Source organism: Ceratotherium simum, chromosome 17 (assembly GCF_057802395.1).
Source record: "Ceratotherium simum simum isolate JZ-2026a chromosome 17, ASM5780239v1, whole genome shotgun sequence".
NCBI classification, from domain to species: domain Eukaryota; kingdom Metazoa; phylum Chordata; class Mammalia; order Perissodactyla; family Rhinocerotidae; genus Ceratotherium; species Ceratotherium simum.
Window position 1 is genome coordinate 21,062,551 of NC_141916.1, and position 68,316 is coordinate 21,130,866.

A 68,316-nucleotide genomic window follows, 5' to 3' on the forward strand; every position below is an offset into this window, starting at 1 on the left:
GAACTCTTTTGGAGGACGTCAGCCTGGGTTTGGAAAGGATGGAAGGGGCTTCCTCACTTCCAAAATAGTGCAGGTGAGAGAGAGCTGGGCTGGGGAACTGGTCCACGTTTTGGCATGTGTTCCTGTATCTCTTGTTATCTCACTGCAGTATCAATATTTTGATACTGTCGTCAACAGCAATCCCTTATTTAGGGAAAGATTTTGCAGTTCCTTGAATTTTCAAATATTGCTTCCCCAGCTGGGCATTAACCATGTAAGGGTAGTATTTTTCTAGAAGTTCAGCTCCCTGCCTGCTGGAGCTCTCCACTTATTTGGAGAAACAGGACCTTGCACTCAAGTTCTATAGGGAAGAAGGAGGTGGACATAGTCGGAAGACCCAAGTTCTTCTTTTGCCTCTGATCAAAACTAGTGTCCCATTGGGCGAATCTCTACCCTTCCAGCCAGGGCCAGGCCTAGGGTAAGGCAAGTGAGGCGTTCACCTCAGGTGCAAACTTTAAGGGAACTAAAAAACTCAGTAATCAAGGTAAAGAGTATTTTAAGGCAATATTTTTAAAATAAAAATTAATGTGAAAAGTCCATGATGAACAAAATATCAAAATTTTAAATAAAGATGTGCTCAGTATTACTGATTTCTCTTTAGCTTTAGGCTCCCATGTGGCTCGCAGCACTACTCCCTGGGCCTCATTTCCCCATCTCTAAGTCAAGACGGTTGGATCATTTACCTGTAAGTATCCTGCTGGACCCTGGTGCTTTATGTTGTGGTAATGAAGTGCCACTGAGGAATTAGGGAGCATTTAGCAAAGTGCTAACTGTACAGCCCAGACAACATTGCATGTGGGTGACAGGGAGTCTTCATAGAGACTATGGGAAAGCAATAGAGTTGAGAAAGCTGGAGGAGGTAACATTTGGCCGGCTTTCTCTTTCTGTTTCCACTGTGCACAACCACACCCATGCAGCCAGCGGTGGGAGAAGATCCTCCCCCTGCCTCTTTTCTGATTCTCCCCTGGAAATGGGCTCATATCTATAGTCAGAGCACAGAGAGAGCCTCATTTAGATGTGGCTTGTGGGCCAGGGGTCTGCTGGCTAACAAAGCTTTCTAAGGATATCTGGATATCTGCAAAACCTTGGTAACGTGCAGGGGGAGGGGGAGGGGGAGGGAGGAACAGCCCTGGCTATCCTGGGACACTCCCAGTGCTGGCCTTCGCTCCTCCCTTGCCCCGAGATGGGCAAAGCATCATGGCTTGCTCTCTTGTAACCTTCCTGAGAGCATCCTTGTCTTGACTGAGTTTTCTAATGTCGGTGTGGAATGCGGATACAGAGCTGAAGAGACTCTATGGACATGTCAGGACAAATAAGCTAAGAATCTTATAGCTGGAGATCCCATTTCCAAAGTGAATCACTTGCATTTCCATATCACCCAAGTCAAGGATGACACTCCTCAGTGACACTCTGGAAATCGACCCTCCACACGGGGTCTGCAGCTCCATCCCTTGGGATAGCCTTGATGCTTGCGGGACCCAGTTTCTTCAGGGCTTGATTTCAGACATGCTTTTCCTGAACCTTCGCCAGCTGGGGGATGAAGACTCATCTCCGCAAATATTCATCACTAGAAAGTGGCTGGGGCCTCTGAGGTCCTGTTCGGATCAACAGGATGAGAGAGTCCAGCTCTTCAGGAAAACCCACCTTTTCTCATTGGCCCCAATGACCCTCAGACGCTTGCTGAGGCGCAGGGAGGGGTAGTTGAAGACAAGTGGCATTGGAAAAACCAGCCACCTCCACCCTGGATGGGAAGAATAGCTCCCTTCATGGGGCTGCGCTGGGACGCCAGGGTTATCCAGGTCCCCAGCGAGGAAGTGAATCAGCCCTTCCCGGCCGTCAGTCATCCTGCAGGTTCAATACCCTTGGGTGGTGTGGCATTTGGATGTGTTTTGTCAAAAACTAATGAACATCTCACTAGGCGTTGGAAACAAACATAAGCCCCGGCCAGTTCTTACACTTGCTGAGGATGAATAATTCCCTTTGGCTTCCCAGCCAGCCGAGACCAACAAGTGAATTTAGAGACTGAGAAGTGAGTCTCTGGCCCTCACATGGACTCATGTATCAGGGTGTGACCCAGCCTGCTACATGGCCCAAGAGAAGCTGTTCTCAACATTGGGTACACATTGAAACCACCTGGGGGCTTAAACAACACTGATGCCCGGGTCCTACCCCCTAGAAGTTCTGGTTTAATTTGTTTGGGGGGCAGTCACAGAATTGGGAGTTTTAAAAGCTCCCCAATATGTAAGTGATTCAATATGCAGTCAAGTTGAGAACACTACCCTAGACTATTGCTTCTCAAACTTCATGTGCAAACAGATGACCTCAGGATCTTGTTAAAAATGAAAGTTCTAATTCAGTAGGTCTGGGGTGGAGTCTGAAATTCTGTATTTCTAACCAGCTCCCACGCAATGTGATGCTGCTGGTGTGCAGAACACACTTTGAGTAGCAAGGCCGTGCTGCGTGGTCCGGTATGGTAGCTACTAGCCACATATGGCTATTTAATTAAAATTCAAACCAATTAAAATTAAATAAACTTAAAAATTCAGTTCTTCAATTGCATTAGCCACATTTCAAGTGCTCAATCACCACATATGGCTAGTGGCTACCATATTGGACAGCACAGATATAGAATATTTCCATCATCACAGAACATTCCATTAGGCAGCTCTGTCTTAGAGCATCTCTTTGTCTCTGAAGCCCTATTTGAGTGGCCATCTCTTGAAGTGTGATCAAAGCTTTCTTAAAACATTTCTTTTGCACTTCTCACAGAGTGCTTATGCACTGGTCCTGTAGCAGGTGCTCAGTTAACGCTGGCTCAGTTAGAGCACTCATGCTTTTGTCCATGGATTACCGCCATATCAACACTGGCTGATTAACTGATGTCTACTTGGGGCACCAATTCTCATAGAGTTGTATCTGGGACAGCTCAATGGGCATGTCAGCTTGTCAGAGGTTCATACCAGGTTGCACTGGGCATTTCTCCCCTACCCCTGGCTGGCCCATGATTCAGGCAAGAAAATGCAGCATTCTGGGTGATCTCTGTCAGATCACTTGTTGTCATTAGTCATTATTGCCCAGAAGATGAGCAGAGGTGCCTAGGTGTAGCAGATGGGACTCTTCATCTTCCAAGCCCAATTCAGAGGAGATAAATCTGGACACGTTCTCTCTCTCAAGGCATTTTTCCTGGGCCTTGGGGAAAGGGAAGTGCCTGGAGATGGCCTGCTTTCTATTCCTGGGTAACTGCTTTCCTCTGCTTGGGCAACTGGCATGGACCCAGGAGACAGATGGAGCTGGGAGAGGGGTGCTGCGTCTCAGAGGTAGAGGAGGTGCTATCTGACTTATTGGGTGGAAAAGTTAAACCTTCAGCCAGTGGATCTCTCGTTTTAGCTTCATAGTGGTTGATCCTCAGATTCAATAGATGAGTCATTGACAGTAACACTAAATTCTGCTAGGATTAGGGTACAGTGGTGGAGGAAGAGAAACTGGAGCTGGTGCCTCTCATCACAAAAACCCATCAGCTCCCCACTTTACAGATGAAGCATCTGAGGCCCACAGAGTAAAGCAATTTCATCAAGAGCACATGGCAAGTTAGATATATAGGTAGGTATAAAATTTAAGTTTCCTGATTCCATGGCCAGTGTTCTTTCTACTGCTTCATGCCCAAGAGACTTGCAAGAATGTATCAGGCATTCAAGACAAGAAATAGAATATTACATACATTTGTATCTCTAGTGCAATACACAATATGGGTGTTCTTTAAATATTTGTTGGAAAATATGATAAGAAATTGCTTTTCCCCGGTCTTCTCACTCCCACCCACCACATCCTACTGCTGGACTCACCTTGCACACACTCCTTCTGGGATAACTAAACCTCCTCCCCACCACACACATATCTCAGCAATAAAGAAACATCTTTAATGAGTAACTCACCATGAGTAAAGAAAGGTGAAGCTAGGAGCGCCATAACAGGGACTGTGTCCAACCTGGTAAAGAAGAGAAGGTAGCTCCTTCTGTGAGTCTACAGACACCCCGTTCTGCACATTTGCAAGCCATGCAGCCCAAGCCTCCAAAGTGGTAATTTGTGTGCTCTTAACAAACGCAGGAACTTACATCAGCCAGCATTTCCTAAAACCTCCTTACCTCTTCCCTGCCCCAGCGCTGATCATGTTACTTGCCAGTTCTCAAGCTAGGAAACTATCCCAGAGTTATCATCATTCAGTGTTGTCTCCATTGAGAATCAGTGCTAGACAAAAGTAACTGCTGCCCTTTAGTTTAATGTCAAGGACAAACACACCCAAGTGGATAGACACTCACAAGGCATTAATATGAGGGGAATCTAGCATTTCCTAAGCGCTCTCATTTGATCAACATCAGTAGGTGTGGTCTCACCAAGAGTAAATATATGAACTAAATTCACAAGTAGAATGTTAGGTATTTACAACCTTATAGAAGAGGAGAGTGATGTGATGTTTGCTGTCAAGTTACATTTGCCAAGTCAGCACCCAGGTCATTTGCTTCTGGAGGCTTTGCCTACAATTGTGATCCTCTGCCACCAGCTGGATGCCCTGTTTTATCTGTGGACCGTCTGAATAACCTGGCACATGCAGTTTTTTATTTAAATATATCTTCTCTGACAAAGTAGAATTCTTTGTTAATACAGTTAGGTATAAAGATCACAGAGAATCAGGATGAGTAATTTATAAATAAAGTTACACAATTCCAAGCAAGATTTAAAGAGATGGAAATACGTGGACACAGTCAAGCATCCTTTCCACTCGCTGTGAACTGTTCTCCCTGACTGGGAAATACAGCACTGCTATTTTCCTGACCTGAGAAGGACCAGCGTCTTCCTCTCATGTCTTTGAGTTGGGTCCTCTGGAGATTTTCATCAAACCAGATCAAAAAGCCTGGCCTGTGGTCTCCCCCAAATCTTGATCTTTCCACAGTGATATCAAACTTGTCTTTTCCTTTAGCTCGTAGCTGCTGAGAAGGTCAATAGCCATTCGAGTCTTCCTAGCCTTCACGATAACTTTAGAAGTTCCTCCTCTGCTTCTTCGGGAAAGCTTGTGCCCAAGTCTTGGGTCTATTTATCCCCAGGGCCAAGTTTCCTTTCTAGGTAATATTGAAAGTTTGTAAATTCAGGGTTCGTGTTACTAACTGATTTTAAAGCAATTAAAAGATCTTCAGTTCTACACCTCAAATTCCAGGATATTCATCAATCAACTGAGATCCTATCAGTTGTAATCCAAACTCGTGGAAACACAACTGGTAAGACGAAAATGTTAACGAGACTCAACCAAATTAAAACCAGAGAAATTTGATTGTTTGTTTATGGTGTGGCAGGCAGGTGGGTCAAGGGTAAACAAATAGGCGGAGACCAAGGAAGGCAGTGCTGAGGGTAATAAGTGTGACTCTGCCTCCTCTGCAAAGCACTCTGCTGAGGCTCCCCATCTGTTCCTTTGTTTATCCTCACAAGGAGCCGGTGAGCAAATTGCTATTATCCCTGTTTATGGATGAGCTTCAGAGAAGCTGAGTGACTTGCCAAGAGGACAGAGCTGAGAGGTGCAGCTGCCATGTCTAGCCTGGGCAGGTTGAAGGGCAAGCCTCATTTCTTTTTATGTTTACCCAGGAAAACATTAAGCATATCATGTGTTCCTAGGCACTTTTAGGATAAAACTAGACAGGCCTCTGGACCGGCTGGCATAGGAGAGAGCTGGGTGCAAGTGGGATGCTCCCAAGAGAATGGAGCCCTTGTACAACCCATTGAGGATTCCAGGGCAGGGGCCCCACATGACAAAGAACAAAGCCATTGTGGGCGCCTCACTGGTATCTTAGTTAATCTGCCAGAGGACGAAATTTATAATTGGGGATGGAGGTGGGGTGGAGGGAAGAAGGCAGATCTCTGGAGACCCTAATGATTAGTGACACTGTGGAACAGATGTGACCAAGCTGCCTTCACAACTCAAGGCTGTGTCAGGGAGAGCTCTTCTCAGTTAAAGGCTGAACAGATGTTTCCATACTTGGCACTGCATTGTGTGTATCACACCGCATCACAATGTGTTACATTATAACTTGTTGACTTCCTCATTTGGTTTTTTAGATGAATATCTCCCCTGAGGCAGTAATCTCCTTGAGGACAAGATCCATGTCAAATAGATCTTTCTTTGTGTCCCCCACACCACCCAGCAAGTGCCTGTGCGTGGTTGCTGCTCAGCACAGTGGAGCTGAAGGAATGCTGGCCCAGGACCAGGAGGAGAAGGCGACAGGAAGGAAGACAGAGTGAGGGGAGACAGTCAAAGAGGACTTCAGGGTTTTGAAGCCAGGAATCTGGGAGGCAGGGGTGTCAAGGGCAGTGGCCAGGTGTCAGCCGAGGAGCTGGCCTGCAGAGTAGAGCGGTGCCCCGGCCGCCCCTGGACAGGTGCCTCGGCAGGGCAGACAAGGCGCCCTCACTGGGTTTGTGGCATGGGGAAGGGCAGCACGCACTGTCCTTCTGCTCCTTCCCGAGGTTGTTTTTGGCAGAGGGGCCCACTAGAAACCTACCACACATTCCCTTGAGCTTTTCAGGGACTTCCGGGAGGGCAGACTCACCCTACCCACTGGAGCGGAATAAACTTGGTTTCCAGGCACCTGGCTTTCTCTGAGGGGGTACGGACCCTGCTAGGCCCAGAGGCATCCCAGTCTAGCTCCTGGCTTTCCATGATATTTCCCACCCAGGAAGAGGTCAGGGGTCAGGAGTCCCTGCGAGGCAGGGCTGAGGGGCTGTGGAGAAGAGGTAAGAAGTCAGCCTCTGCTCAGCTCCCAGCTCTGCCTTGACACTCTCTCCATGGAGTTCGGGATTTGAGCTCTAGAATGGGTCAGTCTCTTCCTGGCTCTGATCCCATTTCCTATTGGAAAAATAGGACACAGAAAAGTGACCTCCCACCTACCTCAGAAGGAGACAACTTTTGAGAGTTAACACACTTACATCAGGCTTTTGAAAGTCTTGCATCTGGCACCTCCTCTACAACCCTCCGTCCATCCCTCTGCCTCAACTCACTTCTCCTTTCTGCCACCCATTAACTCGCCACCTCTCCTTGCCATGCCTGCAGGTGCAGGGCAGGTATGATCCCAGCTGTCTGTAACCGCAGACCACGCCCGCTCAGTTAGCCGGGCCGCAAATAACTATCCGTCTATCGGTATTTAGACCAGCACTTCTCCAACTGTAACAGGCACATGGGTTATCTGGAGACCTTGGTAAAATGCCAATTCCGATTTAGTAGACTCTGCATTTCTAACAAGCTCTCAGGGTAGGTTGATGCTGCTGGTTCATGGACCACACTTCCAGCAGCAAGAATTTAGAACATTTACTATGTGACAGCACCATGCTAGATAGACTTTGTGGGGGAAACTCTAAATGTATATGTTATGGCCCCAGCTCTCAAGGAGGTATGTGAATAGACTCAGGGAGGATTTCTCTACATGTTTGAGGGATAGATAAATGAATGAGTGAATGAATGAATGAATGAATAACTAAGGGCACAATTCCGTGGTACTGGCTATGTATAAGTGCAAAGAGTTCAAGGCAGGGAGAGAGATGGGCGATAGAAGCCACCCACACACATGTCTGGAGTGTTGCTGGCCCCTCAAAGGGTGTCCCTGGAGCCACTGTGCTGTGTCATTGCTTGATGAGTGCCCAGAGCAAATGTTCTCTGGCTCTTGGAGACGGCTGTGGCTGGACAACCATCTGACGTGAATTGATTGCTTCACATGGAAACTCTGCTGGGAGTGCACAGACATCTCTGCAGCTATGTTTTTCCCCTCACCTTAGAACCATCAATAACTGAGAGAGACACATGTTCCTGAAAGCCAGAAAGCCATGCACTTCAAGAAAATGCAAGATTTCGCATGAAAGGATTTTGTGAAAAAAAGTGAAATGGGAAGATCATTTTTGTGTAGAAGTACAGCCATTTCCCCAAAAAGTAGGCCTTTAAAAAACCCAGACATCTTTCTCTTGTTCCCCAAAGGCCTATCTAGTGGGAGATAATCAGGGGTCGGCCTAGTGGCTCAAGCGGTTAAGTGCGCGTGCTCTGCTGTGGCGGCCCGGGGTTCGCCGGTTCGGATCCCGGGCTCGCACCGACGCACAGCTTCTCGAGCTATACTGTGGCAGCATCCCATACAAAGTAGAGGAAGATGGGCACGGATGTTAGCTCAGGGCCAAGCTTCCTCAGAAAAAAGAGGAGGATTGGCATCAGATGTTAGCTCAGGGCTGGTCTTCCTCCCCACCCAAAAAAAAAAAAAAAAAAAAAGAGGGAAAAATGAGAAGTTAAGAAAGGCAAGTCTGAGCCAGAGTCAGTGACAACTCCATTCATGGAGCCCTCCATGTCTGGCCTCAATTTTGTCCCTAGCGCCACGCTGTATTCCCAGTGGCCCCCACAGCTGACTCCACGCTGTTCTGGGACCCCTGCCATGTCTTCTGGTTCATCTGCCTTTCTTTGCTTTCTTATAGGAGCCATCCTGCCCTCTCACTCTACTTCTGCGTTAAAAAACCCCACCCATCCTTGGAGACTCATTTCTCCTAGTAAACCTTCCTCAGCTTGCCCTATGGCTTCCAGAATACTGTTCTTCCTTCCTTCTTCCTTCTTCCTCTTCCTCTTCTTCTTGACGGAGAAGAGTACCTTCCTTGTAGCAGTTTTCACAGTCGTTTTTTTCTTGTTTCTCCTACAGATTCAGAGATAGTCTTTTAATCTTCTCTGTATCTTCATTTCATACAGAAGTGGGTGTTCAGCCTGAGCGCTAAACTGAACTCCTATCGCGCTGGGACAGGACTGAGGAGACTGGGTGGGATTCTTAGTGCTGTTTGTGTTTGAGAATACATAGTAACACATTGATTCTCCTATGGAATGGAATGTACACCATAATCTGGAAGCCCTATCCTGGACAGTCCTGATCCTGTTACTCTGCCCCAAAAATGTCAAAGGAAAACATAAACATGTCTTGAAAGGATGTCTGAACTGAGCCCAGCCAACAGAAGCTGAATGTCACTGAGTGAGCTGGTGAGCGCTCCCTCCACCACGGCCATCTGTGTGAAGTGTGGCTGGAGGCTGGGTGAAGTGTGAGCATTCACCACCTGCCATATTTGGACTGGGCTTAGCTCTTTGGAATGTGAATCCTTCCTCATTTTATCACTATTTTTAAATGAGATTTGTGTAGAGGGAGAAAGAGATCTTTTCTTTACAGCCCACCTACAAATATCTTTCCCAATAAGGCTATGTCTACATAAGTCTAAATTTAATATCCCCAGAAAAGAGAGAAAAATAGTGAAGCAGTTATTTTGTCTACACAACACAAAATGACTGGTTTAATCCATCTGTCTCACTGAGTTGGTCTGACTTGGGGTCGATACACTGATGGTGTCTGTTTACTTTCTACCTGTTCTACCTACTGCTAAGCAGGCTGTACTGAAAGGTGTAAGTGAACGATGAAGACCACGTGGGACCTTCATCTTCAGTCAATGATGCCCTTCTTCCACCAAGTGGGGAAAACAGCAGATCTTTGATTCCTGTCCTACAGTTCTAGAAATTGCAGTGCTTCCTCATCTATCTAAAATATATATAAGATTTATATATGTTATATACATATAGATAGATAGATAGATAACATGTACATAAGATATAACATTTTTCCATTAAGTGAATGAATATTTATTTTCATTATGTTTAATGGACCCTTTTCTCAGATGGAATACATATTTCCCTGTCTCCTTGAAGAGACCATATTAAACTTAAATTGACATTTTCTTGGACATTTAAGTTCATCATTATGAACCACAGGGACTGCAGCAGATGCCATAAACCAAGATACTCCTTGGAACCACTGGGGACTGGAGAGCTATTGACCCCTGCTCTATTGGCCCTAGGCTACCACGTTTTTTATTCATTGGGTCAACTTCATATTGCTTCTCTAGCTCCTCTCTCACTGTCCCTTCTTGCTGTTCTTATTGTGTTTTTATCCAACAACTGCTCTGCTATCTTACCTCTATTTTTCTGCATCTAGTTGGAGAGGTCAGATGACACTACCTGTTAATACAATATCTAAACTAGGAGTTAAGAGACACAGAGTAAGGGACTCTACTATGCACAAGATGCATAAGCTTTAGTACATAGTAACATATATTTTGGCTGCTCAGAATTCTGAGTGGCGTTGCTCCCCCAACTCAGGTTTATTTCCCCTTTTCAGTTTCTTGGCTGTGTTCTGGTTGGTGAGATTGCTGGATAAATAATCTCCAAACCAGTGATTTTTTTTTTTTTTAGCCACATATAGATTCAATTCCAATCTGAGTCACAAATTAGAGGTTTAAAAATTGTAGTTGTTTGGACTCATAGATGGGTAAAATATTAACACTGGTGTTTAGTTGACTTTAGAATTTAAATAATTTCCATAGTTTATTTTGGCTTTGCCAGTTTAAATTTTATTTTGCTTTTGTCAATTCTCACCTCTGATGAAAAAACTTTTTTTCCACAGGGAGTGGAGAACTGAACTTTGTATTCACGGATGAACCAGGATTACTGGAAGGAATCCAGAGCTCTTATATGTTGATACAGTTCTCTGGCAAAGATGAATCAGGTAAAGGATGAAGTCAAGGGCAACTGAGCAACAGAAGTAGGCATCACTTTGCTGCCCACTGAACTAGATCACTTTAAAATAGGCTTCAAATTTTTTATACATCTTAGTGTTTTCAGCAAAACTCTTTTTTTCAGTTGAATTTTTATGGCCACTTGTATTTGAGGTCAATTGTATGAATGCAAACTTTATAGCTGCCTATGTATTGCTCATATCATAAAATGAATCATTATTTTGCATCTAAATGCATTAGTCCACAGGGGTTTAGCTAAATCTTCCTGTGTGCTAAAATTGTGCTAGGCACTGTTCTTGTCACCAAGGAACTGCCAGCCTCAGTAAGATAAGACCAATGAATACAAGGGGGAAAAAAATGGAAACCACACAAAAAAGTATGTAGCTCAGAGCATAATTGTGGATACAGGCTATAAATGCCAGACAGATTCAGAAAGGCAGCGACATTGTGTTCTAGAGATGTCAGGGAAGGCTTCTCAGAGGCGTTTTATCCCAGAGGGTCTTGAGAAATGTGTGAGAGTTGGTCATTCCACCTTCCAGGCGGAGAAGATAGGACCATGGCCCCAGGGAGGGCATGGGATACTGCTACCTTGAGACCAGCTTTCTCCTGGCAGAGGCGAGGGCTGGGCACAGGCTCAGAGCTTGGTGCAAAGCCTTGAACAGGCATATGGGAAAAGAGCCAGGAGAGGCCCATGGCAGGTAGAGAAGAAGTTGGAACCAGTGGTTTAATCCTTCACCCACCGCCATCTAACCTGGACAAGATGTGGAGATGTCTCTTTAAACAATGGTGGTTCTTTCCCTTTCCAGCCAGCACACTTGCACAGAAGTTTAGTTCTGCACACTGGGAGCTCCAGTCTCTACTCTGAGAAGTTTCACAGCATGAGGGGATGGGAAGGGGGAGGGGAAGCCCAGAGTCCCCTGTGGAAGCCCGTAGCCTGGGTGGTAGAAGCAGCTTCTTCAAGTGCCCTCAGCTTCCAGGAGGAAAGTGCTGCAGAAACCCCACTCCTGGAGAGGGGAGCTCTGGTTAAGTCAGACACAAATTCTGAGTTTCATGAAACTTTGCGTTTTGCCTAAACTTCTTTGGGGGACCTTACAATTCTCAGGGATAGAACACCATCTCCTCAAAAGGAAGAAGGTCTGTTTGGGGGCTTTTCCTCCTGGTATCAAAGGAGACACCAAAAGCCAAGAGAGGAGCACAGCCAAGCCCTGGGGACAAGGCAGAGTTTGGGTCAGGGTGCCAGAGGGCGCTCACCGGGGGAAGGTGAGGTGAGGTGGGAAGCGGAGGGCCAAGGGGCCAATTAGGAAATTCTGGCTTCTCCCCTGGCTCACAGAACTCGGTCCAGCTGGACGAGCCTCCTCGCTCCCCGGCCAGAGCTGCTCAACCCGGGCCGGCTGCGCCCACTCCCCCCGGGACTCCGGACCCGGGCCAGGAAGAGCAGACACCACGTCTGAGCCTAGAACTAGACAGTCCGCCACCTCGGCAGCGTGCACGGTTTAGTCTCGGCTCCCTCCGTCTTCTGTGACTCCTCGAGCCCCCTTCCCAAGACCTGCCCCCGCCCCCCGCACCTTCACACAGGTCTCCCTCTGTGCTGGAACACACTGGCCCCTTTCCTGGCGATCGGCTCGGGCCCACGTCTGCCGAGGCTCCAGAGGAGGCTCTTTCATCGCATAGCTGAATGGGGGAGGGGTTGGGGGCTGTCGTTCTGAGCCTTCAGGTGGGAGCCCCGGGGCCAGGTACGATAGGTCAGGGCAACCCCAAACCTGGCCTTGCTTGCAGCCTCCAAGATTAGGACTCCAGACACCTTCGAGGGCTCCCCGTGCGCCCTACACCCCCACCTCCGCCCAAGGGCCCAACGCAGTGACCCCCCCCCCGCCTCCCCCCTGCTCCTTCCTACCACTTTCCCTCCTCCCTCCCGAGTCTTTTCCGTCCACGGTCTAGGGCTCGCGGCCTGCGCCTCTGCAAACAGCCCCCGCCCCTCCAATCCGGGCAGAACTCCGAGCCGAGGGCCCGGAGGCCCCCCTTCCCGCCTGTGGTCGAGGGGGCAGCGCCGCAGCCCCGGGTGGGGGGAGGACAGGGGCCGTCTCTGCGCCCCGCCCGATCAGGCCACTCGGCACACTAGGGTGGGGGGCGGGAAGCAGGGCTAGCTGAGAGGGGGGTCCGGCCCAGGCAGGTGCGGGCTCTGGCTGGGCCTGGGCGGGCTCTGGGGGCGGGGTCTCAGGTTACAGCCCCGCGGGGGGCCGGGGGCCGCCCGCGGTTAGCGCGAGTTCGCCAGTGTCGAGAGGGGCCGGGCGCATATAACGGGCACCGCAGCAGGGAGAAGACGCAGAGCGCTGCTGGGCTGCCGGGTCTCCTGCCTCCTCCTCCTGCTCCAAGAGCCTCCTGCATGAGGGCGCGGTAGAGACCCGGACCCACGCCGTGCTCCTGCCGCCTCGCTGCAGGCCCCGCAGTGAGCCATGATACGCCTCGGGGCTCCCCAGACGTTGGTGCTGCTGACGCTGCTCGTCGCCGCTGTCCTTCGGTGTCACGGCCAGGATGTCCGTAAGTGGCCCACCGCCCCTGCCTGCCACCCTTCCGTGCCGTCCCTCAGCAACCTCCTCCCAGGCCCTCTTCCGCTGTGGAGCCCGCGGGTCCCGGTTAGAGCGGCTCCCGGGGTCACTGCGCGTCGAGACTTGGGCGCATGATGCGCAGGAGCTCACCGAGCGGAGTGCTGCAAGTCAGGGGCTCTGTCCCAGCGTCCTCCGTGCAGGTCGCTGTTGGAGGCATTTTCAGGTCCCTGCGTTGCGCAGGAATATTAGACATGCAAAGTGTAGAGTCAGAGAGTTTTGCGCACTGATTAAGCGCGCTCTTTTCCACCCGCGTTGATAATTAGGCGCACACGCACACAACTCGCCTGGCCGAAGCACTTGGAGTTCGGCAAAGCAGGTCGTGGCCCATCGATCTTAGGAGAAGTAGGAGAGAAAGAGCAGGAGCGAAGGAGCGAGCAAGCGCCAAGGGACTGACTTCGCAGTCGTGTCCAAGGGTTGGTGACTGGGGGTGGGGGGGTGGGGGAGGGTTCAAAGAGGAGTTAGACAAAGGAGATGCTCTGAAACTGGTGGGCTGAAATCCGAGGCCACGAAGAAAGGCTTCCGAGAGGCGCTCTGAGACCTCAGCACCTCTCGCGGGTTCCCTCCCCCTCCCGGCTGGCCCAGGAGCAAGGTGCAGCCCCCCGTTCGCATCTTGGCTTTCCCCCAGCCTCTAAAGGGGACAGAAACTTCCCGTAGGAGAGGCCATCTGAAAGGCGATAACATTCCAACCAGATTGTGCTTTACAAACGCCCCGGAAAATAGCGCCCCCTCCCCGCGGTCTTTCCCCCTAAGCCCGCGAGGTACTGTGATTGAGTAGCTTTTCTAAGTTTCTGAAACTCAACGAGCTGGGCTGCGGGCTGTGTGTGTGTGTGTGTGTGTGTGTTGTAGTAGGGGAAGGGAGCACGGTTGGTCGATTGCTGTAACTATTTCAACTGAATATAGTTAGAGATGGCAGTTTTACAGTGTGGTCCAAAGGCGATTCGGAACGCACCTTTCCATCGCCTCCTTTGGTAAAGTCCCACTGTCTGGGATTATATTCAGGACAAACGAAGCCTGGAAAGTGTATTAGGTAGAGAGGATTTTTTTTTTCCACGTGTTTGGGCACGTTTCCTACGGCTGGGATTCTAGCCCTGTCTTTGTATGTTACAGATTGTAAATCAATCGCAGGGAAACTTTTTTGGGGGGGCGGGGGGAATTAAAGTCCCTCTGCCGACGAGGCTCTATGCGGTCTCGCCTGCCACCAGGCTGTCTCCAGAGACGGTTTGGAAGGCTGCGGGCCCGGGAGAATTTCCGTTCATTAGAGCTACTGACTCCGATGGGGGCAGGACTAGAGCCCGCGGCGCAGCCGCAAGGAGCCCGGGGCAGGAGATTCTGGCCGGTCCTCGGGTGCTGCGCTAAGCTGGCGGCGCGCTCACGGACACTTGTTGGAATATGGTGTGTCTATTAGTGGCCCCAGCTAGGACTTTTTGTCCTAAATTTGCATGAATACATCCACAAAGCTGTCTTCTTGACTGACCTCTGCCTTAGTGCGCAATGGAATTAGCTAGGTGACTCTAAAATAATTCTCGAATTCTCCATCTGGTATTAGAGGCGCTCACTTAAGTGGCAGCGCGCTCTCATCGCCGCAGCTTTCTCGGCAGGGAATGAATTCCACAGTTTCTAGGGCCCAAATCTTCCACTCGCTCCTCCTTCTCCCCAGGGAGAGTGCATCGGAGCGGCCGACTTTGCGCCTCGGCGCATCCCGGCTCCGTAAACCCTTCCCTCGGGTCAGCGGACCCAAAGACGTGACGTGCGGAAAGGCGCAGTCTGCGTGGACGTCAGGAATGTCCGAAACCTAGAGCTCGGGCACGCCTCTCCTCCCCATCTTTCCACGAGGTTGAGAAACTTACTGGCGGCGGCGGCTTTGACCCACATCTGCATTCCACAGCCCTCGCCTCCGACAGTGCCCCTCAGCTCAGGGGAGAGACCTCAATCCTCCTTTGTGAGGCTTGTTTGCGTTGGGAGATTGGCAGCGATGGCTTCCAGATGGGGCTGAAATGCTGCCCGTATTTATTTAAACTGGTTCCTTGCGGAGACCTGTGAATCGGGCTCTGTGTGCGCTCGAGAAAAGCCCCATTCATGAGAGGCGAGGTCCAGTGGGTTCCCCCGGACTCCCTGACCCCCTCTCCCACAATGCCCCCCTGTGCCCGCCCGCCGCCACCTCCCGGGCTCCAGCCCTGCGCAAAGCGGCGGCGAAGCAAAACAGTTCCCCGAAAGAGGTAACTTTTTAATTGGCCTGCTACAAAGAATCGCTTATGCGGCGCTGCGGTAATGAGCGGAACCCGATCAGGCGCGCCGGGATGCTATCGGCAGCCGTTTGGAACTGCAATTATGGTGGTGCTGGCCTCCTCCGTCCACACCTAGGGGATCCGGTTACGGTGCTGGCTCCTTGCTGGGGCAGTCATTTAATCCCACTTTTCACCCTCTCAGTGTCTGTGGGCGAGCCGTGTCCAGAGCCGCAGCCACAAAGAATCACCCAGCGGCTCTCACACCCAGCGCTGCCTGGCCCCGCCCCTGCGCTCGCGCATCCCGGGGCCGCCCTTCCAAGGGAAACCCGATCCGCATTCGGGGTACACCCGCCTCTCCCAGCATTTTCGTCTCTTTCCACTCTGGGCCCTCTTGGGTGAGGGTGGGCTCTTCCTTAGCCGAGACGGGAGGCCATTAACCTCTCCTCCTTCTCCTTCCTCGCCGCCTGCTGTCTACAACTCCAGCTATTCTAGCGGTGGGTGTGTCCAGCAGCGTCTGTACGTACCCTTGGATCCCCCTCCCCTCTCCGCGATTATCTTGCCTAAAGGCTCAGTGGATTTCTTCTAGTGGAAAAGAAAAAAGAATGGTTTATCTTTAGATTTCCTTAAAGAATGAATGATATCTTAAAAAAAATAATTTTCAAGTTCTCTATGTTCGTTTCTTCTCCGCCCACCTGGTTTGTGGCTCTTTCCTATTATTCATGCCCTGCAGCTGCCACTGCTTTGGAGATTTTGATGAGAAAAACAGCGCTGGGCGCTCTCTGGCACGTGGTGCGGCCTCTTTAGCCCTTGGCCTCTCTGGAGCGCTCTTGTCAGCACAGGTTTCCTTTGCAGGGTGAATTCCAGACGGCAGGGCGCTTGTGGAGAGGCACTAGTCCGTGCGTTCTCTGTCTGCATTCTTGGAGGAGACCAGGCCTGGACTGGCTAATCTTAGCCCAGGCCAGGCGTCAAAGCCCCTGCCCCCCCTCAAGTTGGGGTGTCGTCTTCAGATGGAGGCAGGGTCTCTCCAGGAAGAGCTACAGCTGGAGGTCAGCACTGGGGGCCCTTTGGTCTTGCTTGCCTCCCAAGGCATTTTATTAGCCTGCTTGGGTCCCAAGTGTATTGTTTGAATGCACCTATCCTCCTCCCCAAATTGGTCCTAACCCTAATATGGTTTAAAGCACGGGACAAGATCCTAATTCTAATAGCCCCTGCTTACACCAACCCCCGCCCCCATATATCCACTTTTGGAGCCTGGCTGTTTATAGGTTCTAATTTTTGTGGGTAGAATTTTCTACATGCCTTCTGAATTTTAGCTGTCAGTTGTATTTAGTAAATCCCATAATTCCTAGAGGAAGGCAGAAAAAAGAAGGCCTCTGTTCCTGCCCTAGGGGTCTCTCCATGTTCTCCTCTCCTCTATCTTTACAGTCCCGGAGTTCCCATTCAGAGTCTCATCTCCTCCTGCTCCCACCCTAACCTGCCCCCCCATTATCAGGTGTCCCCCACGCTGGATGCATGAAGAGAATATGGTACAGTAGCCACCCCTCGCCTTCATTGCTGGGTCAGGATTTTCTCTGGTGAATAGATGGCATAGTGCAAGGCGCACAATGAGTATTTGTTGCATATGTGGAAGAATGAATGATGTCTTAGAAAAATAATTTTCAAGTTCTCTATGTTCCAGTGGCCCGAGCCCACATTCTTCAGCATTTGAATTATGTCAAGTTGACTGCAACCTCTTTTTCTTTTTCTCTTATGGCTACCCACCCTCTCCTTCCCATCACTCTCTGCTTCCCCTGCCCCACCCTCGGTGCAGAGAAGCCTGGCAGCTGTGTGCAGGACGGGCAGAGGTATAATGATAAGGATGTGTGGAAGCCCGAGCCCTGCCGGATCTGTGTCTGTGACACTGGGACTGTCCTCTGCGACGACATAATCTGTGAAGACATGAAAGACTGCCTCAGCCCCGAGACCCCCTTCGGAGAGTGCTGCCCCATCTGCTCAACTGACCTCGCCACTACCAGTGGTCGTAATTTATTTATTTCCTGTTCCACATAAATAAATTACTTGCAGGTGCAGCAAATGCCCTCCCATGGATGCTGGTCATCTCTGCCAAGAAGAGGGCCTGGTTATCCATGGGACTCCAGCAGCTGAGGCTGAAGGAAAGGCTACTTCTCGCTTATGGGTTGAAACTGAGTGAGCCTGAGACAGTAGAGGGGTCCTTCCTCCCTAACACCTCCCAAAAATACGCTTCCAAGACACACGGAAGGACAGATGTGATTCCACAAAAGTATCCTCTCTGGAATCATCCCTAGAAATTACTAGAGCCACAATGGAGATCAAATGCTGCATCCGGCCAAACCACAGATTAATTCCTCCTCTATTACCACACCTTGTCTTCTCCATGGAAGACCTTTAAATATATAGTTTTCAGGTTTTCAGTGTGGAGAAACCTCTGGCAGCTAGCGGGGAGAGCGAGAGGGCAGGCTCCCTCCTCGAGATGTGGAACATTGGTGGCACTTTCCTTTTGTGGAGTTGACTGCCAGTTAAGAAGCAAGGCAATGGGAGAAGGAGGAGCTGGGCTCTGGGAGTTCTAGTGGTGAAGGGTGGAGAGGGGCTGGGACAGGGCCCCGCGTGCCTGTGCTCTGGTGGGTACTTATTACCTCCCAGCTAGAATCAGTGCTGGTGGATAACATGTGTGCAGGTGACCTGCCCAGCATGCACATATGTGCCCTGTCCCCTGCAGGGTGGGTGGGGACACATGTCTAGGCCTCTTGGGTGGCCCTCACTGTTCCCGTCCTGCTCAAGTAAAGAGGGCAGTTGAAAAGGAAGCCAGAAGTTGCCTTTCCTGAACACTTCACCAATACTGGAAAGCTGCTTTTAAGGTCCAGACCCCCAGAGCATTTCTGGGAGGCCCTCTGTGAGTGAAGTGCTGATTGCCTTTCCTGTGTTGCTGTTACAAAGGGGGAAGGGGTTACTGATTTGGGATGGCATGGGCTGCAATGCCCTTTATAACTCTTATGTCCTGCTGTTTTTCTGTGCTTGCTTCAAGGAGACCCAGCTAGAATGTAAGACCTTTCTAACCACCTAACTCTTCTGCTGGGAGGGCTTGGGCTGCGGGAAGGGTCTCCTACCCTGTGGGGGAAAGAAGAGACTGAAACTTCTGGCAGTTTCTGGTGCCTTCTTTCTCCGTGGCTGATTAGATCTTGAGCCTTCACTCTGCTCCATTCTTTTGCATGTTAACTGCTTTTTGAATAACAAAGTCTGGGTCATCTCCATTCCTCCTGGGACCTCAGCAACCCCAGGACCCCAGTGACTCTAACACCCCAATAGAGGGGTTCCATGGAGTAACAGGAAGCTGCCTCCTTCTCTGGTTTTGTCTATTTCTTTGTTTGATCCCTTAAAGAGTGTTTGAGTGACAAGAACTTGTGCTTATCCATCTCTCGAATCTTACATTCTTTTCTGTTTTTTCCGCTTACAGGGCAGCCAGGACCAAAGGTGAGGGTTTGCTTTTTGTCTTTTGGGGTTGTTTTTTCTTTTTTTTTTTTTTTTTTTTGCTTTTGCCTTTATATTTCCTTCCTTGGAAGCAACGCTGTGCTCACCCAGCCTATGAGTTTTTAGGGGTCAATAGAGTCTGGTTCAGAGGGCACCTGGACATTGGGCCCCTGGGCAGGGTTTGGGGCTTGGGGCTTGGTGGGCTTGCTCGGCTCAATCCTGAAAATGTGTCGTGTTTCAGGGACAGAAAGGAGAACCTGGAGACATCAAGGATGTAAGTACAAATCATCTCACCCCACGTTGCATCTACTCCTCTGCCTGGGTCCTTTCCTTGGGTTCCCTCTAACCGCCATGCTGTGGGTCTCTCTCTCACAGGTTGTAGGACCCAAAGGACCTCCTGGACCCCAGGTAAGAAAGGGAGAAATCCCTTCCTCCATCCCTTCCTTGAGGTACTGATCTGCAAGCCCCTGGTCTTGCTGTCATCTCAATATTTTCTTCACCTGCAGGGACCTGCAGGTGAACAAGGACCCAGAGGTGATCGTGGTGACAAAGGAGAAAAAGTGAGTGGAGAAACAGTGCTGCCCGACCCTGTAGACCCCCCATGTGCCTGACCACCTCCTCAAGGGCCGCCTGTGGATGACTGCTTCACATTGCTGCCTTTTTCTCTTTCTGCCAAGGGTGCCCCTGGACCTCGTGGCAGAGATGGAGAGCCTGGGACCCCTGGAAATCCTGGCCCCCCTGGTCCTCCTGGTCCCCCTGGTCCCCCTGGCCTTGGTGGAGTAAGTATCCTTACATCCCCTTCCTTCAGGCTGTCCCTCCGGAAATGTGGCTTCTTTTTTTTTTTTTTTCTTTTAATTTTTGTTTATTGCAGTAACATTGGTTTATAACATTGTAAAAATTTCAGGTGTACATCATTGTACTTCTATTTCTGCATGGACCACATCATGTTCACCACCAAAATACTAATTACAACCCATCACCACACACATGCACCGAATTATCCCTTTCATCCTCCTCCCTCCCCCCTCCCCTCTGGCAACCACCAATCCAATCTCTGTCCCTATGTATCCGTCCATTGTTGTCACTATCTACTACTTAATGAAGGAAATCATACGGTATTTGACCTTCTCCCTCTGACTTATTTCACTTTGCATTATACGCTCAATGTCCATCCATGTTGTCACAAATGGCTGGATTTCGTCGTTTCTTATGGCTGAGTAGTATTCCATTGTGTATATATACCACAGCTTCTTTATCCATTCGTCCCTTGATGGGCACTTAGGTTGCTTCCAAGTCTTGGCTATCGTGAATAAGGCTGCAATGAACACAGGGGTGCATGTACCTTTGCAAATTGGTGTTTTCAAGTTCTTTGGATAAATACCCAACAGTGGAATAGCTGGATCATATGGTAGTTCTATCGTTGATTTTTTGAGGAATCTCCATACTGTTTTCCATAGTGGCTGCACCAGTTTGCACTCCCACCAGCAGTGTATGAGAGTTCCCTTCTCTCCACATCCTCTCCAACACATGTTGTTTCCTGTCTTGTTAATTATAGCCATTCTGACGGGCGTGAGGTGATATCTCATTGTAGTTTTGATTTGCATTTCCCTGATAATTAGTGATTTTGAACATCTTTTCATGTGTCTGTTGGCCATCTGTATATCTTCTAAATTGCTATTCACACTTACCTGGCTGGCTCTGAGGGCTGCCAGCAGTGTGTACGTAGCCTGCCCACAGGCTTCTCCCCCAGGCCTATAATTTAGTGGAATCACATACTAGGTGTGAGACTGTGGCTCTAAGGGCTGACTTTTTTCCCTCACTGGGTTTCTGCAAAGAAAGTCTTGAGTTACCTGGCCCCCTGGCGTCTGTACTGTGTGGTTGATTCTTGGGAGTGGGTGTGGGGGCTGGGGGAGAGGATGATTGGGCACTTGTTGTTCGCTAGAAGAAGAGTGACCACTGTCCTTGGAAGACATTTAATCTTGGTCCTTGCCAAGTACATTCCAAGTAACTATTCATTCTCATGAAAGAGCCCCACTGAGTGAAGGTGTGGGGCTAAAGTCACTTTTGGAATCAAACCAATCAACAAATTTCATTATTGCCCAGTTTTTGCAGGTTTGCCATTTTGATGTTTGCTGTGTTTTAAATTTTTAAACTTAAAATGGCTCACAGACACCTACTACATCCCATGCTAAAATATTTCAACACTGTTGATTTTAGTCTTTTAAGGCTGGACATATAAAGTCTTGGAAAATTTAAAATAACACCTTAAAAGTGATGTTTTAATTATATTTCTCAATATATGTTAAATAATGTATTTAATATTTTAGAATTAAAAAAATAATTTCATAAAGTGAAATGCAAGTAATTGATACTCTTTCAAATAATACCTATCTTCCAAGGAAATGATTCTGTCACTCTCATCTAATAACACATTTCCAAAACTATTTTTCAGAAATCATTGGTAATTCTAATCAATGCCAGGTTAATCTCTAACAATTGGAGTTTATCTAAGTAGAGTTTTTTTTTCTGTCCAGATATAGCTTACCTAGCCAAGTAGGAAAAACCTCAGGCCTCTCGAGCTCCTAAAGTTGTTGGGTTTACTTGCAGAACTTCGCTGCCCAGATGGCTGGAGGATTTGATGAGAAGGCTGGTGGCGCCCAGTTGGGAGTAATGCAAGGACCAATGGTAAGAAAAGACACCAGTTTTTTGCAGCCAAAATGGCAGGAGGTGGCCCTTAGCAGAGCCAGAGAACCTGACAACCTCACTTCCCAGTTAATTGCTTAGAGCGGCCCTTCTGTATTGGTTATGTAACCTCCTATTTAGTTAGCCCAAAGCATTTAGTTTTTAGTGGCAATGGATGCCAGTTTCATGATGCACTGGAGTGACTAAGAAGAATGAGGATGGAGAGATGCATATAGGCTGATCTGTTAGAAGACCAGTTGCTATTGCTCTTGGAAGGAGAACTGAAGAATGCAGAGAGCAGCCACTGTTCTCCAGCATCCACAAGACTTCCAGCAGGAAATCTCAGCCCTGCAGCTCCGACTTGGCACATGCTAAATGAAACTCAGACTTTAGTAAACATGGCTGCTGTCCAGGAGAAAGCAAGGGCAGCTTCTCCGTCCAAACGGTGCCTATAAATAAAAATAGATTATTGCGTGGGGAGTGGGAAATGAGAGGGAGCAGCCACAGTAGGCCCCCTGCCCACAGAATAACTCCTTGTCCTTTGTCTGGGCTGTTGGCTGGGAGGAGGTGGCACACTGGAGGCCGCTGGTGAAGCGTTTCCAGTAAACCTCCTCCTTTTCTGTTTCAATGCAGGGCCCCATGGGACCGCGAGGACCTCCAGGCCCTGCTGGTGCTCCCGTAAGTACTGAGTCTTTCCTCTTGGTGCTGCAGATGCTCTCAAGTTCTCTCGTGTCAGTTTGTGCGGGTTAACCTGGTGTCCTCACTTTACGTTTTAGGGACCTCAAGGATTTCAAGGCAACCCTGGTGAACCTGGGGAACCCGGCGTCTCTGTGAGTACCAGCGCCGGCCCTGCCCTCCTCCTGGGGAGCCTCCAGTGATGTACCACTCAGACCCCAGTACTGTCATCTCCCCAGTGCTTTCCTACAGTAGAGGGCCCAGAGGAAATCCAGATGTCACTTCTGGGAACTCTGACAGAACCAAAGGTGGCAAGAACCACCAGGAACTCTGTCCTAACTGTCTCCTTTCTGGGTCACCCCGGCCTGTGCTCTCTGTGCCTCCCACTATGATCTGCTCTGCACCTTTGCTCTCTCTCAGCACTAAGTGGATTTTTTCCATCTTTCTTCTTTATAGGGAAACTAGCTTCCTAAAGCTACAGTCCCAAAGTTTTGTCCACTGACTAGGTGTCTTCCCCTTCCAACCATCTCTTAAACTCTCTTGCTTTGTTTGTAGGGTCCCATGGGTCCCCGTGGTCCTCCTGGCCCCCCTGGAAAACCTGGTGATGATGTGAGTATACCTGAGCCATCAGATGAGGGCTGTCTTATTTGAAAGGGCCTGGAGAGGGTTTGTGCCAGGGCAGGGAGGTGGAAGTGCTCTTGGCTTGGCCCAGCAGAGACATGGACTCTGTCTACCATCTACATTCCCACTTGCAACTTAGCTTGCAAGTGCCCTGGGGATGGCTTTGGACCCGTTGGGAAGGGAAATAATTAAGACATCATTAGCTCCAGGAAGGGAAATTGGGAAATGAGAGAAGGGAGAGGGAAAACACAAGGGGAAAGATGTAGAGAAGGAAAAACAAAGAAAGCAACGCTCAACAGCCCAACATTATCTCAATTGTAAATGAGCGAGGAAAAGCTCAGCCCGAGTCAGGATGTCTGTAGAGGATGCAAACGAGCAGAGAGACAAGAGTTGGCGCTGGGGCTGTGCTTATGAATGGCGTTAGACAGTAGAAGTCTCTGGAGGTTAGGGAGCACTAGCCCAGTCAGCAGAGCTGAGGAGAGGAGAGGGAAAGCCCACTGGGGCAGCTGGAGGTCGTGGGGACGGAGGATCTTGCCCATGCAACATGCCTCTGTCCGAAAGAATACATGGTGACCCAGGAAAGGCGTTCAGGGAAGTCTGGAATCTGAAGGAGATGAGGGAGATGAGGAAGCAAGTGGGCAAAAGGCATGGAGGGCTGGGAGGAGAGATGCTGTTTTGGAGTGTGCCAGCTATGCTAACGTGTCTTCCGAGGATGCTGAGGCGCATCTCTCTCCCTTCAGGGTGAAGCTGGAAAGCCTGGAAAATCTGGTGAAAGAGGCCCTCCCGGCCCTCAGGTAAAGCCCCACCTTTCCCAGCTTCGAACCTCATTCCCAGAGTCTCCTTCCTTGCAACCAAGGCGGTGGCCTCACACCAGCTCATCCAGTTCAGTGAGCTCACTTCTAAAATGAAATTCCAACAGTCCCTGCATCCTCACGCCTTCCTGCTGATGATCACATTCCTGATGCTAACACAGGCCCGCGGGGGAGGCTGGGCTGTTGCTGTTTACACCCACTTTGCATAAGGTGGGGTGAGGCGCAGGAGGGGATCCTGGGAGGCACTGAAAGAGCTGTCCCCATGCTGGGCTCCTTGCCTGCTCCCGGGCAGCCTTGGGGAGCTGGCTCTAAAGGCTCCCTGGCAGCGCAGGGCAGCCTCTACCTGGCTCTCCTGCTCTGGGCCCTGAACATCTCCTCTTTGGATTGCAGGGTGCTCGTGGCTTCCCAGGAACCCCAGGCCTTCCTGGCGTCAAAGGTCACAGGGTACGTATCACGGGTGAGGGTGTTGGAAGGAAGGGAATGCCTAGGGGAGAGAAAAGCATTTGGGGGCATGAATCTTCCTATTCAGGTTGCCCAGGACTGTGAATGGACATTTTCTCTTGTCCCCTAGGGTTACCCAGGTCTGGATGGTGCTAAGGGAGAAGCTGGTGCTCCAGGTGTGAAGGTAAGGCCCAAGAAGCACAGGGGGTGGGGGATGGAGGGAGACAATGAGGGGCCCTCTTTCTAGTCAAGGAGATGCTCTTGTGCTTAGTGGAGTTAGGACAGCAGAGCAGCTTTGGTTGGGAACACCCAGTCCTGCATCCTGATGGATGAACAGCAGGCCTGGAGAGCTCGGGAAATGTCCCTCACAGAACTGAAGTTTAGGGGCGTCAGTGCTAGCTGAGATGACCAGAGTTTTCAGCTTCTTCCTTGGGAGTTTTCTGGGGGCTGGCAACGGGGTCCCAGTCACTGACCCTGTGCATCTCTTTTCCAGGGTGAGAGTGGAGCCCCGGGTGAGAACGGTTCTCCGGGCCCAATGGTGAGTATGAGCGTCACCCTCCGGAGGACCTCCAGACGCCTCCTACAGCCTAGCAACGGGCTCCACTGTGAACACCGCTGCTCCCTTTGTGCAAAGTAGATATTCTGTTTTGTAGATTTGATCCAATTATGAGAAAAGAGTGAAATGTATCAAATAGATGATTTGTTCAAGTTTTCACTAACACATCCTTGAAATAGCCCTGTTAACACCCTTAAGGTGGGCTTCAATTTTTAAAAAGTCTGTTTATTCTCAACATTTCGGGGAGCTCATCTATTGCAAGAAGCAAGGTGTGCCTGTAACAAGGCTCCCGGTAGGTAACTACAGGAGCATCTGCGTGTTCTGCCCGGGCAGAAAAACCTTCAGTGTGGAGGAGGAGTCCTGGACGAGTCAGGAAGGCAGAGTCAGGGGCATCGGCACCGTAGCCTCCTGGGCGCGTACATGCTCCCTCCCCTCCTGTGTCCTGGAAGGGCATGCAGGTTGAAGTGATGGTGCAGTGTGTCATTGAGCCAACTCATGCTTGTGCTGTCCTGGTGTGTGTTCCAGGGTCCCCGCGGCCTGCCTGGTGAGAGAGGACGGACTGGCCCTGCCGGCGCTGCAGTGAGTAATTGACAAGGCCAAAAGTCACCAATTGCCCAGGACTTTACAGTTTACAAGGCATTTTCATATAGGATTATTTTGCTTGACCCTCAAAACAACCCCATGAGGTATAGAGTATCGTCATCCCCGAGGATTCCCTCTGAGTGTGCCCGTCACAAATTCCGGGCTCTGTCTGCACAGTTGAAGGAGAGGGGGCCTGTGGGAGGGTTGGTTAGTGAGGGCAGGACTCTGTCTTAACCAGTCTGGATTATTCAGGTAATCCCCTTAACAGCCGCAACCCACTCCCCGGTCAATCCAGTTTTAATTTATGGACAGACTTAAATTGGCTACAGTACTGTGCCACCTTTTGTTCTTTCTGGAAGACTAGAAGTTTGTAGAAAACTATACAGTCTAGCATCGACTCACGGGGCCTTTGTACTTGACACCACTGTTGCTGCTGGTGATACTATGATGTAATGCTAGGGGCCACCATCTCACGGGCACTTCCTATATTTAATACCTTATATCTTTGTCTCATCTAATCCTCCCTCAAATCCTCTGAGGTAGATTCTGTTATTCTCCCCATTTTAGAGAAGAAGAAACTGAGGCACAGAAAGGTTAAATAGCTTTAGACAAACAATGCTTTGCAGCCTCAGACTCCGGTGGCCTCTCGTTCATGTGGGAAATTCAGAGCGTGGGGATTTGCAGGCGATGGAGGGTGCCGGTGTTTAGGTCTGATCCCTGGCAATAGAGAGCCCTTGTAGGCGCTTGGTCAGGCGAGTGATGTGATGAAAGCGTGTTTGAGAAAGATTATGCCTCCTGTTGATTTCATACCCCAGCCACCCAGGCTCTGAGACCCCTCCTCACAGGTCCTCGCAAGGCTGGCCAAAGTAAATCAGCTTTACTCAGTTGTGTTGCTTTCCAGATAATGTATCTGTTTGGCAGAAATTTCCCTCAAAAGCAGATCCGTGAAATAACAGGCGGCCTCGACCCCCATTTGTCAGCCAGAGCTGCTGGAGTGCCTTGTCCCCGGGTCACTTTGTGTGAAGGGATTAGAGAGTGCTGGGCCTGCCAAGAAACACTGCTACTTCTGCAGATTAGAGGGACCTGGCTTGTGGCTTTTTGGCCAGGCTTGGAGCCATGGTGGCCGTGCCCCGTGAGGGGCAAAGACGAGCTGTGTCCCCTGCTCTGTTCTCCCGCCTTCCTGAGCACAGTGGACCCTGCTTCTTGGTCCTCTGTGCTGGTTCCTGTCCCCATGGTAGTCAGGCTGGCAGGCTGTGCATAGGATTTGGCGTAGAAGGTTGATAATGTGACGTAGTTCCAAGTGCAGGCCTGGTGCCAAGGCTGGGCTGGGGTCCGGGCTGGGCCGGCCTCACCTGCTGTGGTCACGGGCCCCCCTTGGGCCAGACTGTGCCCTCTCCCCAGCCTTCCTGCAGGGAGAGCCATGGATGCCAGCCCAGCTCTGGCCTGTCACAGCAGCACGGCTGCTCCCCTTCGCTCATGCCCAGTCCCGGGCCTCTCTGCTGGCCAACCCCTGGAGGGAGGGTGCTCCAGAGCTTCTAGAAGCAGCCAGGCCAGCCCAGAGGGGCTCTGGCCAATGCTGAGGCTTTATATTCCCTCTGACATTTTCTTCTAAGTCTTCTCTTGCTTTCCTGTTTAATGCCAATCTGGAGAGTCTCAGGCAGGAGAAATTCACCGTAGCCAGAAAGAGGATTTGAGCCTTATTTAAAACAGGAGCTCCCCCTAAAGCATCCTTCGTCTTCAGCTTCCGAGGAGAGGCAGAGGCAGGCGGGAGGGGTTCAGCTGGGGAAAGCTCTCCTTGTGGCCTCTCCAGTCCCCTGCCAAGGACCAGGTGCCAGGCCCAGCTCCACCTGGCCTGATGGTTCCCAGAGTTTGAGTAGAAGTTTCTTAGGCCCTGAGGGGCTTGAGGGAGAAAGTTGGGAATGCTCACCACAAACCTGGGGGAAAAATTGTCAAAGCTCAAGTCCTGTAGAGAAAGAACGGGCAGCCCTGCCTTTCTGTGTAAGGAGGCTCAGGGGCACAAGCTCAGATATGGTCCTGGGTCCGTGCCCAGCGCCCTGTCCCCATTGTGGAGCCTCTTCCTGGGCTGGCAGCAGCCATCCTGCGGGCATCTTTGTTTTCCTTAGGAGCAGGTTGTGGGGGCGGCAGAGGGGTGGGGGCAGAGCACAGAGGCATCTTTGAGTTAACCAAGGGGAGGCCTTAACCAAGGAGGTTAACCAAGCCTTAACCAAGGAGGTTAACCAGGCCATGACAGTACTTCCCACTGTGAGCAGGCCGGAGGAACTGAGTTAGGGGGGCTGCTTGGCTGTTTCATTTTCGTTTGGCCCAATTCACTGTCTTTAAATGATAACTCGGCCTTGGAGTTGGGGATATTTGGGGTCTAAACGGAAGGTTAGAAATTACCCAAGCTTCGTTTAAGCTGAGAACAAGCCCACTGCTGCCCCAGAGCACCTGTTCTGGAAGCCACCATGGAGGGGGTCTGCGGCCACTCCCTCCAGAGGGGCTGTCCTGTAGCTCACACCTCACCAGCCTCATGCTCAGCCCTGGGGCACCCCGGGCACGTGGTGCCCACGTTTTCTGTGTGGGTGGGCTGTGGGCAGGGAGGGACTGGTCATGTGGGCGCCTCTCATGGCTGCTTCCTTCTCCTCGCTCACAGGGTGCCCGGGGCAACGACGGTCAACCAGGCCCTGCAGGGCCTCCGGTAAGTTCATCCTCATCCTCATCCTCATCCTCGGCAGGTTTACTTGAGTCTCATTCAGCAGCGCAGTGAGGTCTGCAGTGTTTATCCAGTGTAACCACAGCAGTGCTCTGCCTTCTACTGGACAGGAGGAAGAATAATCTTTCAATATTATGCGAGCACGTTGATAACAAGCTTTGAAGTAATGGTTCGCTTTTCTCAGTCTTTTTGAGGAGGGACAGAGAGGGAAGTGAAAGAATCATCTACTTCTCACCATGTCTAGGGTCAGAAACTTGCTTTGCCATGGGAAACCAGGCTTGGGGACACTGGCAGTGGGGACAGTTTTCATCCAGGGGTTTTCAGCCACAATGGATGTAGAGCAAAATCAGTTCAGAGGTGGGAAGGAGTGTGAGATGTGGGGGTGGCTCACTTTGGAGGCTGGAGAGATTCTGCAGAAACCACATTGACCTCTCCACTCTCTTTCTTCCTGCAGGGTCCCGTGGGTCCTGCTGGTGGTCCTGGATTCCCTGGTGCTCCCGGGGCCAAGGTGCGTGCCCTGCTGGTCGACTCAGGAACCCCCTTTTCCCCATAACCCTTGCTGATTGCCCCCTTCCCTTCTGAGTCTCCCACCCCCACCGGCTCTTGCTCTCATGGAGGCCAGGGAGACAGCCAGGCATTTCGCAGAGTCACCAGCTGGAAGAGAAAGTAAGATGGAATGATAAAACGCTGGGGGTACAGTTATAGCTTCAGAGTGGGGAAAGGCAGAAAAAGATGGGGAGACACCGGAGCCCTGGGAGGGAGCAGAGACCAGGAACCGAAAGCAGGCAGAGTCAGCAGATGCTAGACCCGGAAGAGAGTTGGAGGGAAGTGGGCAAGGAGCCGGTTCCATGCTTCCCCCTCTCCCCTGCTTAATTTGGGGGGCTTGGCTCTTCCAAGCTGTGTTAATAGAGTTCTTCCGAGCATTAATAGAGGCCAGTGGGAGGGCAGCCAGTTCAGGGAAAGGCTCCTGTGGCCCAGGAGGGGTTCCAATGCACGCGTCCCTGGGAATTCTCTCCCACTGCCGCCAGGAGATGAATAAGGAGCCTCCATGTGGTCACTGGCATCAGGTTGCCTTTCCCCTCCTGGGGGTTTCCATGGCAACCAGACAGTGTCTGAGGCCCTGGGAGCCGGGTGAAGGAGACCCATTGTGAAGAGGGACAGCGGAAGGTGCGGGGGCCTGACATTTAGAAAATAATAATTACAGAAGTGAAGCAGGAATGTTCTGAGAGGAAACCTGAGGAGGCCCTGCCCTCCCTCCAGGTCAGCCGTCCTCCACTGGGACTCTGCCATTCAGAGAGCCCAGGTCTCAGCCAGTTGTACTTTCAGGAAAAAATGAAAGTAAAAGCAGATGCCATTTTGGGGGGTGGGGGGTGACAGAAGCCGAGGAGCGCTGGACTGCAGTCATAGCCTGGGGAAGCAGAGTCGGGGTGCTTGTCCTAGCTTGTTTTCACCCTGGCTTTCTGCCTCACTTTAGACGGGCTTGGGCCAGAGCCTGGGGCCGCAGTGTGCACACATCACCAGGCACAAGCGGAGTGGTGCCCTGAGCAAGATGCTCAAGAGCCCCCATTTCCTCAGTAAAAGAGAAAATAGGTGCAGACAGGGGAGGTAGAGGTGCCTGCCCGTCTCAGCCGTCTGTCCATCTCACCACGATGTTAGGCTGGCAGGATCCTCCAGCACAGGCTTTCCTGTTGGTGCTGATGGGGCCAGCACGATGCCCGTTGCTGTAGCATGTAACTGTGCTTTTGCGTGAGGTGGTGTACGGTGTAGGCAGGAGATGGAGAGTAGAGGAGGCAGAGGGAGGAAGTCATCAGGTGGGGGAGCTCAGTCACGCGGCCTGTGTGGGAACAAGTGTGGGAACAGGTGTGCTCACATGCAGGGTGGATGCATGCATATAACGCAGCTATACGTTTTGGTGCATGCATGCAGTTCGCCCTGAACTGTTGCTGGCCCACAAGAGGTCCGCGTCCCCCTGTCGTCTCTTCATTCCATTCCTCCTTGTCTCTTCCCAGGGTGAAGCTGGCCCCACTGGTGCTCGTGGTCCTGAAGGTGCTCAAGGTCCTCGTGGTGAACCTGGTACTCCTGGGTCCCCCGGGCCTGTGGGTGCCGCTGTAAGTGCAGCTTCTCTTTGGCCTGAAGGGTCTGGGGTCTGTGGCCTTGGCACTCTTGCCTCTGTGCTTAGCTGTGAGGGAAGTGGACCCCAATCACCAGACCTTCATCCTGACTCAACGCCTGCCCCCTCATCTCTAGAGACAAGTCTCGCTCCGTCTCCAGTCCTCCCCTGGAAACATCCAGTGGGACTGTGCCTGGAATGGACAGCTGCGGGGAGGGCTCGGCGGTGGCTGGGATTTATTCTTTGCTGCTCATTTTATAACGATGCCATCTCCTTTTTCAGGGTAACCCTGGAACTGACGGAATTCCTGGAGCCAAAGGATCTGCTGTGAGTGTCGCCCTGGCCGTGGCTCCTCCAGGTGGGGTCGGTCCTTCCCTGCCCCCCTCCTCATGCCCCTCTCTTCTGCTCACACTCACAGGGTGCTCCTGGCATTGCTGGTGCTCCCGGCTTCCCTGGGCCCCGTGGTCCACCCGGCCCTCAAGGTGCTACTGGTCCTCTGGGCCCGAAAGGTCAGACGGTAAGAGCCCAGAGTGAACCCAAGTCCCAGGGACACCGCTGGAGTCAAACCCTGCCCTCCCTCCTTCCTGTGCTCGCCGGTGTCCTCAGTGGGCGTCTTGAAGGGTTTCTGGAGGTGGGGGCCGGGCCGTGGAGAGAACCCAGTGTGAGACCCTGCCTCTCTCTTTGTCAAGGGTGAACCTGGTATTGCTGGCTTCAAAGGCGAACAAGGCCCCAAGGGAGAACCTGTGAGTATCCGCCACCGTGAGGCCAGCCCTTGTCTTTCCACGCTGCTGCTCTGCCGGCCCAGGGCCGTCCCCCGCCCACTGCCCGCCTCCCCTGTAGCCCCAGCCCCCAGTCTGAGATCTCTTGGGCTGTGCCCAGAGAAGGCGACGTGACAGGGCTGAGAAGCTGGTGCAGCTCCAGCTCCCGTCTCCGGCTTCGCCGGTTTGAACAATGCGAATTTCACACACTCTCTCTTCCCTCTGGGCCACCTCTGCTCTTCCCCAGCTGACCCTGTATGGCCTCCCTTCCCCAAGTCCCCCAGCCCTGAAGCAATTGCCGAGGCCACTTCCTCCACACCCGGGGCCAGCGCTTGCCCCAGGGCCAGGCGAAGACTCACCCTCTTTCTCTTTCGTGTTGGTTCTCAGGGCCCTGCCGGCCCCCAAGGAGCCCCTGGTCCTGCTGGTGAAGAAGGGAAACGAGGTGCCCGCGGAGAGCCTGGTGGTGCTGGGCCCGTCGGTCCCCCTGGAGAAAGAGTAAGTGGGCGAAGAGTCCCCACTTTCACTGGGTGTGACCTCGAGATGGAAGCCGAGACCTGTGGCTCTGTGTTCTGCCAAGTCCTGTGGGCTTCCGGACACCACACTCCACTTCTCTCACCTTCTCCTTACTTGTGATCCCACCCCTGGGATGACGTGAAAGAGTTTGAGCTCCTTCCCAGGAAGGTGGGGACAGGCCCAAGGAGTTAATCTCTCAGAATCTTGAGAGCTGTAGCTACTGCTCCACAGAAATCATGGTTGGTGGGTTGGTGGGTTGGTGGGATGGACACCCTGGACCCTGGCTAGGCTCTCTGCAGCCATGGCGGCGTCAGGGGCCATTCTAAGTTGCTGCCTCTCCTCCCCACTTCTTCCTAGGGTGCTCCTGGCAACCGTGGTTTCCCAGGTCAAGATGGTCTGGCTGGTCCCAAGGTGAGCGGGGGAAGAGGGACTGGGGTCTGTCCCTTCCTGCATCCCTGGTCAAATGGCCTCGCACTGACCCCCTGCCTCCTGTTGTATAGGGAGCCCCTGGAGAGCGAGGGCCTAGCGGCCTTGCTGGCCCCAAGGGAGCCAATGGTGACCCTGGCCGTCCTGGCGAGCCGGGCCTTCCTGGAGCCCGGGTAAGTAGAGCTGCTTTTGCCCTCGGCTTCTGACTCTGAGCAGCCCCCTCTTGCCCTTCCCTACCTGCTGCCTCCAACCCTGTGCTGCCAGGATTGGGAGGTACTGGGGCCTGCCCTGACCCCATCCTCTTCTCCCTCCTGAACAAAAGGGTCTCACTGGTCGCCCTGGTGATGCTGGTCCTCAAGGCAAAGTCGGTCCTTCTGTAAGTCCATCATCTGGGGTTGTTGGGAGGGGTGGGAGGATATCCTTGGGGAAGCAGGTGGGAAGAGAGACAGGAATTGGGTGGGGGCAGCCTGTGAATCTTGAGAATTGTAGAGGGGGATAGATGCCAGTTACTGGGGCCGGTGTGGCCTATGCTGGGGCTGTGAGCTCTGGAAATGCCACCCCCTTGCGCATTTGGGCCTTTCCTTGGGGGAAGACAAAGCCTGGTGTGCACTTTCAGGGGGAAAACTTCTAAGCTAAGCAGTGCCTTGTCGCCGATGGGGTCCATGTGTGTGGTGTGGGCTGCTGGCTGCAACCTTGGTCAGTCCCACGCTGTGTGTCTAGCCGGTGTCTAGCCCTGTGCCAGCCGCATAGCAGACACTTAATAGATATCGGATGGACGAATGTGGTCAGAGTGTCTCCGTTCTGAGAATGATGTCCTCTCTTTCAGGGAGCCCCTGGTGAAGATGGTCGCCCTGGACCTCCAGGTCCTCAGGGGGCTCGTGGGCAGCCTGGTGTCATGGGTTTCCCTGGCCCCAAAGGTGCCAATGTAAGTAACAACCTGCCCTTCCATTCCCTCCACACGGTGCTTCCTCCCTCCCTGCCCCTGGGAAAGGCCTGGCTCCTGAATAGTTAACCCAAGGGTAGTGATGAGTGGGACCCCTGGTGCCATGGGCAGCTCGGGCCTCCATGTCCCTCAGGGGTGCATGTGGTCTGGGGAGACTCAGGGCTCCTTAGAGCCTCAGGACATCTCAGCCATGACATTGTCCCATGGGGCAGTGCTGTCACACCTCTGAGCATAAGAGAAGGTGTTGATACTCGGCTTTAGTCTTTGCTGTGGTCCCAAGCCCCAGTCTCCCCAGCCTGCTCTACTCCCCACTCCCACCAAAACCCTCCACCTCATGGTCCTGCACTCTTTCCTCCAGGGCGAGCCTGGCAAAGCTGGTGAGAAGGGACTGCCTGGTGCTCCTGGTCTGAGAGTAAGTACCCTCCCCACTGCCTGTGACCTGGTGTTGGCTGGACACCTGCGAGGGGAGAGGCATCCCTCTGGCATGCTCCTGGGGTCCCTAGTTGGCAGTGTGGATGCCTGTGGCTGAGCCTGTGCTGCTCTGGGCTCTTTGGGAGTCCACACAGGGAGATGAGGAAGCCTGCCATGCTGAGAAAGACTTAGGGAGGATGGGTGGAAATGGGGTTTGGTGGGGGTGGTGGAGGTCTGGAAACTCTGGGCCACAAAGTGCACCTGCCTAGCCCTGGGGGTCTGCGGAACTGAAGAAAAGTGTGTCCTTACACCACCCTTTTCTCTCCCCACTAGGGTCTTCCTGGCAAAGATGGTGAGACAGGTGCTGCAGGACCCCCTGGACCCGCTGTAAGTACCTGCCCAGCTTTTCCAGGTGGCCCTGTGGGCAGGGGCTTGGTGGGATGGAGGTGGGGAGACTTCAGGCCACCCAATAGTGGAGCTGACAGGCGGCTGTGGATCTGGGCTGATCCAGGACACCTGACCAGCCTGAGCTGAGGCAAGGTGTCCCAGGAGGCAGTGTGGCCCCCCCGGTTGTCAGGGGTCAGGTCATTGGTGGGAGAACAGTGAGGCACGCACGCATGCACGTACACTTTGCTTGGGTGATGCAGGAAGATGGCGGAAAGCTGTCTGCCCTGCCCTCCTGCTGGCCGCCCCAGGCCCCTCCAGCGGAGGCTCTCAGATTCTCTGGGCACTGGCTCACCTCACCTTTGTTTCCTTCTGCAGGGACCTGCTGGTGAACGAGGCGAGCAGGGTGCTCCTGGGCCATCTGGGTTCCAGGTAGGTGACTGGACTGGGCTTTCTCTTCAGTCCCTTTCCACACCCAGGGCTCCGCGGGGCAGCAGCAGGCACCGTGGGCGAGGGCCCACCCCTCTTGAGAGGGACCTGGAGAACGAGGCTTCCCTGCACTCCTGACTGTAGCCCTGTGCCCCTGTGCCGGGCCTCCCTGGTGGCTGGGGACAACAAACTCAGTCCTTTCCTAATGCATGTCCCTTTGGCTTCTAGGGACTTCCTGGCCCTCCTGGTCCCCCAGGTGAAGGTGGAAAACCAGGTGACCAGGTGAGTATGGGGCTCTTGAACCTGCAACCTGTTTAGATGGGAAGATCTATTCTGATGCCCAGGAGACAAGGGCAGGAGGGCACGAGGAGCCCGGGAGGCCTGGGAATGTCCAGGACCCACATCCCAACTCTCCGCAGAAGACAGTCTGAGCTCAGCCCTCAGTGGGAGAGATGCTCAGCCAAGGCTCTGTGACATACGAGCCTTCGCTCTCTCACATCCATTTTTGTTCTTCAGGGCGTTCCCGGAGAAGCTGGAGCCCCTGGCCTCGTGGGTCCCAGGGTGAGTGTCCTATTGGCCATCTCTGGTGGTCTCCTTGGGCCTGCTCTCTCCCTGTGCAGTTCTGCCAGTGCGTCCCAGCAGCACAGCCGCCCTGGGTCCTGGGGTCTCACTCTGCTCCCCACCTCCTTGCTTCTCCCTGCTCCTCCTCTCTCCCTGGGCCTCCGCCCCATCTCTTGCCTGATTGCTCCTTGGTGTCTCTGCTGCAGGGTGAACGAGGTTTCCCAGGTGAACGTGGCTCTCCCGGTGCCCAGGGCCTCCAGGGCGCCCGTGGCCTCCCAGGCACTCCTGGCACTGATGGTCCCAAAGTAAGTGAGGCGGGTCCTGCTTGGTCTTCTGGGTGGGCCTGGGAGGCCCTGTTGAGGGAGGAGGAGGAGAAAGAGGAGGGGGCTCAGGAGGAATGAAGATAGAAGGAGGGAGGTGTGGAAGACGAGACAGAAAGGAGGTATGGGCAGAGGAGGAAGGGTAGGAAAGGGGGCACGTGGGTCCTGGGGGAGGTGCTGCCCACCACAGACTCCTTCTTCCCCCACAGGGCGCAGCCGGCCCAGCTGGCCCGCCTGGGGCTCAGGGCCCTCCAGGTCTGCAGGGGATGCCCGGTGAGAGGGGAGCAGCTGGTATCGCTGGGCCCAAGGGAGACAGAGTAAGTACTGAGTTGACCATGCCTTCTCCAGAGCCATACTTCCCTGCCCCCACCCTCTCCCCGCGGGACCTGGGGGAGAGTTCCCAGTTACCCCGCTTGAGGAACTTGGAGACCTCCCTCCAAAGCTCTCTGTTTGCCTTTTAATGCCATCCTCCCCCTCCGCTCCCCTCCGTCTCACTCCTATTACTCCTGAGACCCCAGCAAGTCCCTCTTGGCCTGGGTCTGAGCTCTGCCTGGAGCCCTGGCCAGGGTGAGACTGAGCTGGCAAAGGGGGTCTTTGAATGGCCCCCTGAGGTGGCCCTTTTTCTCTATCCCACAGGGTGATGTTGGTGAGAAAGGCCCTGAGGGAGCCCCCGGGAAGGATGGTGGACGAGTAAGTGAATGCTGGTTGCAGGCTCCTCGGGGACTGGGATGGGGACAGATGCGGGGGACCCCATGGTCTCCAGCTCTGCACTCAGGGGAGAGAGGGGCAGTGTGTGAGTGCGGCCTCTGGTCCTATCTCAGTTCTATGGGTTGGGCAACCGCAGGGACTTCCCTGTCAAACCAGGGGGCCACAGAGTGACAGGGAGTTCTGGGGGCTCTGGGAGGAGGCGCCAAGGTCCATTGGGGGTGGGGCCCCAAAGTCCCTGCTGGGCTCCAAGTCCCGGGCCCTGACTCTCCCTGCCTCCCTCACCTCCGCCTTCTCCTTCCCCAGGGTCTGACTGGTCCCATTGGCCCCCCTGGCCCAGCTGGTGCCAATGGTGAGAAGGTGAGTCTTGGTTCCCTTTCCTCTCTCTCCCTCACCTCCCCCATCAAGCCTCCCTCTCATCTCCTGCCAAAGGCTGCTATTTCTTCTCCTCACTCAACAGCTGTCACCCTCCCGCCCACTGGGGGCTGTGAGGAGTGAAGGGCGGGGGTCTTCTTAGAAGCAAAGTCACTGGCTGTGCCCTGTCCAGTGGAGCAGTTGGACTGCGGGTAGAAGTGCGTCCAGCAGAGGCCCTGAGGAGGGTGCAGCCGTGGGCTGGAGCAAAAAGGAGGAGACAGGCTGTGGGGGACCCAGAGCCCCCGGGCATTGTCAGGGCTTCCTGGATGCACTGTGCTGTGACCCCACCCCCTCACCCATGGCTCCTGTCCCCCTCTCCCCACCTTAGGGAGAAGTTGGACCTCCTGGTCCTGCAGGATCTGCTGGTGCTCGCGGCGCCCCGGTGAGTATCTGCCCTTGAGCCTGGCTCTGTCCCCAGGCCCCTGGGAGCAAGGGAGCGGCTCTGCCTCTCAGCCCAGCCCTGCAGGCACCCGGCACTGGCTCCCTGCTGCCCTTTGGGTCTAGGGGTGGGAGGAGGGATGAGAAAGGAAGGGAGAAGGCATGTCACTCCCATGACGTGGTCAAGGTGGAGGGCCTTCGGGTCACCAGATCCTCTGACCAAGAGAGGCTTTCTCACCTGGGTCCCTTTATTTGGGACGGAACTTCCTAAAGGCTACTTTCAGATGCCTTCTCTTGGGGGTTATTGTACAAGAGGCTGGGCTGGGCCAGAAAGGGCTCTGGGCTCGCAGGAGGGAACAGAAGCGGGCAGGCAGCGGGGCCTTACCCTCCTGAGCCCCCTTCTCTCACAGGGCGAACGTGGAGAGACTGGACCCCCCGGACCCGCTGGATTTGCAGGTCCTCCCGTGAGTATCCCGGTCCACCCTCACTCCCACCACCCCCTACTCAGGCCGGTGCTGCATCCTGCCCCAAGGGCACCTCCACCCCTTGTGCCCATTCCTACTCCTGGGAGGATAGTTGATTGACCAGAGAATCTAAAGAAAAGAGAAATGGCCTCTCCTCTCCTCTCCTGTCACATCCCCACACTAATACAGCAATCTTGTCTTAGAGCCAGCTTTCGGGCCCTGGGTGGACACACTTACACACATGCACGCACGTACGCACTCACGCACACACACTCACTCAGAGCCTCTGGCCCTTTTGGGAGAATCTCGAGTATTTGGCTTGCCCCTCCCTCACCTGCTTCCTCCTTCCCCGGGACAGGGTGCTGATGGGCAGCCTGGTGCGAAGGGCGAGCAAGGAGAGGCCGGCCAGAAAGGTGATGCTGGTGCCCCTGGTCCTCAGGGCCCCTCTGGAGCTCCTGGGCCTCAGGTGGGTAGCACTGAGCTCTCCCAGGAGCTGTTCCCACGGGGCAGGGGTGGTTGGGTGCAGGGTGAGAGGCCTGGACAGCCAGAGAAGGACTAGGAGGCCTGGGGGATGCCCACCTGAGTGTAGGGCCCTCCACTCAGCAGACTCTGGAGCCTGCTGCTGCCGCTGCCGCAGGAGGGAGAGGCTGTGGGGAGGAGGGATTTGTACTCAGGGTGAAGGTTCCTGTAGCTAAACTGGCTTTCACTGTCTTGGGCGGGGGTGTGAGGTGTGCGGTGGGGGTGCTGGGGGACAGAGAGAGTGCAGGCCATGTCTCCCTGAAGACAGACATCCCCAGATGGAGGAGCCAGTCTCCTGGGGATGGGCAGGGGAGACCTTGGACTGGCTCCGTGGATCCCTGCTGGGCTTCTCCATCTTGACATCTCCTAGAACACCCTCCTAGAACACTCGTCTCCTGCTGGCCAAGGTGGCTGGCCTGCCTATGACAGCTTCTCCAGGCTGGGATTTTAGTGCCGAGAAAGCAGCATCTGTGAAAACTTAGCCTTAGAGAGCCCTCCGGACAGGCCCTCCCCCTCATAGTCTCCCTCCTTCCTCCCCAGGGTCCTACTGGTGTGACTGGTCCTAAAGGAGCCCGAGGTGCTCAAGGGCCCCCGGTGAGTGAGGCCCCTGTTCCCACCATCACCCAGGTGGGGTGGAGGGTACTGTGGGGGCAGCAGCTTCTCTCACTCCCCTGACCTCATGAATGGCCCCAGAGGCTCCCACGGAAGTGTTCTGGGAGTCACCCACCTCCTGCTTTCTCAGCCCTGCTCTTGCCCCCAGCCCGAGCCCACTCCACAGCCAGGGGAGAGAGGCACCCCCTCTGCTGTTGCGCAGTGATCCTGGGGGGCCCCAGGCCAGGCTTGGCCCCCTGACTAGATCCCTGAAACACTGAATGCCCCAGCTGGATGTTCCCCTGCAGGAGCTGGAGGCAGAGAGGCTACAGCTGCATGGTCCTATGTCTGGACCCCTGGGGTGCCTTTCTCCCTCTCTACCTCCCCTCGCCCCTTTCCATACCAGCCTCTGAAACCCCCACGTTTGATTCTTGGACTTCCTGTGGGCCCAAAGTATTCAGGGGCTCTCCTCTCCTCCCATAGGGAGCCACTGGATTCCCCGGAGCTGCTGGCCGCGTCGGACCCCCAGGCTCCAATGTGAGTGCTGCTCCAGGCTGGTTCCTACCTTACTCCTGGCGTGCGAGGCACAGGCAGGAGCCGAAGAGTCTGGCCCAGTGCCCAAACAGGGCCCAGAGAGCCCAGGCTGGCCTCCACCCCTTGTGCCCATTCCCACTCCTGGGAGGATAGTTGATTGACCATGGAACATATCCCCCTAGGTAGCTGGGAGCAAGGCTGTGACCCCTTTGTTGGCCACAGGCAACCTTCCCTGCTGGCTTGGGCTCAAACCCTCAGACTCTGACTTTTGGGCAGGACGGGGCTGGCACAATTGCCTTCATCATGGACACGCATTTCTTGAGCACGTGTGTGCGCCTGGCCCTGTGCAAGTCGTACGTCCTGCCCTAGGGAGTCTGCAGTGGAGGGAGGAGAGATGACAAAAAGTTGCCCAGCTCACCCACACCAAGTGCAGAGGGAGCAGGTGCAGAGGCTTAGGGGTCAGAGGAGCAAGCTCTGTGCTGTCCTTGAGGAAGGTGGGATTGAGGCTGAAGGAGAGGAGGCAGGAGGGGTTCCAAGCAGATCAGAAAAAGCAAAGTGCGCAGGGGCCAGAGAAGCCAGGGCTGGCTGCCCGGAGCTCTCACGTGGGAGAGGAGATCGAAGAGGTAGCCTGGGTGGGGTCAGGCTCCCCTTAGTGTGGAGGGAGCTCCCAGAGGGCAACCGCTGTCCCTGGGGCCACAGCTTTGGCAGCCTGAATGGATGGAAAAGGGTGAGATGAGTTCTCACTTCCCGCATTTGCTCCTTCTAGGGCAACCCTGGACCCCCTGGTCCCCCTGGTCCTTCTGGAAAAGATGGTCCCAAAGGTGCTCGAGGAGACAGCGGTCCCCCCGGCCGAGCTGGTGACCCTGGCCTCCAAGGTCCTGCCGGACCCCCTGGCGAGAAGGGAGAACCTGGAGAGGATGGTCCCTCAGTAAGTCCCTCGCCAGGGCCAGGCCAGCCCAGGGCCAAAGTCCTTGGGGCCAGGGCTGTGAGAGGCTTCTGAGCTCTCAGAGCAGAGAGTGGGAGGGAGTGGGGACTGTAGGGGTGCTGGGGAGGGAGCCCTGCAGAGAGAAGTGTCCTGTGAGGAAGAGCTGATCCTTGCGGAGTCAGTGGCCAGACGGCCTGGATGGCTGGGACGCTGTGTCACTTCTCAAGTTCTCATCTCCCACCTCTCTTCTCTTAGGGTCCCGACGGTCCTCCAGGTCCCCAGGGTCTGGCTGGTCAGAGGGGCATTGTTGGTCTGCCTGGACAGCGTGGTGAGAGAGGATTCCCCGGCCTGCCCGGCCCATCAGTGAGTGAGGGATTCTCCTTCCTCTAGGCCAGCTGGGCTCAGCCTGGCTCAGGCCCAAGTGCTCTTGGTGCAGTGGCCTGGCCTCTGCAGAAGCAACGCCACCCCCTGAGGCTTCCACCCACTCAGCACCCTCAGGACTGTCCTTTCATCAGCCTTTTCCCAGGAAAGGCTCAGCGGGCCTGGGCAGGGGTGCTTAGACTGTGCACTCATCCTTGTCACTGTCCCTCAGGGTGAGCCTGGCAAGCAGGGAGCTCCTGGGGCATCTGGAGACCGAGGTCCCCCTGGTCCAGTGGGTCCTCCTGGCCTGACTGGTCCTGCTGGTGAACCTGGACGAGAGGTGAGTGGTGGGACCCAGAGTGGGGTGGCCCTTACTAGGGAGACGAGTGCTGGTGGCCAGGCCAAGCCCTAATGGCCTGGAGAGGGGGATGACAGGAGGGACTGATGGGCCAAGTGCCCGGGGGGCAATGGGAAGGTCGTGATGGGAGAGAGAAGGACTCGGAGACTAAGACCTGGGTGAATAGGGAGGAAGGCAGAAGGAAGCTCGGGGAGAAAGCTTTGGCTCCAGTGGTCAAATGGAAGGGAACAAGCCTGGGGCTTCTGTAGGGAGCACGGCAGAGCAGAGCAGAACACGGGTGGGGCAGCTCTAATGGCATCTTGTTTCCCTTTGCCCAGGGAACCCCTGGTGCTGACGGCCCCCCTGGCAGAGATGGTGCAGCTGGAGTCAAGGTGAATATCTGGGTGTCTCTATGTGCAGTGGGACAGGGAGGACATTCCCTCGGGCCTAACAGGTCAGCCCGGGGTGGCAGGTTGGGGTCAGAGTCTTGTGTCAGTCTGGAGGGAACTTCTCTCCTTGCCTCTTCTGGCACATTCTTCTCTGAGCCTGAGACCTCTCTCCTGACAGGGTGATCGTGGTGAGGCTGGTCCCCTGGGTGCTCCCGGAGCTCCTGGACCCCCCGGCTCTCCTGGCCCCGCAGGCCCAATTGGCAAACAGGGAGACCGAGGAGAAGCTGTGAGTATCCTTAATTCAGTGAAAGCTGGAAGGAGGAGGGTGGCTGAGTGAGTGGGGAGCTCTTTCACAATCCGCCCTCCCCGCCCCAGGCCCTGGAGGCATAACTGGTCCCCGTGGGAGTGGCGGCTGCAGTCCTGGCCAAGGCCAAGGGGCAGACACGGAGGGAGGCCATGCCTGTCCTGGCTTTGCTCTGACGTTGCTCCCGCTCTCTCCTCATAGGGCGCACAAGGCCCCATGGGACCCGCAGGACCGGCTGGAGCCCGGGGATTGCCGGTGAGTATCTGAGCGTCCTGTGCCGGGTCCCCCACAGGCACAGCTCGGAGGGCAGCAGGGACCGAGGATCCTGGAACTCCTTGGCTCAGCTGAGGCCAGCAGAAGGCTCTTGCCCTGACCTGACCCAACCCGTGTCTGTCTTGTTCCCAGGGCCCTCAAGGCCCCCGTGGTGACAAAGGAGAAGCTGGAGAGGCTGGCGAGAGGGGACTGAAGGGACACCGTGGCTTCACTGGTCTGCAGGGTCTGCCCGGCCCTCCTGTGAGTGTTGCTGTCTGTGCTCGGCTCCCCACAGCCTCCCACAGCTCAGAGCCCACTTGAGTTTCCCATGCTGCTAAGACAACGTGGGATCATCCTAAGAGATTTCCAGCACTCCCTCAGGGTTGGAGGGAGGAGGAAGTAGAAAGGGAATGGGGGTGGGACATGTATCTGCTCCCCTAACTTCCAAGAGAGATATATATACATTCAAGAAGGCTTCCCATCCTGGAAGATGGAGCCTGTCTCTGCTCACCTCTGACCTTTGCCTCTTCCTTCTGCACAGGGTCCTTCTGGAGACCAAGGTGCTTCTGGTCCTGCTGGTCCTTCTGGCCCTAGAGTAAGTGAGATGGAGTGAGCCCTTCCTCAGAGGGCAAATGGGGCTGGGGCACTGGCCACGTGTTCTGATGGGGAGGGAAACATTGCCCCTTCTGGGGAAGGCCTGGGCTCAGGGGGCCTCACTCAGCAGTGGAGGTAGGACTGTCCCTGTGTGACTGCAGTCAGAAGAGCACCCACAATCACAGGCAGATGAACATGAGAGCAGCTCTGAGCTGTCGGAGAGGCCTCCTGCAAATAGGATTTTACAAGGAAGAGCTGAGGAGGGTAGGAGAGCCATGAAGCCATCCTGCTGGTTCTTGGCCAAATAGAGACCAGTTTGGGGTTCTATGACTGAAAAATGTGAAGAATTGGGAGCAGACTGGCTAGTGGTATCAGGATGGCCTCCTAACCAGCCCCAGCCACTCTGACCTGCCCTTTCTCACTGCCTCTCTCTCTCCTGGCCTGCAGGGTCCTCCTGGCCCTGTCGGTCCCTCTGGCAAAGATGGTGCTAATGGAATCCCTGGCCCCATCGGACCTCCTGGCCCCCGTGGACGTTCAGGAGAAACTGGCCCCGCTGTAAGTGTCCTGACTCCTTTCCCTGCTGTCTGAGGCGTCCCAGCATCTGGGGGCTTGCGCTCTCTGGTGCTAAGAGCCTCTTTAGGGGCATCAGCCTGCAGCTAACGGTGAAGGCATCCTTTATCCTGGGGTGTCCCTGGAGGTTCAAATGAAGAAATAGGGAAGGTGCTATGGTTTTCTTCATCCTGGCCTGCTGCACCCCCTCCCCCACCCTTGGGACTGGGAAGAACACACTCCAGTACATTCTAGCAGGTGGAGAAGGACATAAGAGGGGTGTCACCCCACAACTCCCGGCTGATTTCTCTGTTTCCTGCTGCAGGGTCCTCCTGGAACTCCTGGACCCCCTGGCCCTCCAGGTCCCCCTGGCCCTGGCATCGACATGTCCGCTTTTGCTGGCCTAGGCCCGAGAGAGAAGGGCCCTGACCCCCTGCAGTACATGCGGGCTGATGAGGCGGCCGGCGGTCTGAGACAGCATGACGAGGAGGTGGAGGCCACACTCAAGTCCCTCAACAACCAGATCGAGAGCATTCGCAGCCCCGAGGGCTCCCGCAAGAACCCTGCTCGCACCTGCCGGGACCTGAAACTCTGCCACCCCGAATGGAAGAGCGGTGAGCCTAGAGGGCTGGACCCCCTGCCCCGGAGAGTAGAAGTCAGCCCACGGGGCAGGGACCCCTTCTGAACAAGGAGATGCCCTGTAGCGCAAGGCAGAGCCAGGCCTGCAAGGTTCTGGCAGACGGTTACTCCTCTATCTCACAGCAGAGGAACTGCAGCCTGGCTCCTGTGCTGCCATGGCTCCACGGGAGAAGTGACTTCAGGGTAGAGTCCTATCCACCATGCTGGCACTGCTCCTGCCCTTTTGTTTGCACCCCTAGTTAGCACTAGACTTTCCCATCCAGGCCTCCTTGCCCCTGATCCCTCGTCTCCCCTCCCTCTGGCCACACATGGCCCTCATTCCCTGCTCCTCTCCCCCGGTGTCCCCGGAGGCCTTTCTCTCTCTCCCAGGCAGGCCTGGGCCTCTCAGGAGTATGTGTCCGTGCCTGTCTGAGCCCTGATGGTGTTGCCTCCTCCCCCTGCAGGAGACTACTGGATTGACCCCAACCAGGGCTGCACCTTGGACGCCATGAAAGTTTTCTGCAACATGGAGACTGGCGAGACCTGCGTCTACCCGAACCCGGCGAACGTTCCCAAGAAGAACTGGTGGAGCAGCAAGAGCAAGGACAAGAAGCACATCTGGTTTGGAGAAACCGTCAACGGTGGCTTCCACGTGAGTACCTGGTTGCTCTAGGCCAGAGATGGCGCCTCGGAATCTTTCTCTTCTTTCTCCCTGGAAGTTTTTAGCATCTTGCTCACAGTCTCACCAGTTTTCTTTGGGGCTCAGGAGAAGGAATAGTATTTTTTCCCATGAGACATGGAGGAGGACACCTTTGGAGGCGGGCTTCACTCCCTGGAAGCAAAATCATCCTCCCAGTGACCTGCTCCCCCGGCCCCCTTCAGTCCCCTGATCCCTGGGCAGTTGGCAGCCCCTGCAGCCCCGATCCCCTTGGATGCCAGTCCGGGGCCTCATCCCGCTGCTCTCTGCACTAACAGTTCAGCTATGGAGATGACAACCTGGCTCCCAACACTGCCAACGTCCAGATGACCTTCCTGCGCCTGCTGTCCACCGAGGGCTCCCAGAACATCACCTACCACTGCAAGAACAGCATTGCCTACCTGGATGAAGCAGCTGGCAACCTCAAGAAGGCCCTGCTCATCCAGGGCTCCAACGACGTGGAGATCCGGGCCGAGGGCAACAGCAGGTTCACGTATACTGTCTTAAAGGATGGCTGCACGGTGAGTTGGGCCGGCTGCAGCCGCCAGAGAGATGAGCTGCCTGGGACCTGGGGCTCAGGCTGGAGCGGGCTGAGGGGTGGTCCATGGCAGGTGTCATAGTCCTAGAGTGCTGGGATCATCAGAGGCGTGAGTGTGAGGGATTGTGTAGAGAAGACATGCAGATTGAGAGGTGAGGGAGAGATGCGTGTTGTTCTATCTTCTCCACTCCCTTGGCTCAGGGGAAATAACACCCTACCTAGTGTGTCCAGTGACTCTTGTAGGAATATTCATGTAGTGTGTCTAGGCCTGCCTATGAGATGGTGCAAAGAGGGGGTCCCAGGCAGGGAGCTCACTGTAGGGACTCTAGGGGAAGGAGAAGAAGGGCAGGATGGAGGAGGCCCTGCTGCTAAGGACAGGAGTTGCGGTGGAGGGGGCTTTGGCAAGCTGAAAAAGGTCTAGGGAGCCCCCGAGTGTGTTTTGTACTTGGTGTTCTACGATGCTCACTTAGTTTTGGGGTCCTGGGCAGCTGGCACTGGATCGCAAGGCATCCATTGAATACTGTCTCCTCTCTTTTTCCCCTAGAAACACACCGGTAAGTGGGGCAAGACTACGATTGAATACCGGTCACAGAAGACCTCACGCCTCCCCATCATTGACATTGCACCCATGGACATAGGAGGGCCTGAGCAGGAATTTGGTGTGGACATAGGGCCCGTCTGCTTCTTGTAAAGACCTGAACCCAGAAAAAACACAATCCATTGCAAACCCGAAGGACCCAAGTACTTTCCAATTCCAGTCACGCTAGGACTCTGCACTGAATGGCTGACCTGACCTGATGTCCATTCGTCCCACCCTCTCACAGTTTGGACTTTTCTCCCCTCTCTTTCTGAGAGACCTGAACTGGGCAGACTGCAAAATAAAATCTCGGTGTTCTATTTATTTATTGTCTTCCTGTAAGACCTTTGGGTCAAGGCAGAGGCAGGAAACTAACTGGTGTGAGTCAAACGCCCCCGAGTGACTGCCCCCCAGCCCAGGCGAGAAGACCCCCCCCCCTTCAGGTGCCGGGCGCAGGAACTGTGTGTGTCCTACACAATGGTGCTATTCTGTGTCAAACACCTCTGTATTTTTTAAAACATCAATTGATATTAAAAACAAAAAAATTATTGGAAAGTACATATTGACCTGTGCTTTGTGCTTTATTTGCCATCAGTCCTTGATTCCATCGGCATGACCAAACGGCGATCCTAGGCCTTCTTCTGTTGACTTTTCAACCAAGAGGGAGGATGCTGAAGGCACACTGCCTGGTTTAGTGACCTTACACAAACACAGACATGTCTCTTTTTGTAACCTTGGTGCTGCATGGAACCCAGGGGTGAACTGGGACCAGAGACCAAGATTTGGAAAGGGAGGCACAAAAGAGGGATGGCCTTGCTCTTGAGAGTGAACATGGAGCACAACTCTAGGGCAGATTGGTGCAAGAGAAGTGAGGCACTGGTGATGGGATGGGATGCTGGGCTGAGAGATCAGAGATGCTTCGGAGGGTGGGGGCGGGGAGGGGGGAGGAGAGGGGAGCGAATTGGCAGGGACCCAGGATAAGTGCACACTATCAGATAATCCAGGTGATCTATTTCTGAGTGTCTCTAAGACTTTTAGTTTGGGGAGAGGTGGAAGTGTTAGAGCCCCCCGACCCTTATTCCTCTTTCCTGCTCTGTCCCTCCGGCCCCCATTGTTCACTTCCCGGGCCTGCGTGTAAAGCTTCCATGGACTTCCTCTCAATACCAGGCTTATGAATGGACACCCTCCCATTTCTCCTGACCATCACGTGTCCCTTGCTTTCCAAAGTCATGTGTGTGGCAAAAATGAGGAAGCTGTCACTTCTCCACTAGAGAGGACTAGTTTGTGACAAACTAAAAGAGTAACATGAAAACCTAATTAAGAACACATAATTAGAATAGCTATCTATCTCATAATCTAAAATAAACAACTCTTCCTTCTACCCAGAGAGCTAGTGAGGGCAAAGGGGAGACAGTGAGGTGTGTGGATGATTATGAAACCCTTCCCTTAGACAACAGGTGGAGATGAACAGCTGAATAGTTGAGTTCCACTGTGTCAAGCACACGCAGAGAGCCCGTCCTGCTTCCGGGTCACATCACTGCCCACAGTGGCATCAGAGCACCAACTCTTACTAAAGCAGGTCTGTAGATTGTGACCATCAGCTCAGACCTTTGTAAGAGAAGTCCCATTTGCCCCAGGATATCAAGGTGATCCCCGCAGCCCACCCACTTGCTGGGTACCTAGTAAAACCCAGAAATAATAGCACCTGGTGTGTAGGCAATCGAGGAGTGAACCAGAAGGCAGCGCTCAAGGCCAGAGAAGCAGTGGACAGAAAGCTCTGCATCTGCGGTCAGATCGAACCACACGACCGTGGATGGCAGGGCTGTGCTGCTCACTGCTGCTCCCTCATCCCAGCCTGGCCCCGAGGGGAAGGTGGGAGTAACCAGGTTCATTGCTAATTCCTGTGATGCCCCAGGAAAGCAGAATAACCTCTCAGACGAAAGCCTGCCCCTAGCAGGACTGAGTGGACAGACTTGCCCTACTTATTGTGAGGCCTCACTCAGGTTCCTTTTCCTCTCCGAAGCTTCCTCATCTCTATCGAGTGTCCGGCTCAAAAGGCTTTAACCAGGAGTCGGGAGTCTGAGCTCCAGCTCCGACTTACTCAAGGCCACCGGATCCTGGGCAAACCAAAGAACAACTTCTGAAATAGTCTCCCCTTCTAAACAAGCGAAGGAACGCAGAATCTTACAAGAGTGCTCTCGAGCTGACGAAGAATCTTACAAATAGGATTATTTTGTCCAGAGAAAATACTTGGGACCCCTTAGATTCATGCAGAGCTTTGACAAATAGGCTGATTCTTTTAATAATTTGTTTCACACTTGGGGCTAGAATCCCCAGAAGGACAGTTGACCCAGAGATCTCGGGGATCCTGCTTTGGGGTCACTGGAGTTGCAGAATAGATGGCGGAGGTAAATTGTGGGCCTGATGAGTAAAGGCAGCTTGTGATAGAGCTGTAAACTTCTGGCTATGACTCTGGACAAAATATACCAGCAAATGCACTCCTTAGCATACACCAGGTGCTCAATACATACTTTTTTGGAATGAGTAAATGAATAAATGGAGATTTCAACCAGGTGACACCGTGTAAGTAATTTGAGAGCAAGAAAGAGGTCACAGTAAAGCCAAGCCAGAAGCTACAGATAAAAGAGAACTCTGGTGAAGTCTCATCTCCAACAAATCCATTCTTTCCAAATCTCAATTCACTAGAAAGACAACGGTGATGGCAATGACCCCTGAGCCAAGCACTTCCCCTCTCTATTTTGGTGTTGCTGAGGGCAAATTCCATGCATTTGTTGAAGGATTGACAGACAGTATAATACAACTATGCAGAGCATCCTACAGTGCCTTTTGGGATGCTAAGAATATAAATAGCTACGAGAATTCACAGCATTATGAGATCAGACACTGCTGTATGTTTAAAAAATTTAAGTGCTGTCATTTGAATATCATAGCTAGATTTAAAGGTAGTCTTGAGAAGCAAGAAATGCTATCGAGGCACAATCTCACAAAAAATTATTCAAAACTGAAGTACCAACATGAGTAGCTTTTTCAAAACTACATGAAAAATATGCTCGAGGCTCCAATATTTGGAAAGTGGGAAAACCAAAGAGAAAATGCAGCAACGTGAACATCTTCATGTGTTTAGGGCAATATTCTCAGGAATGGTGCACATTTGCTTCCATACAAGTCGTGTTCTGTCATGAATACAGAGAACAGGCATCACTATCGTGTATATACAGACCATTAATGGACCCAGCGCAATGCTGAAATTCAGCTTTCAACCCTCAGCTTTTGGATTACTCAATCAGGGTCTGTATCAGCCAAATAGTCATGAAATTTAGCCTTAGTTTGAAGATTCAGAGTGCAAAAATAATTAAGCAAGTATTGAAAATCAAGCTATGGGAATGGAGGCAAAAACTAATACAGACCCCCTGCCACCCTGTTGCTCCGTTAGGGTTCCCTTAGGCCACCAGTGCTGGGGAAGGAGCTGGAGCCCACTCAGCCGAGTTCTGAAACCTGACTACTCAAACTTCCCAACTAGATTCCCCGCCACCATGGGGCTGCAGTCCACTCTTTGGTGGCTGAGAAAAGGGTGAAGACAGCTTAAGAAACTTTCAGCTTCAAACCAGGTCCTCTTCATCAGCACCACAGCCAGTTGGTGGGGAAAATTTAGTCCTCAGGGAAGCGATTCCTCAGGCATCTCTGCCCTACCTCTCCCAACCTCCAGGGGGCATTACGTGCTCTGTTCTGCAAGAGCAATAGGGCAGCCTGCAAGAGCAATAGGGCAGCCTGTCACCACCAGAAGCAGGGAGGAAGGGAGGCTGCTTTCTGTGCTAGGAGCTGACGGGACAGCACAATCCGGGCTCCTTCCCTTCCATCCTGTGCTGACCCACCCACTTAGTGGCAACCACTCTATGGCCCCCCCAGACATCCAGGCAATCAGAGGAGATGCAGATGAAGCAAAAGCAGGGTTTATTTTTCTACCAAATCCTCAATCCATGTTCCAGCCAATGGACGAAGGATAAATCAAGCTCATATGGATTCTTGGTAAAAACAATTGTAACTTTCTACAGGAAAAAAGTTTGCTTTAAGTTCCTAGGCATTTAAGAACAGATGAAAAAATTTCACATATTGAAAGGTCTGTGCTTTCTTCTTTTACATATTCAAACGTTCCCTCCTCGCTGCCTCTCCTGTGCAGATGAGGCCCCGATGACAGTTCTGCAGCTGTCCTAACAGTCCTGTCTCCATATCCCTCTGTGGTCTGAGGACCTAGAACCACGGTATGATTTCAGGTTATAATGTCCCAAGAACAGCTGAAGAGATCTGAATTAAATTCTTCAAAACTTCTTGGAGTGCCTACTATTTGCTGGGCATAAGGCCAGGCACTGGGCAGTGATTCTGCTGGTTCTGAGAAACATAAATGATGCTACAAAGAGGAGTTTTCCTCCCAAGTGGTAGGAGGATGTTCACTGGGGATTAAGAGAATCAATTTCTCCTCTCCTTCTACCACCTGGGGTAGGTATGGAACTCAGGTCCTGGAAACAGATGCTGTGTCTCTTCTGACAGGTGCTGCCCTGGAAGAGCCAAGGGCAGTTTCTAAACAGCTGTGGAATTTGCTCCACAATCCACATAGTGATGTGTCTCCAAGGAGCCCTGGGTCACGTGGCCAATGTACGAAATCTTCACTGAAGTTCTGGGGAAAAGAAACCGAGAAGAATTAATTCTGTTTTTGAGATGAAATAAGTAAGAAAAATTGCCCACATAAGTTCTCGTAAGCTCAGGCAACAATATCCAGGGTCCCAGATGCGTATCCTCATGGTTATGTAACCAGGAGGCCAGAGGATCTTCCCACAACCACAGAGATGCTGTGGCACGGGGTAACCTTCTAAATGAGTGATTCTCAACTGGTGACGATTACCCCACCGGAGAATTCTGACAACGTCTGGAGACATTCTGGGTTGTTACAATTGAGGGGGAAGGAGGTGGTGAGTGTTACTGGCATCTAGTGGGGAGAGGCCAGGGATGCTGTTAAATTCCTGCAATGCACAGGACAGCCCTCCACAACAAAAAACTGTCTGGCCTAAAATGTCCATAGTGCCGAGGCTGAGAAACCCTGCTCTAAACTCTCATACTTCAAATGTCTGCAGCAGACCCTGATCACTTGCAAATTTAACAGTCATGGTTCTGGGAATAACCCAGAAGTTCCATGACATGGTAATTTGTGTGGATAGAGAGCAAGTCTCACCAAATGCGCAGGACTTACAACCTGAGAAAGCTTTTCTGCTCTTTGCTAGTCTCATTAGGATTCTTAAGGGGTCACAAAACTAGACCCCATTTCATGGAGAAAATTATACGTCTAGCTGTTCACTGTGAAACCAGTGATTTGTGAAGGGGATTCGGACACTGCACCTAGAGGACACCAAGGGTCCTCTGTGTCTGTGCCTGTAAGGCATTGGGCGTCCCTCTTTGGCTAGGTGCCCCTACATTGTGGGTCACACAAGATCTCCCGAGCCAAGGTGGTGAGCTCGCACAGCCTGACGGTCCCGGCTCAAACACAAAGGCCGTGGGGACGGAGAGGCGTGACGTACCGCATGAAGATCACTATGTTGTGAACCAGGATATCCGGTAATGTGCAGAAGAAGCTACCAAACAGCAAATATGGAAACAGTCAGTTTGATTAAAAGAAAGGAGAATCAGCAGAAGAGTGCTAAGCTACACTGTCAAACTGAGGAGCAGTCTGCCGTATTTGGGGGCCTCCCCTCCCCCACAGCCACCTTCCGACCTTAGTGCTGCCACGCCTCACTAGTTCCCAGTCCCCAGGTGTCCTTTCACTCTCCCACATAATGATACTTTTGTTTTTTTTGCTGAGGAAGACTCGTCCTGAGCTAAGATCCACTGCCAATCTTCCTCTTTCTACGTGAGCTGCCACCACAGCATGGCCACTGACAGACGAGTGGTGTAGGTCTGAGCCGGGGAACCAAACCCGGGCTGCCGAAGCGAGGCAAGCTGGACTTAACCACTAGGCCACTGGGGCTGGCCCAATACTTTTGTTTTCTTCATACACATCATACAAATGTTGGAGCATGGAAATATTTCTAGTGGCTTAATGTTCTCTGTTAGAAATTCCAGCACTTGAGTTGTACATCAAACAACACATCCTCCAAATAAACCTCAAGACAGCCAAAGCCAGGGAACGTACAGGCCAAAGGCTGGGACTTAAGGCAGGATCACCCCCGATCAATTGAGTACAACTCTGAATCCCTTTCATCCACTGGAGAATACACATATAGAGAACATTGTCCTTACTACACATAGGAATATGGTCCTCCCATCTCAGCCTTCACAGTAAAATTCACCTGAAAATAAGACACCAGAGTCAGTCTGTGGCCCAGCACCCTTGACACACAACACTACTATTAGCAGCAATCCAAAGACCTGGGAGCATTTTTCCATCACATACAAAATATTTCCCCAAGAGCATCCCTGATATAGACTACGAACCACTAACAAATGCTTCCAACCTCTCCTTTTTTATTTATTTATTTTTTTGGTGAGGAAGATCGGCCCTGAGCTAACATGCATTGCCAATCTTCCTCTTTTTGCTGAGGAAGATTAGCCCTGAGCTAACATCCGTGCCTATCTTCCTCTACTTTATATGGGACGCCACCATGGTATGGCTTGATGAGTGGTGTGTAGGTCCACGCCTGGGATCCAGGCCTGAAAACCCTGGGCCACCGAAGTGGAGGGCAGGAACTTAACCACTACGCCACTGAGCTGGCCCCCAATCTCTCCCCTTTTGAGAGGCCAAAGGACCTCAGACTGTCACACTGCCTCTTCTTGATTTGCAGCAAATTGCTTTCTCTTAGAAATTCTTTTGCTCCCCCAATACTTAAATGCTGATTTTTTTCCGAATTTTTCATAATTACAGAGCCTATCAGATCTCTCTCATCAACCAGTTCCTACAGGAGGAAATGAGGAGAGGAAAACGAAAAGTAACAAGGCTACGGCATCCCCACACTGCCTTCTCTGAGGGCTGTGGGGCAAGGATCCTAAAGGAACAGCATACCAGGTGCTCGCTCCGCGGTGGAATGAGGGAGACGTTTGTCGTCACGTATGACCCGACCACTGTGTTCATGTACTGAACCTGGCTCGCCAGGCTGGTCACCGCCACGGAGTAGAAGTTGGAGTTCCTGATTTTCAGGGTGGCCTGGATCAGGGCAAGTGCAGAAACAAGCGTAAGTGTCCTGGGTCCGAGACTTGCAGCTGCACAGCCCGGGAAGGGCGGCCAGAAGTCTTACCGTGATGGAGAGGACTACCAGGGAGTCCTGTTTATTGAACGTGACTTTCACCACTTTGATGCCGTCATCATCCACAAGGACCGAATGCGGAAATAGGAAGAAAACCACCAAACCAGATGCCAGGAGACACAGCAAGACAGACAGGAGGACGTACTGCTTACTGCAAATGACACAGCATATAACTGACTCAGGTAGTTGGACATCAAGGTCCAATCAGTCAAGATTAAGTGCAAAATCAGGAAGGAGGGGGGAGGGACAGGAAAGTAAAAAGAGCCAGGAACCACAAACCAGGCAGAGTGAGTCGAGTGGGGGAAGCCTTTTGAACCCATTTGAACACTTTTTGCGATCTGGCAAGAGAAGCTGAAGAGAGGAGCTGTGTGGACAGAAACATCTCTTCACCTCCCAGGACACCCCTCTTCTCCAATTCCTTCCAATTCAATTCCCTCACTTGGCCTCCACCTCAGAATGCTTCTAGCTTCAAGTTTCCTTCCCCAGATTGTGATGAGGGCAGAGCTATCTTGCTTGAGCAAACAGTATTAAAGGAAATGGGGAATTTACAAGAATAGATAAAGTTTTCACAAGGTTAACGGACATTTGTACGTATAAAAAGAGACTAGGGACAGAAGTAGGTATTAACAGGGGAGAGGCAGGCAACTCACGTTCTCCGAGGGCGCAATCTCTGATCACTGTGTGGGATCAAAGCCACTAACTCATTTACTTGCTCTAGAAAAGAACCAAACAATTATTTTGGTAAAATAAATCCCATGTGCTGGCAGTACTTCCCTTCAGATGGCACATCAGCATTCCACAACATACATGTGTCTGGAATTAGCCACTTCTTTTTTTTTTTTTTTATGATGAAGGTCAGCCCTGAGCTAACATCCATGCTAATCCTCCTCTTTTTGCTGAGGAAGACCGGCTCTGAGCTAACATCTATTGCCAATCATCCTCCTTTTTTTTCCCCAAAGCCCCAGTAGATAGTTGTATGTCATAGTTGCACATCATTCTAGTTACTGTATGTGGGACGCGGCCTCAGCATGGCCAGAGAAGCAGTGCATCAGTGCGCGCCCAGGATCCAAACCCGGGCCGCCAGTAGCGGAGCGCGCGCACTTAACCATTAAGCCACGGGGCCGGCCCTGGAATTAGGCATTTCTAAGATACTAGTTTCATATTTTGGGTCTAATGAACAAGGAACAAGTAAATCTATAGAGAGTGCCACAAATCACCTGCCAGAGCAGTGACAAGGAAGTTGAGAAATCTAGGATCTTGTTCTGGCGTTACTGCATGGCCTCGGGCAAGTCATTACCTCTCTAGGGCACTATCTCCTCATCTGTAATATGACGGCTTCAGAGCAGATGGTTTCTAAGGTGCTTACCAGCGATAAACCTCTGTGACTCTCCATCTAAACTGTTAAGACTTTCCGAGGCCCAACTTAGTGACAGATGATCCTGCACCTAATCCAGGCTCCACTCCTGAGCAGTTGTTTTTCTCTTCCCACTTGATATATTTTTCAGACCTTAGGTTGTTAAAGATTCACTCTCCGTTTCCTTGAAAAGACGCTTCCAAGATGGTCCCCAACCCCACAAAGCTGTGCCAGGCCTTATGAGTGAGAACAATGAACAAATGCGCCTGTCAACAAATCCCACAACGTAGAGCAAACCAAATGTCCCAAGCCAAGGCAACAAAGAACAAAAGAGCAGAAGTGAAGAAAAGAAAGGCTTTCAAATATAAGGAAACCAAGAGAAGCTGTGGAACCTGCCCAAGTTTACCAAGTCAGCTGAGCCGGCTCCTGTTCAGGGCATGGTCTGTGACTATGGTATTACTGCCTAGGAGAAAAGCTCTGTCTAGAAGACAGGAGAAGCCCTGTGGGTACCCTGAGATTCTCACTGGGGAATCGTCCTTCCCACGATCGCCAGAGACTCTCACCTGTTGGAATGTAGCCTGTCCCCTGGCATGTGAGACAGGTGATGCTGTCTCGACCGGTGAACTCCACATATGGGAACTGAGCGATGGCTTCTTCCTGCTCCCGTTCAGCCAGCAAATCCTCCCTGTCATCTTTCTTTCGCCTGCAGGAAGAGGGGCGAGCAAAGGCGGAATGCTGGGACCCCATGTCCGGGATGTGCCACTTGTGTCATGTCCTAGGATACAAAGAGGCAAGCCAGGGCGTTAGTGGCCACACTGCGCCAAGAGAAGAAACTGCATCTTTCTATGAGAAAACTGAAAACACAATAATGACCAAATTGCCGTCCTGCGTGTGATCCCAAACACCTGCACAATTTCTACCAGGGCCCTCGTTTTGTAGCAGTGCTCCCCACCCCCTCCTACCCCCTACACAGAGCAGGAAGAACCGGGCCCGCTTTCGCCAACCTGCCCAACCTCGCCCCTTCCTGTCAACTATTTGCAAACTCTGTGCTCTTCTCAAGAGAACCGTCCTGAACAAAGAATATGCACCAAACTGTTAACAGGCCTTAGGGAGAGCCCCATCCCCCTCCACTCCCAGCCCCGGGAGGCGGACTCAGGTCACGCCCCCCGGCAAAAAGCGACGCTCGGAGCCCACCAGAGTCGCCCAAGCGGAAGCGAACGCCGCACACCCCGGACCTGCAGGGCGCGAACTCCCGGCAGCTCCTCTCCGGGCCGCGACCCCCACCACCTGTCCGCTTCGGCGGGTTTACCTGCCTCTTCAGTCCTCGGAGCTGCACGCACTCGATGCGCACGCGCCGAATGGCAGGCTGGCCGGGGGTGGGGTGGGGGGTGGGGAGGGGGTGGGGGCAGGACACGCCGGCGTGCGCTGGCGCCTGCGCTCTTCGCGGCCCAGCTGTCTGCGCCGGTAGAGGGCGGCAGAGAGCAGAGGAGAACGGGGGCCCGCGCTGCTTGTGGGAGGAGGACTTGGGAGAGAGGGTGGTACTTCGCGCTGCCCCGGAAACGCTGGGAGAGCCTCCAGTCAAGTTTCCGAAGTAGAATGTCTCTCTGCCGAAGTGGGGGTGGAGGGGGGCGGGGTGGGAAGATGCTGCCGGCGGCCGAAGCCGTTCTCAGCTATTATTTGAGCACAGGGGGTGTGTAGACGCTGATACGAAGATGGTGAAGACAGAACCTGCCCTCATCCTGCTTTAAGGCCTCCCCCTCCCCAGCCCTCCACACACACACACACACACACACACAAGGCATGCACGTAAGGGATTAGAGAACACTTTTAAAAGGGTGGGTTTCTTCGATGCTGCCGGGTTGAGCTTCGCCTGCAGCAGAAGGAAGTGCGGCAGACTAAGCAGGTGAAATTACTAAAGACGATGCTGGGGGAGAGGAGAGATTCTTTTTTTTTTTTTTTGCATGACTACTATGTTTTTATTTATTTATTTTTTATCTATTTTTTTAATAAATTTTTTGTTTATTGCAGTAACATTGGTTTATAACATTGTAAAAATTTCAGGTGTACATCATTGTACTTCATTTTCTGCATGGACTACATCATGTTCACCACCAAAATACTAATTACAACCCATCACCACACATGTACTGAATTATCCCTTTCACCCTCCTCCCTCCCCCCTTCCCCTCTGGTAACCACCAATCCAATCTCTGTCCCTATGTGTTTGTTTATTGTTGTTATTATCTACTACTTAATGAAGGAAATCATATGGTATTTGACCTTCTCCCTCTGACTTATTTCACTTTGCATTATACCCTCAATGTCCATCCATGTTGTCACAAATGCCTGGATTTCATCGTTTCTTATGGCTGAGTAGTATTCCATTGTGTCTATATACCACAACGAGGAGAGATTCTTAACTGGGTGAGGGGCCTGCCTGGCAGAGCAGAGTGAGGCTGGCAACCTCCGAGGTCCCTGCCACCTCCATATCTCTCCTCATTCTCCTGTGGGGAAGACTGGTGCCCCAGCAGCTGTCTAGCCATCTGACCCACTGCTGGTCGCAATCAGCCCTCGGAGCCTTTAGAGTAAGAAGGGTTGAACAAAAAAATATTGAATGACACTTGTTGAAGACAGTAAGGCAGACTTTGTTCAAGAGGGGCCATGTTGATAGTTGTAGGGACCACAGCAATGAGATCTTGCAGTGGGAGAGAGAGATTGGGCTCAACTCTAAATACAGCATGAGCAAGTGGGAATTTATAGCCCAGGAGCAGGGTGAGGGGAATTCTGGGGTGGATGGAAAATTACTAAGAGGGAACTTCACGGGTGAGGGGAATTCTGGCTAAACCGACCTAACAGGATTCTTGCTGAAGACAGGCCAGGGTGATCAGATGTCACCTGGGGGATGGAGGTGGATGAGGAACCCAATCAGATATGGAGGGTGATGATCAGATATCGAGAGTTGGGAGTTCTTGCTAAAACTGGATTTTACAAGGAAGTGCACAGATGGGCCTCGGAGAAGGTTCAGCAGCCTGACTAAAGTTTGGTCAAGCAAAGAATCTTTATCAGAAGCAACAGGGAGCCATTGCTCCTCTTTTTCCATCTCCAGCCCACACCTTCTCCTTCCTGAAGTCTGGTCTTCCTTCACCTCTCTCCTTACAAGTTCTGTACCGGTTTATATTCCTTAGTTATACAAATCTGATTTCGTTGGGGGCAGTAATATGCTCAATTAAAAATACACTTCCCAGCCTTTCTTGCCATGGAAGACAGTTCGAGCCAATGAGATGTAAGCAGAGGTTGTATGGGACTTCCAGGAAAGCTCCTTAAAAGGGATAGAGACTTGGTGCTTTGACCTTCCTCTTCTTGTTTGGAATTTAGACTTGTTGTTGGAGATGGGGCAGCCATCTTGTGCCCATGAGGCAAGAAGTCCATGCTAAGGAAGGCTGGGTAGAAGGAAAAAGGGAGCCTGGGTCTCTGATGGCATTTGGAGCCACATTCAAGCCCTAGCCTCTGACTTCTCATTACCTGAGAAAAATAACCCCCCCCCAAAAAATGTGGGGTTTTTTGAGTGTCTCTTTCTCACAGTGGGGTGCAATCCTAAAAGATATAGACAGAGCTAGCTAAGGAGAAAGCCTGGATTTTCACACAACCAGTCTGACTGCTTTAACCCACACTGTGTAGGCCACACTTAGGTTTCTACCCTCTTCTAGCGTCTGCCCTTAGGGCACGTGCCCTTAGAGAGGGGGAGGCCTCTTGCCTGTCTGAGGCCTGACTTCCAAGTTCAGCTGTCTTGTCTGAGGACCCACTTTTGACAGGGAAGTCACCTGGAGAATCTGGGGAATGAGCCCATCCTTTAGTCACAGGGGTGTCACCTCACTTTGTGGCCCCTACTGGAACCCTGCCAAGGACAAAGTGCTTTAAGCTAATGTCTACACTACAGATGGACAGGACAGAGGGTTGTTCAGGCTGTCCCAGAAGCAGAGAAGGTGAGGAGGTGGCAGCCTGATTCATTTCAGCTTAACAGGACGAGGAGGCCAGAGGCAGGCTGAGGGCTGTGGGTGCTTTGAAAAGGAAGGGAAAGGGGCTAAGGGCTAAGGGCTGTGGTGAGGAGAAGGCAGGGCTTCAACTGGTGGGGACTGTAAAGGGGCCTGGGGGCTTACCCAGCAGAACCCTTGAGGCTTTCTGACAGTCTGCTTCCCAAGGTGTATCTGGGACAGTAGACTGCACTCTCCAGTGTGGCTCTTATTCCTCCTCATCTCCCCACACTCAGCTCCAGGCCTGGTGCATAGTAGACCCTCAATAAATGCCTGTGGAACGACTCAGCCTGGAGGCCAGCCAGCGCTGTGTGGGGAACTCGTCCCAGCATCCGCCCGAGCCCTCCATCCCTCCATCCGGAAGGCAGTTTTAATTGGGCAGCACATTCCTAAGGAGACACGCATCGCTCCTCACCTGGGCATGGCTTCCAGGTTTGTCTCAGCATCCTGGTTATGAGCGTGGGGTTACTGCAGACGTGAGCTCACTGGGGCTCTCCGGGTGGGCTGGGGCAGGGTGGGGCCGACTGGGGACCCCTGCACTCTCAGCCTCCCATTCTCCACATGCATTATGTACCCCTGGACCCTCAGGCCGAGGGGAGCAGAGGCTGCGAAGGCCTACCATCCTGAAAGACTCCGAGGGGCTGGGGGAGGCCAGGGACGAGCTCTGCTCTGCCCACACCCCCTCCTGCCCAGGATAGGACTGCGGAAACCTCCCTCTGCACTGACAGGAGGACTGAGGGCTTAGATTGGAAGTGCTCTTCATTCTGCCCCTTTCTTGGTTCCACAGTTGGGAAAACCTGCTCGAGGTTAAATGACACCCAGGAAGTGGAAGAATCGGGACGGGAACCAGACCTGCCGGTTCCTTGTCCGGTATACTTTCCAAAGAAATGCGGGGACTTGCAAGAGCTTGGAGAGTCAGAGGCCGAGCCAGGACTCACCCCATCGCTGCGGCCGCTGTGGCACACAGGGCGATTTAAGGGGCACACAACCCTCTTTATTTAATCGATTCTGTGTTTATTCTAATGTGAATCAGGGATCTCAGTGTGCAAAGCTCTGGCCCATGTGTGGGCCAGAGATAAAGAGAGGAAACGGTCCCACCCTCTGAAGTTCCAGGGCCAGTTCTCTAAAGGGGGAGGGGGAAGTCAGCCCCTTGCATGAAGATCGTCTTACAGCAGCAGAGGGATCGCCTCTCCCCCAGTGCTTTTTTTGATGGGAAGCAGCTGTTATTTCCATTTCGCACTGAGACCCCAGGAATCTGATGGCCGGGCTCTAGCATCAGGTCAGAACCAGATCGTGGGTTTTCTGCTCCCAAGTCCTGTCTCTGTACTTTTCTGTGCTGTGAAGAGTGGTCACAGGAGAAACGTTTACAGACCTGCTCTAGGAAGAGGAGAGGCACAGCGGGTGCGTATATACAAAAGGGGTCTAGGCGGGGGCTACACCTGTGTGCTGCGCCATGGCATTGGAGGCAGGGAACTCTGCTCAGAGAGTCACCTGTGATGGGGAGACACGGTGGGGGTGCAGGGGCTTGTGTGTCCAAGGAACTGATAGTCCACCACAACCTGGTGAAGGGGACCCCTGAAGCTACAGTCAACCAAGGGGGTCCACGAGGCCAGGGTCTCCTCAGCTCCTTCCCTGAGTGGCGTAGAGGAGGCTGATGGTGGGGCTTACGTTCACCTGGCTCAGGGCCGCACCCTGGGGCAGCCAATAAAGCCTTCTGAGTGCTAAATCTTCCTCCATAAACCAGGTGGACAAAAAGATGTCCTATTTAAAAATAATGGAGGGCCGGCCCCGTGGCTTAGCGGTTAAGTGCGCGCGCTCCGCTGTTGGCGGCCCGGGTTCGGATCCCGGGCCAGCACCGACGCACCGCTTCTCCGGCCATGCTGAGGCCGCGTCCCACATACAGCAACTGGAAGGATGTGCAACTACGACATACAACTATCTACTGGGGCTTTGGGGGAAAAATAAATAAATAAAATCTTTAAAAAAAAATAAAATAAAATAAGGGAGACCAACCTACATCCAAGTCAGGGCCCCGTGCTGACTGGCTGGCAGGGAATTTAATCTCCTCCGTTACCCAGGCTGCCTTCCCTTCCCCAAGGTCCCTCAAGAGTCTTGGAGACTTGCTTCTAGAGCCCAGGAAGCAGGGGAAGGAAGGGGCTCTCACACTCAGCCCACCGTGTCGTGCTCTCTCCTCCTTGTCCGGGGCCCACAGGCCTCTGATCTGAGCTTCCTTGGGGCTCAGGAATCCTTGCCCAGGCTGGCAGAGCTGGTGCCCAGGGTCGGACATGCCCAGTGCAGCCACTCCCCACGGAGATGCCGGGGCAAGGATTTCAAAATCTCACAGCCCCGCCAGCAGGCTCGCCCACGGAGGTCCCTTCACCACCTGGAGCAGGCTCCATCTCTCCCTGCTCTCACCTTGTTTTACTTTCTCTCCTCATGGCACCTCAGGAACACCGGATATCATCTCTCCAGTGAGCTGAGCCATCCATGGAAGACAGTCAAGGGGTTGCCTTAACGCAATCTTCTAAGAGATATTTCTACTCTACAGGAATCAAAGAAACCAAAGGGCTGTTACCTCCTTGGAATGGGGACAGAAATACAGGGAAAACCAGATCACAAACTGACATCTTAAACGCCTGAACCAGACTCTCTCGTAGGGGGACTTGCAGCCGAGGAGACTAATACCTGGCCTCTGACTAGTAACAACTGTCTTCAGGGTCCATGTGATGGCTGTAGGGGCCTTGGTCCTTAGTAATTGCCAAAAGTCCCTCCACTGCCAGCAACCTCAGATGAACGCAGGCTCTAAGTGGCATCTGCATGCTGCTATACACGTGTGATGTAAACTCCCCTCCCAGAATTGCCACCCATAAGCACCCCCCACCCAGGACTTCTGGACCATCCCCTGAACGGGAACTGTGTAAGAAGCTGGCACCCTTGAGGCAGGTGTGGGAGGAAGGCTGCCTGGGCTGGAGACTGTGGGAAGCTGTGCCTGGGGGGTAGGCTAGGGGGGCCTGCTGGATTTTCACTCTGCAGTGAGCGTTGGATGAAACCAGGAGTAGTCAGCCGGTCTTCTGGTCGCTCTCCACCAGCCCTGCCTTTCTCACCCCATCTGCCAGCTTCAGGGACAGCCCTGATGGCTGAGCACATTCACATCTCATTGTCATCAGGAACCGCCATTAAGCTCCTGTGTCTGCTGCTGCGCTGGGCACTGTGCCTGGGGCGTCAGCCAGCAGAGCCTCTGCCCCAGAGGCCCCTGCCCCAGAGGCCTCTGCCGAGACCCAGCCAGACAAATGAAGAGGGACAAGCACTGAACAAGCAGACACCCTGCGCAAAGTAGGCAGTGAGACACACAGGGCGATGATAGGAATGAGGAGCCAGGGGCAGAGCCTGAGGACCGAAGGCAGAGATGAACTCCAGGGGGTTTTTAGAAAAACAAAGTCCATGCTCAACCCCATCCCAAAAGTCAACAGTCAACTAGCTCTTGGGGTCTTCTCCTCCCCACCCACAGTCAGCCATTGAATTCAGGCCCTCTACGTCTTTTGCCCAGGCAATTCCAACAGTCTTCTTAGTAGGCTTCTGGCTTAAAAACAAATTATAATTTCCTGAGTATCTATCATGTGTCAGGCACTGTAGAAGGCATTTCCTGCACGTTATCTCCTTTGGTCCTCTCAACAACTCTGCAGGCTGGGTATCAACACCCCCATTTGATGAATGAGTCATCTGTGGCTCAGAGAAGTGGAGTGGCTTGCCCCATGTCACCCAGCCGGGATGTGAGTGCCACACCGTCTCTGGCCGCTTGTCCTTCCAGCCCTTCCTCCACACTCCACTGGTCTAGTGGTGTATCTAGTGGTCCTTTCCTAAAATGCAGGTGTGGTCGTATCACACTGTTTCTTAAAACCTTCGGTGGCTCTCACAGGCTACAGGAAAAGACCCGAAGCCCTTCCACAGCTTGCGAGGCCCTTTCCACTCCCCTGCTGCCCTCTTCCCACTAACCACACACTCCGGCCACAGGAGACTATTTGTAGCTCCCTAAACATGCCGGTACTTCATGTGCTTGCTCGTTCTGTCCTCTCTGTGTAGGGTATTCTTTTCTCCCTGCCCCACCCCACTCCACACCCCATTTCCTGTGCCCAGAGAGATCCTACACAATCATCAGCCCAGCGCAGATGTACTCTGAAATCTTCCCTCAAACCCATGTCCTGCTGCCCCTACACACACATGCAGCTCAGCAGCGCTACAGCTGTCCCCACATCTGTCTCCTCCGCTGGACCCTCCTCTAGCACCTGTGCTTTCCCACTGTGTTGTGATTGTCTGTGAACCAGGCCGAATGTCTGGTTAGACTGTAAACTCCCTGAGGGCAGGGATGGTGTCCCTGGAGCCCAGAGGAGAGCCTGACAGAGTCAGAGTTCCATGAATATTGGTTGATGGAGTGAGTTGAGGGAATGAATGAGGAGCACCTCGGGGCAGGGACAGTGTCACAGTCGCAGGACACAATCTGTGTCCTCATCTCGTGGCATGTACCCGGCACCCAGTGGACCTGTAGTCAGGGTGAATGAATAGAGGCGAGAAGAGGAGATAGGATGGAGGGGAGGAGAGAGGCGGTGGGCTGGATTCAGCCGGCAATGCAGCCCTGGGCACAGCTCTGTTCCTTCCGCCAGGGGGCGCAAGAGGCCGGGGATCCGGGGGTTCCAGACTGGAAGTTCTCTTCTCCCTGAGGCTCAGCCTTCAAACCTGCAGAGGTTGGGGTTGTCACCTCCACAGAAGGGTTCGGGAGGCAACCAGGATCTGAGGAAAGGATCCCACCCAAAGCTGCGTTACTGCAGCCACAAGCCCCGGACTGGCGTGGCCTGCCTGTGCCTGGTGGGCCAGGCATGAGCCAGCTCCCCATCCTGAGATCTAGATGCACCCAGGCAAGGCTCACCTTGGGACAGGTAGGTGCCTGCAGCTGGAGGCTGTGGCAGGAGTCAAGTTGGTCGAGAGCTGGGAAAGGTCTCAGACCCTCATGTCATGGGTCTTGGGGGAGGTAGTTTGCACCAATTCCTGGACACTAGCAACTCGTTAGAACTCAAGCTTTGTCTCCCCACCACCCCACGCCAGTCAAGGCCAACCCAGTCCTGCAGGGAGTCGGGACGGGAGACAGTGACCAGCAGGACACAGTCCCTGCCCTCCAGGCACACTCGCTGGATGGAAGCCTCACACCTGTGTTCTTCCAGTGGATGCTGGAGCCAGGCTGCCTGCACAGGAATCCTGGCTCAGCCCCTCACTAGCTGTGTGACCTTGGGCACCATCCCAAACCCTTTCTGTGCCTCAGTTGCCTCATATGTAACGTTAAAACAATGAAGTAAGTTATTCCATGATGGCCTTTTAGAATTGTGCCTGTCAGGTCATAAGCGTTCAATCAACAGCAGCTGTGATCCTGATGCTTCTCTATCAGCAGGTCCTCAGAAGCTTGCAGTTTGAAGGCACACAGGAGCCTAGCCAGGCCTGTGTCCTGGAGGACTTCCACCATCTTTGGACTAGCCTGGAGGATCCACCCAGCTGGTCATTCTTTGGCAAATCCTTAGGTATGGAGAGGAGGACTGAGTACTCTGAGCTTATGGGGCTTTCGGACCTGAAAGAGAGCACACTGAACAAATCCAGAGAGAGAACTGAGGCCCAGAGATGCCGAGTGACCTGGAAAAGGTCACAGAGACAAGTGGAGGCAAGGCAGGGAGATGAGTCCAGTCCACATGGCTGTGTGGCCACCCTATTTGGCCATCTATCCCAGCCAGGACAGCTTGGTGATTTTTGTCTAAATTAGATACCACCAAACATTTGCGTTATAAAAAGTTTTTAGAGTGTTGTGGCTCTTGTCTTTCCCCATTCTTGTGAACAGGTCTGCAAGGGGACCAGTACCAATAGTAAGAGGGAGAGACTTGAGCAGGCAGGGAGGTGTCAGAGGCAGCTGGGAAAGCAGCCAGGGTGCTGGAAAGACGGAGCGTGAATCGGAGTCACTGTCTGCAGCGGCTGGGCCTGGCTTGGCTGTCCATCCTTCCCCTCTGGGCACTGGGATGCCATGAGGACAGCCTCTGGAGTGGTGGCGGCCACACGTTGGGAGCTGGGCCTCCTGGGTCCTGTTTCTGCCTCTGCTCCTGCCTTAGCTTTTTCTGCTATATGTCTTCTGTCCCTGCCACTGAGCATAGGCTCAAAATCCCCACTTTGCTTCCAGAAGCAGCACATATGTTACGTCCTCCATGAAGCACTCCTGGATTCTGACCCTCTGTCAGAGACCATCTCTCCCTTGTTTGAATTCTCGTGTTAATTTCTTTATACTTCTCTCCCCAGGATTTTGTCTTGCCCCTTGCATGATCCTACAGAGGCATCATAGTGCAGCAGCTGAGAGCATGGAGTCTGGACTCCCTGGGCCCTGAGCCTGACTCCACCATCTACCAATTAAATGATGGTGTGAGTTTCTTAACTTCTGTGTGCCTCAGTTTCCCCCTTTATAAATGGGGATAACAATGGTACCTTCTGTATAGAGCTGATAGGGCTTTAAATGAGTTCATGCATGTAAAGTGCTGAGGCCGGGACCTCGTACCACCTAGGAAACCCTCTAAGTGTATGCGGTTGTCGTTGGAATGTTTGTCTGTGCCTCACCTCCTCATTAGGCCTGGAACTCCTTAGGAGAGGGTCAGTCTCTTTTACTTCAGCCAATTTGTGTCCCCCCACGGTCCCAGCACAACGCCTTGCCAAGTGGGTCCTCACTGACTGCTTGTGCAGTGCTGATGGATCTGGAGCCCTCTCCCCTGCCCGCTGTCCCTCCGCGGGCCCCTGCAGAGTGGGGCTGTCTCCGTGGCTGAGGCCCTTCCTCCCACGGCCCCGCCTGAGCTCCTGCAATTTTCCCTGGCAGCTCCCACGTTCTGGACTAACTTTAGGGTTGGTTTCCAGCTGTGGTTGGATTTTTCTGTTTGAAAAATATTTTAAGCAGCTGGTGGGGAAGGGGCGGAGAGGTGGGAGAAGAATAATAAATAAGCTTGTGAAAAGAAGATTGTCTCCATGGCTTGGAGCCTCCACTGCCTGCAGCTCGGTGTCTGCGTCATGCCCAGGACTGGGGAGCTATCAAGTGGTTGGGGGTGGGGAGGGGACACCCTGGTGGCTTCTCGGGCCACGGAGAAAGACTCTCCGCTCCTCAGAAGCACCTCTTGGATTTGCTTCCACTTTATGCCCCGCGTGAATTTTGAGAATGCAAGAAATAGATGGGAAAGAGCTAGTTCTGCAGCAGGCAGGATTGAGGTTAGACCCTGAAAAAAACTATCAGAACCTATCCCTGAAACCCACCTTTATTTCACCCAAGACCGATGTTTCTCCAAAACTCTGTTACGTAAGACCTCAGCTAGCCCCCACCCACCCCAGCTGCTCTTCATTCCCCTAAAACATCCCCTGCTCCTGAGCTTCCCTAAAGGGAGGTTTCATCCTCCTGCACACACTGCAGCTTTCATCAGCTTCCTCTTCCCTTTCAGCTCTGCTCTGCCACTGAGGCCCTCAGGCTCTTTTCCAAAATCGTCATCTCCAGTCACCTCCCTGGGTGGTGGTGGGGCCTGAGGTGGTGAGACCTCCTGAGGGGGCAGAGACCCAGGCTGCCCCACATGCAGATGGAAGGTTCGTGCTGCCTCTGAGCTGGCTGGGGAGGATAGCGGAGACAGAGACCCGCAGAAAATCAGGGGTGGGAGAGAAACTAAATCATCGAGTCGAACAGAAGCTGAGTCAGAGACAGGGAGCGAGTCAGATGTGGGGGTAGGGAGTTGACAGTCACCAGGCAGTGCCCCTGGCCAGGCCCACATGGAAATACCTGTGGCCCCTGATGGCAGGGTGGGCTCAGCCCTGAGGACTGCCTGGTGCCATCAGGTGCTGGGGCCTAGCATGGGGTCTCGGGCTGAGGACTCCTTCGCTGGAGTTGGAGCATAAAGTGGGTGATGCCCTTGTGCAGATGGGGCTCTGGAGCCTCGAGTTGCTGTGGGCGGCAGAGTGCTTCACAGTCTAGGGGAGCCAGCAGCGGGGTAGGAGAGGCTAGGAAGTGAGCCTTCCAGGCTCAAGGTGAGATACCAGCAGGGCAGGGAAGTGCTGGGCCTGAGGACCGAGGAAGGGCCGTGCTGTTGAGAGTGAGGGGTGGTGTGGAAGGGAGGCTGTCTGGTGTCAGGGAGCTTTGCAGGGGCGAGGACTGCACCAGCCAGGAAGTCTGGGCAGGCAGATGTGCTGCAGTTCTCAGCAATCTGGCTGGAGGAGTGCTGGGGAGGGGCAGGCTCAGTTTTGAGCGGATTGATGACTTTCTTCAAGGCCTCCCCCATGGCGATCCACACCCCTTCGTCACCTCTGCCCTCCTAGGTCTCCCCCAGCAAGGAAGACTACATGGGTCTAAATTTATAACTGAAATCTCTGCTTATTAGCTGATCCTTGCTACCTGGCTAACTTGGATCACAGCAAAATGTAGAGTCCCAGGGGCTTTTCAGAGGGTGTGAGAGTGGAAATTGTACCTCCTAATGTTATTTTACATTTATGCAGAACATGAAACTTTCCAAAGCATTTTGGAAAGCACTTTCCAAAGCTCCTATGTTGAAACTTAACAGACATATATTAAATATGTAGGTACAGCTTAATAAGTAATTGTAAATCATACACCCATGTTTCCACAGCCCAGGTCAAGAAATAGACTACTGTCAGCACCCCAAAAGTTCCGTGTCCTTCCCTGATCACTGCCCCATCCCTGTGCCCTGGAGGGAACCAGTGTCCTGACTTTTGTGATCGTCATTTCCTTGTTTGTCTTCCAAAGCATATTGTCTCTTAGATATTATCATCTTTGAGTTTCACAGTAGGCTTCTTATTCCCATTTTACAGGTGAGGAAACTGAGGCTCAGAAAGGTTAAATAACTAGTCCAAGGCCACCCAACAAGTAAGCAGCAGAACCAGGATCATATTTGGATTAGCTGATGCCGTGGGCAGTTTCTTAGTGAAACCAGAATCCATAGGAAACCCTGAGAGAACCCCAGTGTGGGAGACCAGCACCCCAGTACTCCTGAGAAGGGGAGGCCATCTTCATAGCCAGGTCAGGTGCTCCCCTTCCAGATGTGTCAACTCACTTGACCCCCCAGGGTCCTGTATGAGTACCTGGCAGGAAATGATGGAGGCCCAATGGAGGTCCGGGAAGCAAGAGGAGCTGGGGGCTGATCTGGGGTGGGATTGAAGCCTAGAGAGAGCCTGACACATGCGCAGGGAACCTGGGACTGTGAGGATGTGCCTGAGCCAGGTGTGTGCCCAAGTTTTTGCCAGAATCACCAGGTGTGCCCTCCTTGCTGGGCCAGGTGTGCCCAGTGTGAGCATGCTTGTGTGTGTGTGTGCACCTGGCATGTCCGTGTGTGTGCCCAGCTCTATCTGCACACTTGGATTGCTCTGAACCATCTTCCCCATCCTCATCTTTTTTCTTTTCATTATAAAATTATACATGCTTATTATAAAAAATTCAAATACAAAGTCTTTCCTCTTCTCTAATTCTAATCCAAATGATCCCAGACATAATTTCATTTAACAATTTGGCATTCATCCTTCTATCCTTCTTTCTAAGCACTTTCCAATATATGGTTATTTAGATAGACATATCCAAATGCAGTAGTTTTAGGTTTAATTTTTTTTTTTTTTTTTTTTTGTGAGGAGATCAGCCCTGTGCTAACATCCGCCAATCCTCCTCTTTTTTTTTTTTGCTGAGGAAGACGGCCCTGGGCTAACGTCTGTGCCCATCTTCCTCCACTTTATATGGGACGCCGCCACAGCATGGCTTGCCAAGCAGTGCGTCGGTGCGCGCCCGGGATCCGAACCAGCGAACCCCGGGCCGCCGCAGTGGAGCGCGCGCACTTAACCGCTTGCGCCACCGGGCCGGCCCCCTAGGTTTAATTATTTTTAATAACATAGTATCAGAATTTTATTTTTCAAATTTATTTTTTCACTTCGATACCTTGGTCATCTTCCGTCAGTAGTATGGATTTATTTCACTTTTTTTTTAGCAGCTGAAGAGTATTCCAGTAAACTGATATTCCATCATGTGTTTGCCTGGGTGGACCCCTCCGTTTCCTGGCTCCCCTGGTCTCCCGGAAGCTGAAAGAGTAGGTCCAAGAGGAAGGGGAGGACAAGGAGACTGGCCCCGCCCTGGGAGGCAGCCCAGTCCCAGCTGCCCTTTGACCTCTTGCAAATGGATTCCCCTCCAACCCCCCTCCCCCCAACCCAAAGACCACACCTCCTTCTCCTCTCTTCTGTCTCAGGTCCCCTTCCGCTTGTCCCTCCTGACCCTTGACCTCTGGCCAGTGCTGCAGATTTGGAAGCTGCTGGGTGAGCTCCTGGTCTCTGAGAGGGTCTGATCTCAGAGAGCTGGGAGGAACTGGGCTGGGGGACCCGGAGTTCAGGAGGCTCTGTGCAGACAGCCTGCATGGCTGTGAGCCTGCTTCCTGGAGAGGGCGCCATGCTGATGGTGAGGCTGGCACTGACCCCTTCCCAGATGGCAGCTTCCTGCTTCCCAGAGGGCATGGGTGATGGGCACTGGGCCAGATAGGCACGGTGCCCCCACCCTGCACAAGTGTCATGGAAAATCCGAAGCCTTGATCTTTGCTCTTGATTGCCCCTCCCCGATTTTTACAATGGAAACTTGCGGCCTCTTTGTTCCCGTCAGCCCAGGAGGGAGGTGTTGGCGGGAGGTGGCTGAGTCAGCAGCGGGGGATACAGAACTTGGTGCTTCTGAGGACCAACCACAACCCTTCTGTCACTCACACTCCACAGTTTACCTGTAAACAGACAGCACTTCTGTGGAGGGAGTGGGGATGGGCACAGCCTCTGTGTCCTTCCTAGAGGAATGGCCTCCCCTCGCCCAGAATCAGACCCCCAGCTGATCCCCTTCGCTCCAAACACCTCTCATTCCTCTAACGTCCTGGTGGCAAGCAGTTCCTAGCCCTCC

At 53.0% G+C, this 68,316-nt stretch overlaps 2 protein-coding genes across 8 annotated transcripts; one reads left to right on the plus strand and one right to left on the minus strand.

Annotated features, from left to right (window-relative positions):
• The first annotated feature begins 12,956 nt into the window (after nt 1-12,956).
• COL2A1 (collagen type II alpha 1 chain) lies at nt 12,957-45,206 on the plus strand. Of its 4 annotated transcripts, none has more exons than XM_004428937.3 (54): nt 12,957-13,191; nt 17,295-17,501; nt 18,957-18,973; nt 19,212-19,244; nt 19,346-19,378; nt 19,477-19,530; nt 19,648-19,749; nt 21,578-21,655; nt 22,286-22,330; nt 22,429-22,482; nt 22,883-22,936; nt 23,689-23,742; nt 24,151-24,204; nt 24,332-24,385; nt 24,695-24,739; nt 25,283-25,336; nt 27,993-28,037; nt 28,507-28,560; nt 30,062-30,160; nt 30,445-30,489; nt 30,581-30,679; nt 30,852-30,905; nt 31,308-31,415; nt 31,791-31,844; nt 31,934-32,032; nt 32,182-32,235; nt 32,686-32,784; nt 33,161-33,214; nt 33,547-33,600; nt 33,976-34,029; nt 34,255-34,308; nt 34,543-34,587; nt 34,794-34,892; nt 35,117-35,224; nt 35,544-35,597; nt 35,919-35,972; nt 36,355-36,408; nt 36,815-36,868; nt 37,227-37,334; nt 37,928-37,981; nt 38,462-38,515; nt 39,279-39,440; nt 39,693-39,800; nt 40,030-40,137; nt 40,473-40,526; nt 40,702-40,809; nt 41,029-41,082; nt 41,233-41,340; nt 41,621-41,674; nt 42,121-42,228; nt 42,548-42,836; nt 43,305-43,492; nt 43,816-44,058; nt 44,620-45,206. In XM_004428937.3, the coding sequence occupies exons 1-54, from the start codon at nt 13,107-13,109 to the stop codon at nt 44,764-44,766; spliced, it is 4,464 nt and encodes a 1,487-aa protein (XP_004428994.1). In that variant the 5' UTR covers nt 12,957-13,106; the 3' UTR covers nt 44,767-45,206. The 4 variants fall into 4 exon arrangements, with proteins under 4 accessions (XP_004428994.1, XP_004428995.1, XP_087298615.1 ...); XM_087442489.1 differs by lacking the exon at nt 12,957-13,191 and adding an exon at nt 15,839-16,000; XM_087442488.1 differs by lacking the exon at nt 12,957-13,191 and adding an exon at nt 16,135-16,530.
• A 3,401-nt stretch (nt 45,207-48,607) lies between these two features.
• On the minus strand, nt 48,608-54,692 carry TMEM106C (transmembrane protein 106C). Of its 4 annotated transcripts, none has more exons than XM_014786398.2 (8): nt 54,627-54,692; nt 53,877-54,088; nt 52,610-52,673; nt 51,951-52,110; nt 51,719-51,859; nt 50,959-51,008; nt 50,241-50,294; nt 48,608-49,345 (listed from the first exon to the last, which is right to left on the minus strand). In XM_014786398.2, the coding sequence occupies exons 2-8, from the start codon at nt 54,058-54,060 to the stop codon at nt 49,249-49,251; spliced, it is 750 nt and encodes a 249-aa protein (XP_014641884.1). In that variant the 5' UTR covers nt 54,061-54,088; nt 54,627-54,692; the 3' UTR covers nt 48,608-49,248. The 4 variants fall into 4 exon arrangements, with proteins under 4 accessions (XP_014641884.1, XP_004428992.1, XP_014641883.1 ...); XM_004428935.3 differs by having other exon boundaries at nt 54,623-54,642; XM_014786397.2 differs by having other exon boundaries at nt 54,549-54,636.
• Nucleotides 54,693-68,316: the final 13,624 nt, after the last annotated feature.

Bases quoted from the DNA above. Each gene is read 5' to 3' on its own strand.
- COL2A1 (XM_004428937.3), top strand. From the start codon at position 13,107: ATGATACGCCTCGGGGCTCCCCAGACGTTGGTGCTGCTGACGCTGCTC. The intron at 38,516-39,278 runs GTGAGTGCTGCT...TGCTCCTTCTAG, and splicing joins TCGGACCCCCAGGCTCCAAT to GGCAACCCTGGACCCCCTGG. The intron at 40,810-41,028 runs GTGAGTATCCTT...CTCTCCTCATAG, and splicing joins AGGGAGACCGAGGAGAAGCT to GGCGCACAAGGCCCCATGGG.
- TMEM106C (XM_014786398.2), bottom strand. From the start codon at position 54,060: ATGGGGTCCCAGCATTCCGCCTTTGCTCGCCCCTCTTCCTGCAGGCGA. The intron at 51,009-51,718 runs GTATGCTGTTCC...TCTTATTTTCAG, and splicing joins CACCGCGGAGCGAGCACCTG to GTGAATTTTACTGTGAAGGC. The intron at 50,295-50,958 runs GTAAGGACAATG...GCTGTTTGGTAG, and splicing joins GGACCATATTCCTATGTGTA to CTTCTTCTGCACATTACCGG.